The following is a 72,089-nucleotide window of genomic DNA, read 5'->3' on the forward strand; positions in this document are numbered from 1 at the left end:
GCATAATAGTAATATAATTATTAGAGTAAATTAATATTTTGTAATATAACATAATATTAAATTATTTAACATAACATATTAATATATTATGATATAATGTAATATATATTATATTTATAGTATAATACAATAATAAAAGTATAAAATATTATAATTGTTAGTATAAATTAACTTCTCATAATATAACATAATATTAAATTATTTAAAATAACTTATTAATGTATTATAATGTAATGTAATATAATACAATATTTATAGTATAATGCAATAATAAAGGTATAAAATATTATAATTATTATTATAAATTAATTTTCCATAATATAACATAATATTAAATTATTTAAAATAACATATTAATGTATTATAATGTAATGTAATATAATATAATATTTATAGTATAATACAATAATAAAGTTATAAAATATTATAATTATTAGTATAAATTAATTTTTCATAATATAACATAATATTAATTATTTAACATAACGTATTAATGTATTATGATATAATATAATATGATATTATATTTATAGTATAATACAAAAATAAAGGTATAAAATATTATAATTATTAGTATAAATTAATTTTTCATAATATAACATAATATTAAATTATTTAACATAGCATATTAATGTATTATGATATAATATAATATGATATTATATTTATAGTATAACACAAAAATAAAGGTATAAAATATTATAATTATTAGTATAAAATAATTTTTCATAATAATTTCCCATAAAATAATTTTCCGCGGTCCATGGGCTCTTCTTCATGGTCCACGCTCGAGGAGGACCTCAGCGTGGGCCGCGAGGTTGATGATAAAAAAAAACAATAGATTGATTTTGGAAGGTATGGAAAAGGATTAAATTTTTTTTCTTCTAAAATGTGGTTCAAGAGATGCATACAAAAATTGAAAAGAAAAATACCTTTTCTTATGGAAGGGAGTTTGACGGCTAGGGTTCTTGGCTCCAGCAGATTTTTAGGTTTATAAAGGGACAAACTATGTAATTATGTTATTTTAATATGGGCATTTTTGTCAAAAATACAGCTTTCCGAAAAAGCTGAAACAGCTTCCTCCCAAAAGCTCCAAATTGGAGCTTCCTCCCAAAAGCTGTTTTCAGCTTCCCGCAAAAGCTGAAACAGTTTTTTGAAAAATTTACCAAACACAGTTTTTCATCTAAAAGTACTTTTGCAGGGCCAGAAAGTGCTTTTTGGCCCTCCAAAAGCTCCCCCAAACAGGGCCTTATTTTGCTACTGAATAGAGGGAATTGTAAAACTGGAGGCCTTTCTAACCAGTTGAATGGGATAAGGAGTCTGATGGAAGTTTCTTTCATTATGGGCCACCCAAATTATCTGCACAATAGAGATATATCTATTAAGGCTGACAAAAACTGAGGAAGAAAGCTATGCCTACCTGTGCATTGCAATTGACCCCAGCAACTAGCTGCAAAAGAACACTGGATAGTCACATATTCCAAGTCTTGTACAACTGAGTCACAAAGGTCACAATAAAGATATCCTTCACTTATGATGCTCTTGCTATGCAAAAGTTTTTTACAAGGCAACCGGTCCAATAACAGTCTCCACCAGAAGGTTTTTGCCCTCGTTGGTATATTCAGTTACCATATCCTTTTGTAATTACATGGAATTTGAGCCAGTACATGAAGCTTAATCAATTCATACATGTCTTTAGTAGTAACTTGGTTAAGTCTTCTAGTTCCCCAACAAAGCTGATCGAAGCTGATCAGTTTCCTTTCGTAAGGGGAATGTAACAAATCTGGGTCATCTCAGCTGAAAACATGGAGCCCAACAAGTTCTGAATCCATGGATGGTCAAGGCCCAAGATATTTTGCACATGAATTTCCGAGTTGCACTCTTCAACATTCAATTGAGCAGGCCAGATCACAAGGGGGTAGCGGATAGTCAGGGTCCTTAAGGATATTTATACTCGAGTCCATCCCTGTGGTCCATGTAAAATGGGACTAAACCAAGGGCCGCACTCACTAATTCTCCTCCAAATAAGGGAGCACCTTCGTTGTTTCTGATAATTGTGCCAAGTGCCTATAAATTGAAACTTAACATACATCAGTTTGGCCCATAAAAATTGGGGTTGAGAATAGCTTAGGTTGCAAGCTTACAGAGGAAAGCTTTGCATCGAGTGGTTAGATTAACCATGCCAAGTACCCCATGAGTTTTTGGTATGCACACATGAACTAGGAGATTAAATGAAGCCCTCTTTGAACAGCAGAGTGTCCCTACAAGAAAGCCCAGAATTTCTTTTCCTATTTAGCAAGAAATGCGAAAAGCATTGAAACTCAAAACATGCAATATAATGAAATCAATGACATCACGAACTGGACAAAGGTTGCACTTCCTGCAAGAGATAGAGACTTTATCTTCCAATTCCCGATCTTGGCCATCACCTTTTCCAAAAGAAAAGGTACTTCCAAAGGCCCCTATATTTGGTTATATGATAGTCTCTTGATTTGAGATTTAAGCGCACTTGGGGTGGTAGGACTAAAGATCAAATGGGATTTATCCACATTAACAGTTTGGCCAGAGAGAGAAAGAGAGAGCAATTAACATCTATGAGTGAAAATAAACATATATTGTCCTTAAAAGTTGCCCTTGTAATCAGTAGGTAGTCATCTGCAAAAAGGAACTTATAAGATAGAAGGCCCTTCCTGCATCGGCTGATAAATCCTAAGCTTTTGGTGTTTAGTAGCAAAATATAAGAAGCTGGAAAAGGCCTCAAAATATATTATGAACAAGTATGGGAATAATAGATAGCCTTGTTTAAGGCCTCGGGTTGGAGAAAACCAAAAAGTAGGCACCCCATTTATAAATAAAACAAACGAGGAAGCATACATGCCTTCACCTACTGAATAAATTTGAGATCAAACCCAAATTGGGTGAACACTTTAAATAAAAATGGCCAATGGACTCATAGGCTTTTCCATATCTAATTTTAACATCATGAAGCTCCGTGAGGATGAGGCCATGCATTAATGAGAGCATCAACTTTTGGTTAAGAAGAATCTGGTCAGTTATGTTTCGGCCTTGAATGAAAGCTTGTTGCTATGAGGAATTGATGTTAGAGAGTATAGGCTTTAATCTATTCACTATTTTTTTATCATAATTTTATATGTGGTATCCAAAGTCTTAAGCTCCTTCAAGGTTACTCTTGTTGGATATTAAGGTGATGTATATTCTTTTCCAGACATCAGACATTTTAATAACTCTGAAAAAGAATTGAATAGACTAGATGACCTTGTTTCTAATAATGTGCTAGAATTCATGAAAGAAAAATTTTAGAAAACCATTCGACCAGATCCCTTATGAGGATGCATGCTCTGAATATCTTCGAGAATTTCTTCTGCTTCTACATCCTTGATCAGGACTTTATTCTAGCCAGTAGTCATCTCCAGCATAACTACATGTAAATCAAGTTTCTGCTACATTGATTCTTCAGACCATCTTTGCTGAAAATGAACTAGCAGTATTTGACTAATCTGAATTTGGTCCTTTACTATTTCCTCTCAACCAGTCCAAAGTCTCATGATTATGTTCTACCTTTTTCTAATAACTGTTAATTTATGAAAGAATTTTGTGTTAGCATCTCTATCCTTTAACCATATAGTCTTGGGCTTTTGTCTTGAGAAAATTTTCTACATTTGAAGTTTTCAATAATAAGCTCATAGTAGGGATATGAGGTGCATGTGTTGCTGTTCAGTATGAGAACCCCCCCCCCCCCCCCCCCCCCCCCACTCCCTCTTTGTTGAACTTCCATTACCTTGTATAACTACCGCCTCATTTTTAAATAAATTACCAACATTTCTTTTCTAATGCTTAATAGCTTGCTTTGTATTCTGAAAAGAGCCTTGTCCACTTGACTGTTGGTGAATGATAACCCTCACGATGCCAAACCCATTTAATAACCCCTAGAATGCTTTCATAAATAGCCAAAACTTTTCAAATCTAAAAGGTATTGGCGCTCTAGGAGTTTCTCCAATTGCAGATAGCAGTATAGGGTAGTGATCAGAGGAATATCTGGTTAGATGACTCAGACAGGTTTAGGAAAGAGATCAATCCAAGTATCAGAAGCAAAGCTCTTATCCAACCATTTCCATACAGAGCAAAACCCAAGCAGTTATTGCACCATGTCCTTAGTAGCCTAAGTCTATAAGGCTTGTTTGCCGGAGAAAGGTACGAAATTCATGAATATCTCTATTACTTTTAAAAGGTTTACCCTCTTTCTTATCTTCGGAAGAAGTTATGCAATTTAAATCACCAATAAGAAGAAAGGTAAGCCTAAAGAGATAACTATACTAGTCTCAGCCTAAAGGCATCGGTGCTTAATCTCATAAGTACTGGCATACACTACCTTCAGAATCCATATTGACCCTACGTGTGCAGTGATGACACCAAAGGCTACCTATCTATTAGAATGAGCAAAGGTGGCATTATCAATATCTTTACGCCAGCCTACAATAACATCCTCTGAAAGGCTAAGTGTTGGAATCATGTACATGTCCCACAATGGACCCATCACCCTTTTGATTCCATTGTTAGCATTTTCAGAAAAACTGGTTTCCAAAATGCACCATATAGAAGGACAACGTTGACAAATCAGAGTTTTGGTATAGTTGACAAAAAGCTTTTGGCTACCCCTGACAATTCCAAACTAGTTGACAAAGGGGTTTTGGCCACCGACTTTAATTTTTGGATGTAATTATCATAAGATAGAGGAGCACTACAAGCCACAACATTGGAAGCAACGACCTCCTTCTCTTCTACATATTTGATCTCCGAGTATGTTGGCGCCTCTATGGGTCTCCAGACTAGTTTCTAAGTATGCACTATGGAGACACATTGTCGAAGGGTAGAAGATATAGCTATTGCATTGTTCTGGCCTCTATCCTCTTGTGTAGATTCCTTCAAGATAAATGCTTTGATTTGCGGGGGAGATTATGATCCTGGAGAGAGTTTTCTTTTGAGATTTAGTTGGAAATTGCTTCCTTTTCTTTTCAATAGAGTTGCCACAACCTCAACAACTATTGTAGATACTATTGTGATTTCCATGTTTTGAGTATCTGACCCCTCTTCTATATTTGCAATTATTAAAGAAGCAAACAGAGACCCCAAGTCCTCCTGAGGTGGAGACTTTGACCCTAGAGACACCTTTTGTGGGGATCTCTTTGACACTTATTTTGGTTGCACCCATCCTCCAAGTGGTTGCCCAATCGAAGGGCTCGGAGTAAGCAACCTTGTACTCCTAGCCGGTTGAGATGTAGTGATAGGAACCCTTGCCACACAGATCCAAGGCTTGTAAACTGGCTTGACATCAGTATCTATGGCTATCGAGCATCCACAATATTCACATGTATACACAATAGCCAGCAAGAGTAATAGATTATCGGCAATTCTTCATAGATGAACTACTGCCACAGAATAGTAACATCTGCCCGTACTTTGGCGACCAAGCAGATGGGATTGGTAGTGTTGATGAGCTCACACACCCTGGCAAAATCCATTGGAATCGAAGACTTCATCTATTCATCTAGGAACAGCAGAGTCGTAGCGACTGAAATGATCTTCAGAATCTTTTTTCTCCCAGATTTTTAGTGGCAAGTCAGAGAGTTGAATCCATACTCTAGCATGTTGGATCGAGTCTCTATCAAGCTTGAAGTTTGACCTCCAACTCTCTAATGCCTTAAGTTGGCCTACTAAGGACAAAGGCCCCTTCGCAACGACATGATTTTTGACCTCTTCCAAAGGCAGATCAAAGAGTAGAGCCCTTCAGAGAGTGGCAAGATATGGAGGTTTCTCTCCACATTCCACCGAGCTTGCAACTTGCATAAAATTAAGAGGAAAATCTCTTCCAATATACTTACCCAAGGAGAAACTTTCCATCGACTAGAGGAGCATTTGATCTACTCCACCGAAAACAATACAATGCCATTGAACCAAGCTTCAAGCACCCCATCTCCTCGTTGGTCCCTTCAAAGTCTCTTATCAAAAGTGCAGGGCATCTTGGACCACTTGGGACCATGATTTCTCTGCTTCCATTTTCTTAAAATTAGTTTGCTGTGAAGAACTCCATGGAGGCAAGATAGTTGCCCCCTTAGTTGATGGATCCGGCCTCTTGGACGCACCTAATGTGAAATCCCTCGTCAGAGATAGCCAATCGAAGTCCATCTTGGCTGATTTTCCTTTCATTGGCGTGTTCGCCGAAACCCTCATGCTGGTTTTACATGAGTTGGACATAGTGGACTACATATATGCTAGTTTAAAATTATAATGGGATTTGTGTCAAGTCATTTTTGACAAGGTGATTTGCATCATTTAATGTTTCATCTCCGATCCATTTTAAACATAAGTAGCACAAAAGTTGGGTGGTCTAGGATATTCTGAAAAGTTCAGGTTTCCTTGAGCCTATCTCTCGATTAATTGGAAGGAAGTCGGTTGCAAGCCCTAATCAAAATGGGCTGGAAATGATCTTGCACTTAGCATCTTCAAATTTTATTTTCCTTAAGGTAACCCGTAGTGGTTAAATGATTGAATACAATGCATAACTCCAAATTATCCTGTTGGCACTAAATAAAGTTGGCATCCTCAAACCACTGTACATTTAACCTTGCTGTGAAGCCCACGCCATGGCTATTATATATTAGACTAATAAACCAAGGTAAAAGGAAGCCATGTTTCCGCCTCTTCCAAGGGGAATGCGAAAAAAAGACCCCAAGTCTCCATCTCAGTCTTGCTGCTGCTGCTACATATCAAGACTCCAAATGCAATGAAATCGATAGCGTATGCCAAGCAGAGGAGTATGTGGAGTTCCAATTGGATTCTAAGATCAAGAGGGGATTTCTTGCGGCCCAAATGAAGCCATCGATTATGGTTTGATCGTCCATGCAATGGACAAAGCCTCCTGCAACCAAGACAATGGCAAACCATATATATGGCAGCAGCAAGTGCTACCTTACAATGTCCAGCAGCTACACTCGGCCTTGTTCAAAAAAGTTCCACTGCAGTCATTAATCCTAGATGCCATGCATGAGAGAGTCTGATGAGTTCTTTGTTAATGGCTTACAGTGGGCATCATTATTGCTTAACTTAACCAGACCTAACATTTATTTATCGTTCTATTCTGCAATAATAATTTATGTTGTGAAAATTGTTATTTGCATGTTCTCTAGAGCTATCCTTTATGTTACATGCCATACATGAATCTATTAACTGTGAAGTTGCAAACTTGGTATTTATAACGACCTAAAACCTTACCTAAAAGCTAGTTTGAAGGTATTATTTTAATTCTTTATTCATATATAAGTATTCAAGATCTACCCAATAAATAGCCGATGTTGGACTAAACATATATCTGTAGGTCCTCACAAACTCTCCTTATTTAAGTCCTGACTTTCTTGCTAAATTAAGGATCTAAATTTATTCAAATTCAATCATAAATATCATGATCAGCTTGTGGTCAGTCTTAATGAACCCATGCTACATTGTCCCTAGTCTACATAGACGAGAGGATGGGTCCGCTATAACTTCATTTGTAACAGTGCAGGACCTCACCCAAAATGCTAATGAGAAGGCATTTTTGAGTTCCTTGGTCCTGTATAGATGTCTAAAATTTATCTTGTGCATAGTTGATGTAGGACTAAACACATGCCTACATGATCCTCGCAGTAATAATGGCCCGGATAACTTTTAACGGTGCACGATGGGCACCCTAAGCATTGTCTATTTGGCATCAAATGAAAATCTGATACTATCAGGGCATATTTTGATTTTGTTAAGCCTTCATCAACCATTCCCAACTCCCACGGCTCCTGAATGATGCTCCTGCCCCGTGATCTATGACACCACCATTGTATGCGTCTAAGGTGCACCTCTTACAATTGGCATCACTCCTACTAGCCACTCGAAGTATACACACCCCTCACAGCCTCACATGCCATACAAGTGGACGTGGCAGTTGATAAGATCGGTTCGTACCCCAGACTATCCAATCTAGTATATAGACTACATTTTCCATGTAAAATCTAGTTGATTGTGGTGACACTACTAAGAAAATTCTTCTCAAAAAAATAAAAAACAACTTCAAAGAATGCATTACTAAGTAATACGGCAATGTACAATTTATAGAAAATTTTATCTTGATAAGACTTCTTGTGATGTTACTTGGTAAAAAAAGGAAAATTCATGTAACACGTGGCCTACGCTATGGAAGGTATGTGTAAAATAAAGAAACTTAACTGGAACGGAAATTTGACAGAAAAAAGGACTTGGAGTTTGTCTCCTTTATTTGTCTTCTATTTGCAAAGCATGGAGTCATTAAAGAGGTATGGTTGTTATCATGTTCAACTTAAGCAAGCAAATTAGGTTATTTTAATCTAAAACTAGCTCAACCCAACGATAGTTTAGATCGAGCTTGGGTTGGAAAAAAAAATTAACCTGATTTGGTTCATTCAGATTAGATGCTCGAGCAATCTGATCCAATCCATAGCTAGCCGAAATTGATATAGGAAGATTACTATCTTGACTTGAAACTCCCAAATTAATCCAACCGGAACCTCTCCCACATTGTGTTATTGGCTTATAATCAAAACTGTACTAAGTTAAAGCTAGATCGAACCTGGTCTTACCCAATTAACCAAGGCCTCGTGGTCTGGTTGGGCCTGAGCCGGCACTTACTTCAAATCAGCACAACCAAGTGCCAAACGTAGTTGGTCGATTTTGCTTTACGTCCAAACGTAGTTGGTGGGCGAAAGAGAGAGTGAGGCAGGCCACAGCTAAGCTGCCCGGAGATTTATGGACTGGGGAAGACTCTATTTGGACTTTATTTTTTTCTTTTCCTCTTTCTTATATTTTGTTTTGGTTATTGTACACACCATAACGATTTCTTCTTCTTCTTCTTCTTCTTTTTTGAAGAAACCCACCATAACAAATTGGTGAGCATTGGCTCGCCGGCCACAGCACAGATCATGAGATTGAAAATCGGATTTGTGGATGGATTTGGATCCGTTTCTTAGCCGATGGAAATATATAATAGAAAAAGTTGGAACTTCTGATTTATAAAAAAAATATTTATTTTATAATATACTCATAAATATATTGTGATAACTTGTTTTAATTATGCTTTAAAGATGTTTAGACTAACATGTTTATTACAACTAAAAATATATTTAACTTCATGTGCAATAATTTTCTTTATTTTTGGTGGCAAATATTGAAAATAATTTTCTTTGTTTGATGTGAGCTTTTATTTGGCAAAATTTCCAGTAAAAATAATAATTAGAAATGGCAAATGATTATTGTCATGGAATATATTAAATTCTGTTGCTATGCTTGAGATATTGGAGGAAAACAAGGAGGAAATGTAAGACATAAATCTTTATCATGTAAAATCTTTATGTGATTTTGAAAACTGAACAACTATATCTTTCCCCGGTTGTTAGGATCTGATGTTAGGCTCCTATTGCCGAAGCAGAAGGCCGCATCGACAGAGTAGGAGGCGGACGACCTCCTTCAGAGCAAGCAAAGCCCTTCCTCCTCATAATTTATTTTTTGTAGATCTAGCTTAGCGATTAAATCAAAACGAAAAGGAAGAAAATGAAGAAGAAAAGGAAGAAGAAGAGGAAAAAAAATGCTTACCGGTGGTTGATCCGCAATCGCCGGCTGCGGGATGCCGAGGCGGCCGCGGACCGCCGGCCACGGGCGCAGGTCGTGAGCCGCCGGCGCAGCCCCGAGCACAGCCACGGGCATGATTGTGGGCACGGCCGGGGGCGCTACAGGCTGGCCGTCGGGCGCCGTTGGTCGCTGCCCGTTCCTTCCGAGCCTCCTGAGCCGCTCTCCCTTCGCGGGAGAAGAATGAGGGAAGGAGGAAAAAAAAAGAAGAGGGGAAGCTTGGGGAAGGAAGAAGAAGGGAGAAGAGAAGAAAAAGAAGAAAAGAAAAAGAAAAGAAAGAAAAAAAAGGAAAAAGAAGAAAAGAGAAGAAGACAAAAATGCAGAAATAAATAATAAATAAATAAATAATGAATCAAGATTATAATTAAATATAACTAAAATAAAATAATAATTAGCTCTGTAACTGGACTTGGGCCGAGTCAAAGAAAAAGGATATTTGGGCTACGGGCCTGATTGTAACCCATTATTTAAGTTACTGGGCCTGAATAGAAATAAGCCCAGTGATTAAATCAAGCCAAAGGCCTGTTTCAGAAATTAATTAAGTTCTGGGCTTGAATGCAAATGGGCCTAGTAACTGAATCAGACCAGAGGTCTGATCCAGAATTGAATAAACTTTGGGCCTAAATGTTAATGAACCTAGACCTAAAGTAGAAAACTGACTAGACCAGAATCAGAAATTGGGTCAGGCCTGAACCAGAGATTGGGTCAGGCCTGAACCAGGAATTGATTAGACCTGAATCAAAAATTTGATTAGACCTGAACCAGAAATTGGGTCAGACCTGAATCAGGAATTGAATAGACCTGAATTAGAAATTTAACTAGACCTGAATCAGAACCAGAGATTAGGTTAGACCTGAATCAGAAATTTATTAGACTTGAATCATTAATTTGACTAGACCTGAACCAGAAATTTGGGTCAAACATGAATCAGAAAATTGGTTAGACCTGAATTAGGAATTTGAATAGACCTGAACCAGAAATTTGAGTCAGATCTGAGCCGGAAAATTGGTTAGACCTGAATCAGAAATTTGACTAGACTTAAACTAGAAATTGAAATTGAACCAGAAATTGAAATTGAACCAGGTTGGGAATCCGGAAATGAAATTGAATCCTATGGATGGGCTATAAATGGGTTAATTAAGAAAAGAGTATAAATAAATAGAAGTTGAACATACAAGTAACATGTAATTTGATGATATCGCTAAGTATTGGAGAATTATCATCTAAACCTACGATTTGGTGAGCAAATTGCTGTGAGTAACTCTGTCACAATCTTATTGATTTCAAATTATTGTTTGTAAGTATAAAATAGAGAAATATATGTGTTATAATGTTATTTCTCAAAAGTAGGATCAAGCATATGATTGCATGTGATTCAGAAATTTGATCAAATTGCATCCTGCATGAATATATGATTGAGTATGAATTATGGTTATGATAAGTTGCATGGAAATAATATTTGTGGCATGATCATGAATTTTATGCATAACGATGTCACTTATCATTTTTCAACCTATTTATGAAGGTATGATTTATGAAAAAGATTAATGATTTATCAACTCTCGGATAGCTATGCCCGCCTCTAGAAATAGAGGCCAGTCGACATCCTGGAGTTAGCATCCAATAAATATGGCCCTCTGCCAACAGGTTAAAGTTGGTAACAAATATGAATGAGTTATAAAACTCGTCGACTACGAATAACAAGCCCTATCACGGGATTATAGTGACCATAGCAGCACATTTGTCTGAGAGCATGTTTTATAAAGTATGGATAGATGACAACATCGTTATATGACTTGCATTATTATGATTATGAACTTTCATGGATGGAACATGCATTGCTTTATGACCTAATTTATGTATATTATCTATAAAATGCGTTATTTTGCTATAACTGTTAGCTTCTTAACCACTGCATTGGCATAATTATGCTTGATCTAATAAGATAGTACTTGGTTACTTACTGAGCCATGTAGCTCATGTCATTTTATTTATCTTTTTCTTACGGATGACTAAGACTACTAGGAGCAGGGAGCTTGCTGTTATTTAGGATTGGGGTAAATGAAATTAATATGTAATATTCAAATTTTAAAAGCTCTGTACTGCTCCATATTAAAGAAATATGGATGACATTTTATAAATAAGATTTGTTCACTATTGATATGAATTCTTAGAGCGGCTTCGTGTTATTGTGAGCAAAAGTTTGCAATAGCATGGCCATGTCATGGTTCGGATTTAGGGCATGACATTCAAAGCCCAAATTCAGGGCGTGACAATCTAGAATAACAACAAATAGTTGCCACAATATTATATAGTTATCATGTCAATTTTTCAAACCATTACTGTAATATAAGGTACCATTGTAATAAAAATATTTACTAACAGTCATGAATAACTTCTACCATGTTGTACACCTTTGGCGACAATTTCTAAAACAATTGTTGTATGGCACCATCTTTTGTAATGGTTGCAAGGCACCATCGTCACGTAAAAAAAATTTAGTAGATTCATAAATAACTGTTACAACATTATAGACTTTTTATGATAATTTTTAAATTGTTAGTATAGAATATAATTTTTTGTAGTGATTATAATTTCACTATATAAATACTTTTAGTAATAGTCCTGAAAAACTACTGCACCATTATATAACTTTTGTGATATTCTTAAAACTATTACTAGAGAGTATTTATAGTAACAAATTTTGGTGATTGTTACTAAAATTCCATGGTTATAGACTTTCTTTGTTATAGTGAAGCTATGTTTGTTATAGGATGAGGGCATAGCAATGCAAGAGGATGACTTGATGAATTGTCGATTGTATCTAGCCAACTTTAGGAAGCCATACACCTTGGATACGTTAGTGGATCGATCCTCCTCAACCACTACCTCTACTTTTTTTTGCTTCCCATGCTTTTCTTGCCCCTCTCAATATCCAAAAGTATCATCAATGAATACCACTGTAAACTGATTTAAGAAGGGTTTGGATATCCTATTCATTAAATCTATATAAGCTACCGGAGCACTCGTCAACCCAAAATATCTAGTGGTAGCCTCAGCGAAGGTCAAATATATCATGAATTTTTGGCAAGGGGCACTTATTCTGTATTTTTACTTCATTAAGTCTCGATAATCAATAAAGAGCCAAAACTTTCATCCTTCTTTCCTAAACAATAAGGGAGCGCCATAAGGAGAAACATTGGATCTGATAATATCTTCGTCCAACAGCTCCTTCTCCTTCAATTAGCTAGAGCCATTTTGTATGGGATCTTAGAAATGAGACAAGTGTTTGCAGCCAAATTAATAGAGAACTCGATCTCCCTATCAGAAGGTAATGCTGGAAAATCCTTTGAAAAAATATCAAAAAATTCCCTGACAATAAGAATGTCCTTCAACTCCAACTCTATATGCTAAGTATTTTCTAATCCCACTAAATTGAATAGAAAATTCCAACCATGTCAAACTCTCCTCTTAGATTTCCAAATTATGTCCGCTGGCCCCCTTCTTGATTTATTTTATGAGATTGACCCCTATTATCACTAGTCTTTGGCACCCAAGTGCAGTATATGTGCAAGTGAAATAAATAGATTGCCATGAGTCTACATCGTTGAAAAATAGAAAAAAATGTGAGCACCTTTAAGTAGGGGAGTGGAAGAGGGGTGGAGTAGAACTCAGATGAAGATAGATCACCAGCTGATCTATCAACACCAAGTACTTCAAAAGCCACCAGTCTATTCATACTAAAGTTTTCTCGTGCCTCGGTGCTGGCAGCTTGCTATTTAACCAACCCTATGGTATGAAGGCCAAAGTCAAGGCTTCAAAGCGGACTCTGAGCTCGTAGGACTATATTTTCTTTTTAAACAGGGGTGGAAGGGATGGTTGATGTGAGAGCCAGCCCACATACAGTGGGCTAATGGGCCAAGCCCAACGTGGCCGGCCCATCTGGAGACCTAGAGGTGCTGATCGCCAGCTGAGGCGGTTACAACCGCCTGACACCACTCTCCTCTCTTCCGACCCAGGGTAAACCCTCATGGATTCCTCAGTGAGGGACTCAATAGACTACCCTCTTACTACCCCTCACTCTCCCCTCCTGCTACAAAGAACTGGATCGGGAGCGGCGACGCCGGAAGACCGTCACCGAATCACCAGAAGAAACATCACAGTGCCGTTCTGGAGCTAGGTTAGTCTTGATCTCTTCTCCCTTGTATCATTCATACTTCATTCAAGTAGGATCCAATCTAGCCATGAGATAAAAAAAAACGGAGGTAGAGGGAAATAAAACAAATGAGAAATGGAAGAAAAGAAGGGAGGGGGAAGACTTAACCTGTGGTGTGCTGAGCCGACGTTGGCATGATCGGCCACAGTCGTGACCACGGCTGATGACAGCCGAAGACCGTCCTCCTCCCGATCATCTCCTTCACATTTTTAGTCGGACCCTAACCTAGCACTCCATGGATTCGGCCTTAATACATCCTTAAACCTTCCTCTCACCCTTCCTCTCAGTAGGCGGACTTAAGCTCCATTTCTCCCACTATGGAAGAAGGGGAAGAGGAGAGGTCAAGAATGGAGAGAAGAGGAAGTCCGGTGATGGTGGTCCTAGATTTGGTAGTCGGAGACTTCGAAGAGGGAGGATCGGGGCGACCTAGGCCTTTGTTCCTCTCGGAGGTGCCCGAGCCGCCATCTTCCCCATCGGAGATGGAGGAGAGGAGTGGCCAACCGGGTCGTGGCTGCCGCCGGCCGGACCACGGCCGCCGCAGGCGTCGCTGGTCGGCCGCAGCGCCGCCGGCTTCGGGTCGGCCTCCTCCCAAGCGTCCCACGAGCCTCCTCGCTTCATGTGAGAAGAGGAGAAGAGGGGAAGGAGATTGGGACAGGAAGAAGAAAGAAGGAGAAGAAGGTTCGGGAAGGGAGGAGAAGAGAAGAAAAAGAAAGAAAAGAAAAAGAAGAAAAGAAAAGAAAAGAAAAGAAAAGAAAAAAAAGGAAGGAAAAGAAAAGAAGAAAGAAAAATAAAATAAAAATTACTGTGGGCTGAATTGAGCTTGATTTCGGGTTGGGCTTCAAATAAATCTAGCTTAAGGAGCCTAAGACCGGACTAGGCCCTAGTCTGAGCCCAATAATCTTAAACCCAGTAATTGGTTCAGACTTGAACCAGTATGCAATTGACCCAGACCTGAACCAGAATTTGGGTCAGATCTGAACCAGTATGCAATTGACCCAGACCTGAACCAGAAATTGGGTCAGATCTGAACCAGTATGCAATTGACCCAGACCTGAATCAGAAATTAGGTCACATCTGAACCAGTATGCAATTGACCCAGACCTGAACCAGAAATGGGGTCAGATCTAAACCAGTATGCAACTGACTTAGACCTGAACCAGAATTGGGTCAGATATGAACCTGTATGTAATTGACCCAGACCTGAACCAGAAATTGGGTCAGATCTAAACCAGTATGCAATTGACTCAGACTTGAACCAGAAATTGGGTTAGATCTGAACCAGTATGCAATTGACCCAGACCTGAACCAGAAATGGAATCAAATCCGAACCAGAAAGTAGATTAGATCAGAACCAGAAATTTAATTAGGCCATGGGCCTGAACCAGAAATTGAATTAGGCTATGACCCGAAAATGAAATTGAGTCCTATAGATGGGCTATAAATGATTTTAAGATTATAAATAAATAGAAATTAAATATGCAAGTGACATGTAATTTAATGATCTTGTTAGGTATTGGAGAATTGGCATTTGGTGAGCAAATTAAGGTAAATAACCTGTCTTAATCTTATTATAGATTATGTATCACGTTTTATATGATGAAAAAGTATTATTTATGGAATTGGAATTGTGTATATGAACTGTGGAAGATGTAAGTAACCCTGATATAATCTTATGTTTTATCAAATACTTGTGACTATTTGATTATGAAATTGTATATGGTTATTTATATTTTCACAAAATTAGGATCAAGCATGTGTTAGCAAATGATTGCATGATTTTAGATAAATAGCATCCATCATGATTATTATATTATTTACACATGATTATAATGATGTAAAAAGATGCATGGAAAGAAAAATAAAGTTTCAGCATGATCATGAATTTTATTCAGCATGATGCCATTATTCACTTTCCAATGTATCTATGAGAAAAGATTTATGAAAAGCATGATATGTTTCAAAGAACTCTCAGATTGCTATGTACGACCCCTGCCAGTGGGTAACAGTAACTAGGCATATGACCCTAGCCAATGGGAAAAAAATAACTTAGCTTTATGACCCCCGCCAGTGGGTAATAGTAACTGAAAGATGACCCTGCAGTGGTAAAGGCCTTGCCGTGGAAATAAGAGTGGCCATAGCTACACTACCATCTGAGAGTATGAATTTCAAAGTATGGAATAATGGCAAAAGTTTTATGATGCAAAAATGGCAAAAGTTTTATGATGCATAAATGGCAAAAGTTTTACGATGCATAAATGGCAAAAGTTTTACGATGCATAAATGGCAAAAGTTTTATGATGCATAAATGGCAAAAGTATTATGATGCATAAATGGCAAAAGTTTTACGATGCATAAATGGCAAAAGTTTTACGATGCATAAATGGCAAAAGTTTTATGATGCATAATCATACTTATGAAGTTGCATGAATGGACTTGCATAGTTTTATGACTGGTTGGATTATATGAAATGTTTACTTTATTACAAGCACAGATTTCAAAGCATGAATAATAACAGTACAGGTTTCAAAGCATGAATAATGATAAGTACGGCTTTCAAAGCAAGAATAATGATGAGTACGGATTTCAAAGTATGAAATAAAGACAAAAGGTTTACGTCTAGTTTGATTATAGAAGATGCTTTCTTTATTACAACCGTTAGTTTCTTAAAATAATGCACTAGTATGAAAAACATTATGCTTGATCTGATAAGATGATGCATGGTTACTTACTGAGCTTTATAGCTCACACCCATTTATTTATGTTCTTACAGATGAATAGGAGATGCTAGGAACAAGGAGTGTGACATGCTTCAGGATTATGGGAAAAGTAGAACATTAAATGCTGATATTTTTAGAAGCTATATATCAATTCTTAATGATGAAACATTTGATTACATTCATTGAATGAAATTGTTCATAATTGATAATTTGAAGTTTTAAAGTGGCTGCGTGTTATTGCGAGCTAAGATTTGCAATAGCACGGTCGTGTCATGATCCGAATTCGGGGCGTGACATTAAGTGGTATCAGAGCAATAATTTTAACCATGATTAAAAACTTTAAGACTAATCATGGAAATGGGTAGTTAAGTTAGCTTTCACATAATTGGAATAACAATAATAATATTAAAAAATAAGAAAAAAAGTAATAATAAAATAATAATTTTGGGTTATATTGTCTTAGGTGACAATGAGCAATAAAAAGAAGAAATGTAGGGCTAATACAAGCCATTCTAGAGACGTGATTGTGACAGAAAAACTATCAAAGCTTAGGTTAAGATCGCATAGGATTGTGACAAAATTAGAATCAAAGAATAAGTTTAAGATCACTAGGGTTTGCAACCAAAATGTATCATAGCTTAAGGTTATGATCACTTGGGACATGACAAAAGTAGTAAAATTACATTCAGTGCTTAAGTGAAAGATCACTAAGCATTTTAAGTACCGGGTTTGGTATTCGATGAGTACGAAAGTACTGGATAAGATGTTTTTGATCATGATGAGAGATGTTTGACCTAAGATAAGTGTAGGAAGGTTAACTATGGCATAGCAGTTATACTATGTTCGGATATTGTATAAATGACTCGAAAGTTTAAAATTGATATAAATTTGGATGTGATTATTAGAGTGTGATTTGTACATGGATTGGTCATAGAATTGGAATGAGTCAAGAAGGATTTTATTTTATATAGTATTATAAAGGATTGTTCTTCAAGGTTAAATCCGTATGTGGATTATAATTGGTATTGGCATACTTGGATATTGCAAATAGTTGTATTCTATTGGTGGATTAAATTCTTAAGTGCATATTGATTGGGGAATTCTAGTTATTTGAATGCCCATGTTTGGATTGGGATATTAGCTCTTTTTCATAATTATTGGACATTATTGGGTGTGTTAGTTAACCTCAAGTCTAGGTTCATGATTTGACAAAGGATCTTTGATATTGAGTGGAGACTTGGATTTTGGAGATACTTGTTAAAATCGGAATGCTCGCTAACTGGGCTCGTAACCAAAGTGTGAATAAGCTATGTTGGGAGTCCTTTCGGTGGATATTTTAGGTTATGATTAATTGGATTTTGACCAAAATTTAGTGAAAGAGAATTGATCATGGAATATTGTCATGTAATATAATTATTTGTTTATTAGTTAATTTGGAAGTTCATTTTGATATGGGGGTATATTGTAATATTACTTCTAGCTTGAAGTTAATCATTTTGTGACAAGTTAGGATCTCTTCATAAGAAATTGTTTAAGATTTAAGCTATGAAAGATTTTTATGATACCTAATTAAATACTCTTCGAGGTTTGAACATGTTTGTGGAGTATGAATGAAACTCTTATGTTGAAGAAAAATATGTTGAGTTATTGCAAATAGGCTTATTTACTTATTGAAGAATTGATTTTATTGTATTCATCTTGGTGGAATTATTAATAATTTTAATTATTGTATTTGAATCCAAATAATAGATTTTATTCATATCTATCGTAGACTATGTGATGTATATAAAATTTCAATTGAAAGTTTGGGTTTATAAGTTGATCTAAGGTCTCTTATCAATAGCGTTGAGGTTGTGGTTGAAACTTAAATTGCATGAAGAATTTGAATTTTTTTTTTTTTAGACTTAGATGGTTATGATGGAAGATCTTTGAGGTTTGACTCATTTGTGTTGAATTAAAGTCTTGTAGTTTGGTCGAGCATTAAGAAAATTTTTCTAGTTAATTTTAGTTATAAGAGTTTGACTTGGAATCGACCAGTTGAATTGATAAGAGAATTAAGATTCAACACATTTTGGAATTATAGTAACTAGCCCATATGATGATTTTGAATGGATCAATTGACTTGAGAGGTAATCTAGACTAGATGTGTTCGTGGTAAATTGGGGGACAAGAATCAACGATTCCATATTTTTTTTGGTTGTACTTGGAAAATTGTAAATATGGATCTCTTAGTTCATAATACAAGTAGTATTTTGATCAAAAGTTATTAGTGAATCCAAGAATTTTAGTGTTTTAAATCAGAGAGTGCAGCGGAAACATGGTAGAATGTTAGATAAACGACTAAGTAACTTCATTTGTTTAAGAATTAAGATATATAAATTTTGAGGACGAAATTTTATTTTAAGGAGGGAAGAATGTGAGAACCAGCCCACATAGTGGGCTAATGGGCCAAGCCCAACATGGCTGGCCCATCTGGAGACCTAGAGACGCTGATCGCCAGCTGAGGCGGTTACAACCACCTGACACCACTCTCCCCTCTTCCGACCCAGAGCTATAAACCCTCATGGATTCCTCAGTGAGGGACTCAATAGACTACCCTCTCATTACCCCTCACTCTCCCCTCATGCTACAAAGAACTGGATCGGGAGCGGCGACGCCGGAAGATGAGGTATCTCCAGCTCAACACCGTCGCTGAATCCCCGGAAGAAACATCACAGTGCCGTTCTGGAGCTAGGTTAGTCTTGATCTCTTCTCCCTTGTATCCTTCATACTTCATTCAAGTAGGATCCAATCTAGCCATGAGATAAAAAAACGGAGGTAGAGGGAAATAAAACAAATGAGAAATGGAAGAAAAGAAGGGAGGGGGAAGACTTAACCTGTGGTGTGCTGAGCCAGCGTTGGCATGATCGGCCACAGTCGTGACCACGGCTGATGACAGCCAAAGACCGTCCTCCTCCCGATCATCTCCTTCACATTTTTAGTCGGACCCTAACCTAGCACTCCATGGATCCGGCCTTAATACATCCTTAAACCTTCCTCTCACCCTTCCTCTCAGTAGGCGGACTTAAGCTCCATTTCTCCCACTAAGGAAGAAGGGGAAGAGGAGAGGTCAAGAATGGAGAGAAGAGGAAGTCCGGTGATGGTGGTCCTAGATTTGGTAGTCGGAGACTTCGAAGAGGGAGGATCGGGGCGACCTGAGGCCTTTGTTCCTCTGGAGGTAACCGAGCCTCCATCTTCCCCACCGGAGATGGAGGAGAGGAGTGGCCAGCCGAGTCGTGGCTGCCGCCGGCCGGACCACGGCCGCCGCAGGCGTCGCTGGTCGGCCGCAGCGCCGCCGGCTTCGGGTCGGCCTCCTCCCGAGCATCCCACGAGCGTCCTCGCTTCATGTGAGAAGAGGAGAAGAGGGGAAGGAGATTGGGACGGGAAGAAGAAGAAGGAGAAGAAGGTTCGGGAAGGGAGGAGAAGAGAAGAAAAAGATAGAAAAAGAGAAAGAAAAGAAAAAGAAGAAAAGAAAAGAAAAGAAAAGAAAAGAAAAAAAAGGAAGGAAAAGAAAAGAAGAAAGAAAAATAAAATAAAAATTACTGTGGGCTGAATTGAGCTTGATTTCGGGTTGGGCTTCAAATAAATCTGGCTTAAGGAGCTCGAGACCGGGCTAGGCCCTGGTCTGAGCCCAATAATCTTAAACCCAGTAATTGGGTCAGACTTGAACCAGTATGCAATTGACCCAGATCTGAACCAGAATTTGGGTCAGATCTGAACCAGTATGCAATTGACCCAGACTTGAACCAGAAATTGGGTCAGATCTGAACCAGTATGCAATTGACCCAGACCTGAATCAGAAATTGGGTCAGATCTGAACCAGTATGCAATTGACCCAGACCTGAACCAGAAATGGGGTTAGATCTGAACCAGTATGCAACTGACCCAGACCTGAACTAGAAATAGGTCAGATCTGAACCTGTATGTAATTGACCCAGACCTGAACCAGAAATTGGGTCAGATCTGAACCAGTATGCAATTGACTCAGACTTGAACCAGAAATTGGGTCAGATCTGAACCAATATGCAATTGACCCAGACCTGAACCAGAAATGGAATCAAATCCGAACCAGGAAGTAGATTAGACCAGAACCAGAAATTTAATTGGGCCCTGGGCCTCAACCAGAAATTGAATTAGGCTATGACCCGAAAATGAAATTAAGTCCTATAGATGGGCTGTAAATGATTTTAAGATTATAAATAAATAGAAATTAAATGTGCAAGTGACATGTAATTTAATCATCTTGTTAGGTATTGGAGAATTGATATTTCGTGAGCAAATTAAGATAAATAACCTGTCTTAATCTTATTATGGATCATGTATCATGTTTTATATGATGAAAAAGTATTATTTATGGAATTGGAATTGTGTATATGAATTGTGGAAGATGTAAGTAACCCTGATATAATCTTATGTTTTATCAAATACTTGTGACTATTTGATTATGAAATTGTATATGATTATTTATATTTTCACAAAATTAGGATCAAGCATGTGTTAGCAAATGATTGCATGATTTTAGATAAATAACATCCATCATGATTATTATATTATTTACACATGATTATAATAATGTAAAAAGATGCATGGAAAGAAAAATAAAGTTTTCAGCATGATCATGAATTTTATTCAGCATGATGCCATTATTCACTTTCCAATGTATCTATGAGAAAAGATTTATGAAAAGCATGATATGTTTTAAAGAACTCTCAGATTGCTATGTACGACCCCCACCAGTGGGTAACAGTAACTAGGCATACGACCCCAGCCAGTAGAAAAAATAACTTGGCTTTACGACCCCCGCCAGTGGGTAATAGTAACTGGAAGATGACCCTGCAGTGGTAAAGGCCTTGCCGTGGGAATAAGAGCGGCCATAGCTACACTACCATCTGAGAGTATAAAGTTAAAAGTATGGAATAATGGCAAAAGTTTTATGATGCATAAATGGCAAAAGTTTTACGATGCATAAATGGCAAAAGTTTTATGATGCATAAATGGCAAAAGTTTCACGATGCATAAATGGCAAAAGTTTTATGATGCATAAATAGCAAAAGTTTTATGATGCATAAATGGCAAAAGTTTTATGATGCATAATCATACTTATGAAGTTGCATGAATGGACTTGCATAGTTTTATGACTGGTTGGATTATATGAAATGTTTACTTTATTACAAGCACAGATTTCAAAGCGTGAATAATAAGAGTACAGATTTCAAAGCATGAATAATGATAAGTATGGCTTTCAAAGCAAGAATAATGACGAGTACGGATTTCAAAGCATGAAATAAAGACAAAAGGTTTACGTCTGGTTTGATTATAGAAGATGCTTTCTTTATTACAACCGTTAGTTTCTTAAAATAATGCACTAGTATGAAAAATATTATGCTTGATCTGATAAGATTATGCATGGTTACTTACTGAGCTTTATAGCTCACACCCATTTATTTATGTTCTTACAGATGAATAGGAGATGCTAGGAACAAGGAGCGTGACATGCTTCAGGATTATGGGAAAAGTAGAACATTAAATGCTGATATTTTTAGAAGCTATGTATCAATTCTTAATGATGAAACATTTGATTACATTTATTGAATGAAATTGTTCATAATTGATTTGAAGTTTTAAAGTGGCTGCGTGTTATTGTGGGCTAAGATTTGCAATAGCACGGCCGTGTCATGATCCGAATTCGGGGCATGACAGTTGAGACCTTGCAATATCGAACATCATTCCTTAAGTAGCAAAAAGTGATAGCATCAATGTTCCATGACCTTTTTTAATTTTGTTAAGGCGGCATATTTATATGACCCTAGAGTAAATACAACTATTTGTATCAGCATACAACACGATGAAATGGGGTTGATTAGACCAAATCTTCGATAATGAAATCCGGATGACTGGCCACATATGAGGTCATGTAGTTTGTAGCTCTGTTTGTCTCTCCGTAAATATTAGTGATATTAGGACTCATTTGATTTGCCAGAAAAATTCTCTTATTGGAATATTTTTTTCTGAAAAGTTGATAATTAGATATATGATACTTGGAAAAGTGGTTTTGTATGTTTGGTTGACCATAGAGTTGTGGCATATTTTAGAATGGCTTATGTTTGATTAAGATTTATGTTCTTAAAAAGTTTTGTAAAATGCATGTTATATCTTTATAAAGAGAAAAATTTTACCTTGTTTTATCTAAAAGCTTAAGTGCATTTTTAGAAAAAAATTACCCTAATTTTGAGCTAATGAAAATTAATTTTTTCTTTCATATAAGTTCTTACATATTATAAAATATAGAATCTTATTATCATAGAAAAATTATTTTTCATTTCTTCCCTTCTTTTTTTTGATAGGTCAAGTAGAATCTTATTATTTTAGTATGAATACGTCCAAAAAATTAAAAAAAAAGAAGCAGAGGGTGTGTGGTAGTCTTAGTAGCTCTCCTAGAGGACACCACTAGAGTGTTGGATAACAAAAAAGGCGATCCAATCAGTGGCCCTATTCATTTTCCGGTATGCATGAGTGGCCCGAAGGGCACCAAAGTTCATCGTCAATCTACTGATCTCCTGCAGTAACGGGTGTCCATCGCAAGCCCTATACTAGCTCTGAATCCACTCAATTACTATAGCCAAATCTACTTCAAGATGAATACAGTCCGCTCCCAAGACGCATCTCGCATAGATTATGCCTTTCCAAGCAGCTGTAGCTCTATTTCAGGAACCGAGATATCATAAGTATGCTGTCCTCTGACTGCAACGAGTCTAGAATCAGTCCCTAATCACGAATCTAGCTCCACCCCTGCTACCGCCATTAGTCCCACTATTATCAAAATTTATTTTGAGAAAGCTCGGGGATGGAGACTCCTGGGAGATATAGATCATTCGGATCCCTGCAAAAGCTTAATGAAAGTTCCAAATATCTCTTGCAATCCCAAATGCAACACAAGGATGAGGTTGGACGATCCGACACATGGAGTAAAGTCCTATTAACTATAGTCCTCAGATGTTGCCTTTTGTTCTCAAAGAAACGAATATTGGAGTCCAACCTTATATAGTAGGCCACATAAATAGGATCTGACCTTCTATAATAATACAATAGCAGAGTTCCTCGTAGACCCCTTTAGAGAGCTAGGAAGAACCGGGGTCACGGACTATCTGAAGCTTTAAACGAATATTTGAGCTAAGGAAGTCATCCTTCCGGGATCGTATGACTCTTCCATGTTCAAGAAAGCTCCCCATCCGTGGGACCCACCGGTTAACTCTCCGGGCTCTATGTCACTTTTGTTTTGTTTTGTTTTTGTTTTTGTTTTGTTTTTTTTTTTGTTTTTTGTGATCATCTCTTCATCCTTGAGACTTTAACCTCGCCACCAAGATGGTAGCCTAGTGGTACTGGACAGAAATTCTAACCTTAAGGTCCCAAGTTCGAATCTGCGGCGACGATTAAATTGTGGACCGGAGCTCACTACTTTGGCCACTGCTTGGACTTGAGGTATAGGAAAACACGGCCATTTCTGCCCGCATCGAATATTCTTCTGGCGGGGCGGAAGCCCAGTGGAGGCTGCTACGCGGGGTGGGCTTGTCCCTTCCTCCCTCCTACCCCTTTTTTATTAGCGAAAAAAGAAGAAGAAGAAGAATAAGAAGAAGGGGAAGGAGGAGGAAGACTTTAACCTCCATTTTTAACCAGAAAGCTGTCTGCGTAAACCGATAAAATGATCAACCATCCGGCCCCCATTTGGTAACCACCACACTCTCCACAGTCTCCCTCCACTCCCCTCCGGCGACCTCACAACCCTAACACTAGCTAACCTCCGATGCCGCCCTTCTCTTCCGCCGCCCTCCTCCGCCTCCGCCCCTTCCCCTCCCTCCACCCGCCGCCAGCCGCCGGGCAGTTCCTCCGCCGACTTCCCCCCTTCCGCGCCCTCTCCGTCTCCCTCTCCGCCCGCGAGGCTCCCCGCAAGCCCGCCCCCGACAAGAACTTCCTGAAGGCCAAGGACGCCGTCAAGGACCTCCCCCCCGGCGCCGCCTCCTCCCTCTCGCCCGGCCTCGACTCAGGCGACCACCGGAAGCTCCTTCCCAATCAGGCCGTCGGCCTCGTCGCTGCCGCCCAGGCCAATTTCATGCGGGTCATCGTGGAGTCCGCCGGCGGGCCGCCGGAAAACCCTAGCTTCGTCGTCTCTGATTCGAGGATCGGGAAGGAGTTGCTCTGCGTCGTTAGGGCTTTGCTGAAGAAGATCAAGAGGAGGGTTTTAGTCGGGGATAAGGTTCTTGTTGGTTCCGTTGATTGGACTGATAGAAGGGGGATGATCGAGGACGTGTTTAAGAGGAATACCGAGATCTTGGACCCTCCTGTCGCTAATGTGGATCATCTGTTGGTGCTGTTCTCGATGGACCAGCCGAAGCTGGAGCCGTTCACTCTGACTAGGTTCTTGGTCGAGGCCGAATCCACTGGAATCCCTCTCACGTTGGTGCTGAACAAGTCCGAGCTCGTCGGCAAAGAGGTTTGATCATTATCTTGCTTTCTTTCTTGCTTTCTTGACGTGCGCAATTATCAGTTTCTTGCATCACCTATCTGCCCTTAAACAGAAGAATTTATCTTGAGTGCAAGATGGACAAATTATTTGACTGGCAATAGGTTAATTGAGTTAGACATTGTATAATAGTTACTTTTCTGCAAGATAGAACCTCAAGAAGTATGAAGTCATATTGAATGCATGAAGTTCACCTAGAGAAGTCCATGAGCACAATAAACTGAAAAATACAAGCTTAACATGATAATGTTATACCAAAAGGGATGAAGCAAAGAGTAGCGGGGTGAAAGAGTAGAGATCTGATTATAAACAGAAATTACAGGAAAATAACACCAGAAAAGTGCAGAAGAAAATTTGTATCTATGTGGATAATGAATAGGGATGTATCGAGATGGCAAAAGGTTTGGAGAATAAATTTGAATGAAAAAAGGGAAGATAATCATACCTTTTTTATGGAGGGTGGTTGCTGTACTTACGCTATGAATGGCGATGAAAGAAGGAGCTGGAAAAGGGGGTATGAAACATTTCTTCCTTGATCACAGATATACAAAAACAGTAGAAAAGGGTTTAAAAAAAAAAGATAAAGAGATGATCGAGTATGACAGATGAGACGAAAGGTCGTTCCTTTAGGTCCATGTGCCATGCCAAATAGAGTTTCCCTAGAAGTAGGGGACTTAATAGAAAAGTGGAGATAGAGGAGGCACATGTCAGTAGTGGAGAGGTTTGATCTGAGCCCTAGAGTTCACTTGATCATCCATTGGAATGCATAATATCTCCTTAGACATTTGTTGGTCTAAAACTTACATATGGCATACCCCCTTTGACATCCTTTTGTCTAAGCACTAAGACATGGGTCTCTACTTGATTTCATCGAAATATAACCTACCTTTAGTGGTTGTTTATTTGACTGACCGAAGTAGCATGTGTTTATAATGCAATAACTTTAGTGGGAATCATACAGCTCACAACAGTCCCAAGGAACCAATCGTCATCTCAACTCAAGACAAAACTTAGTATAAGATTGAATAAAAATCAGTCTGTGGGGCTCATATGATCCATCCATAAGTGATGCATGGATCAGCATGTTTTCATGATACAAGAAGCCAGGTTTGGTTCATTAGTGTGCACTCTATGTCCCAAGCCAATCCTTATAAAGATACGAACACTGGATATTCTCTAGGAACACGTCTTGGATGCCAAGCCAAATGATGTTCAACCTTTGTGTCCTTAATGTACCCTAATTGGTTATAGTCGTCATGGTTTTTATTAAAGTTTCTGTATTAAGTCTAGTTATTCAAGCTTATGGGCTTTTGCTTTGGAATATATTGAGCAATATAATATATCGAGCAATTAGGCTCTTATCATATCGCCTTTTGCAGTTGAGCCGTTATTGGCTAATGCCTTTGTGTTTGCATCTTTTGTAACCAAAGGAGGCTGAACTGCTTACCCACTATTTGCAATTAGATAACTAAGATTTCCTACAGTGCACCTTTCAAACCTTCATGGGTTTCTGTCTCAGAACTTTTTGAGGTTATCAGTGGATCACGTTGCTTGGACTATTGTGGAGCCTCTAAGACCTCCAGGGCTTTATACCAGCTATTTGAAATTAGATGCTTATGTTACTAGAATTTTTTCGTCTCAGGAATTTTAGAGTCACCTGCAATATGTAGCCCTTGTAATAGATCTTTGCCATAACAGAGGTTTGTTTATGGTTCTTTACAAGAGCCAAGTACCTAGCAGATTTGTTGAAGAATCTATATCTCTACATGGTGGTTACTTGTTTGCTTGATGTTGCTGCAAGATTGCCTGGTTATTCCATGATGCTGCCGCAAGATTGCCTGGTTACTCCACAATGCTAACATGCAGCACAAGAAAAGTAATCATTTTTTTTTGCCAATGAAGCATGCAAAGTACAGAGTACACCTCAGATATTGTATACTAACTGTTGATTAGCTCATTACTAAGAGCTTGTTAGTTTGAAAGGCTTGGGTTCATTGCCCATAGCTTGATTTTTGAGGCATGTGAAACTGAAGCACAAATGCGACATGCCTTGGTAGGAACAGTGCATAGAACTAGGATCTCTGGGAAACAAGGGCATCTCCATGAGGTGTAAATGATTAATATGTCAAAAAGCTATCTTAAAACTTGCAAATGTTGGAGCTTATTTTTTTCTTGATTAAGTCTTACAAAGGTGTTAAGATGTAATTCAATTGCACTCTATCACATAATATACAAATCAACATGGTTTTTATCCTATGTAGTTGCACCAGGCCTGCAGCACCAATACAGAAGAAAGATGCAGTATAGAGAAATGATTCTATTTAGATATAAGAAGTAGATTGTTTGTTCTCTGATTGCATATCTTTATTATCTTCTATATGTTAATTTTGCAATTTTTTGATGAATGCAGACCATATCTTCTTGGAATGAAAGGCTTCACGGCTGGGGTTACAAACCACTATTTTGTAGTGTTGATTGCAGATCTGGAATATCTGCTCTTGAAGACATCTTAAAGGGACAAACAACTGTGATTGTTGGTCCAAGTGGCGTTGGGAAGTCCAGTCTTATTAATTCCTTGAGAAGCAGTCAGAGCATTTCTAATGAGGAAGAAATAAATAATCTGCTTGAGCATGTATGTACACTCCAATTTTTTCTTTTCCTCTTTTATTACTGCAAATGGTCTCTTTTCTGAAATTTTATTCTTGGTTAAACATTCTGTAGAATTCTGAAATGATGGTTCTTGTTTGTATGACATACCGCATAGGTTTCATGAAGTGTTAACAGTATTGTGTTGTGCTCTGGAAATGAGAATTCTGTAATGTTTTTTGTTTTACTCGTGAAGTGTTCTAATATTCTCATATCAATTAGGCAATGGGATTTGTTCTTCTATGCTTATTTGATTTTTATATTTCTACACAAAAAATTATCAGTTAAGGGAAGTCTAGTTATTAACTTTGCATACTATAACATTATTTGCTTAAACTTTGATTGTTGTTATGAACATGAAATTCTTGTTTTTATAACTTGTCAGGATGAAAGCAGCAAGTGGTTTGGAGAGCAGCGAGTTGGCACTGTCTCTAAAAGAAGTGGCAGAGGAAAGCACACAACCCGACATGTTTCTTTACTTCCGCTATCTGCTGGAGGTTTTCTTGCTGATACTCCTGGTTTTAACCAGCCTAGCCTGCTGAAAGTAACAAAGAGAACTCTTGCAGAGACATTTCCAGAGGTTTAATTTGTACTATTACATATCATATTCTTCTATGTTTTCTTTAGTTGTTTTTTTTGCTTTTGGTTTTGTATGTAACCTTATGCCTCAATTTTATGTTGCAATCTGTCCAGACTTCAGAATTTACTAGTGATTTCATATTGGCTAACTCTCTTGCGTTCATTAATCCCTTCAGATCAGGCAGATGCTCCAAGCTAGTGAACCTGAAAAATGCTCATTTAATGACTGCTTACACCTTGGTGAACCTGGATGTGTTGTAACGGGAGACTGGGAAAGATATCCATACTATTTGCAATTGCTTGATGAGATCAAAATCAGGGAGGAGTTTCAGTTACGGACATTTGGAACAAAGAGAGAAGGTGATGTGAGGTAAGTTTCGAACAACAATCTGTATGATCCAGCATGATGAGCATTGACTATTAGATGACTTATTAGGTTAGGATTATTTTCACTTCAGTTTAGCATTCTGGCTGTTGCTTATGATGGTAGGATATAAAGTTGAATACCATTACGGATCTTGGTTTAAGAGTTGAACTAGCTTCTATTTTGTATGAGATGTATAGCATCTGCATTCTACATCTGCCAACACATTGAAACCACAAGTATGCAAGCAACAATGCACGCTTGTCTCATCTTGCATTTTTAGGTATATGACACTTTGGGGAAATTGAATTTATTGTCCTTCCTAGTTGTTATCTGCATGCCAATGATTACTGATAGTTCATTACCTCATTGTCCCATATCATTGATCTGGTTTATCTTGTAACTAGTCATTTGCCAGAATATTACTCTAACTTGAAAGTTGTTGATTCTTCTATCCATTCAATGTGCATTGACTTATTGGCAATTGATAACTGCAGGCAATACATAAAGAAGAAACGATGCTTGTGGTCATCGATCATTTGAGTGCTTGGATTATTACCCATTCATCAGTTAAAATAAGATATCTGATTGGATAATGGGTTTAATATCTGCCACATCTTAATTCTCTCGTATATACTTAGTCACCTGTTATTGTTCATCATATCATTTTAATAGTCCAAAGGAGTCAAACCTTTGCCAGTAGTTACTGGTGAAACTAATTGATAGATACTATGCCATGTAATGTTTGTTAGTTGAAGACTTCTTTGTTAGAAGCATTCCTGGTGGATCATCCCCTCTCCAGGAGGTAGCGATCTGCTGTTCAAAAGGAATGGCTGGTGTACAAACTAATATATGTCAATGTATGCTATAAATTGTAGCAGGTCCGCACTGAAATCAAGAAATTATTAAAATATCTGTGCCAACTTTTGCAGGTACAAGGTGGGTGACTTGGGCACTAAACAAGCAGAGCCGCGACTTGAACTTAAAAAACACAGAAGGGTATCACGGAAGCGTCTGAATCAGTCGATCCTGGATGAACTTAATGAACTTGATGATCTTGATGAGGGCTCCTGGACAGATATTGAAGAAGGTGCTAGGTGAAGCTGGCTTAAGGATGATCTCTACCTGACAACCAACATCACACCTACTGCAATGAAGAAATCATAATGACACTGTGAATACTCGAGTTTATGCACCTGCTCTTCTGTAAATTTTCTTTTGTACAGCATACAATTAGACGAATGTCAGTAACTTGTCTTCTCAGCATAAAGGAAAATTTGCATTTTGGCAGAAATTAGCTTATTTTTCTCTCTGCCGTAGTTCTTTCACCTGTATCGGTTACTTAACCGTAAGATGGTGCAGACTGCAGAGAAATCCCTCATTATTGTTGGTTTCCAGCAGACTGCAGAGAAATCCCTCGTTATCGTTGCAAATGCTCGGGGGATATGTCTTGAATTAAGCTTGCCCTGAAAAATGATTGCCTGAATAAATGGCTCAGGTAATCTTACCTTGTCTCAAAGGGTTACTGCTGTTGAGCTCAAATTGCTAGGTGGCTCCTCTGCTCAGTGACTGCTGGGCAGTGACTATGTGATCACTTTTTGGGTAAGCAGAACAAGTTTTTCAGTTGGTGGTTGATGCACCACAGAATTGTTTTAACATGATTCTTAGACTGTTTAATGAAATCTATTAATTGAATTATGATAAGCAGCAACTTATGGACTGGATATCTGAAGTCCAAAACCCTCCAACTAAGCTCGACTCCCCGGTGAAGTTTCTGCTCGTATGGGGCCATGCCATGCAATTAACCTCTTCCAGGTTGGAAGTTAAAAAGTTACATTTGAATTGGTTTGGGCCAAACAATTCAAATGCACCTCAAATGTGCACGACATCTAGATGCAGGCTAGTTGTCGTATCTCATATTTGGCACATTGCATGAAACACCAACTGTAAATAGGAAGCAACTTTTAATGCACAGGACTAGTTCAATTACAACCAACAGCCAGATGCTGCAGCCTTGGTCGTACATAATCCATTCCTAAATTAACTATATGAGAAAGAAGCAGTCAATGCAATGAATAGATGAAGAGAGCTGTTTGGCAAATGGCAAGAAAGTGCATTTCTCCTGCGGAGGAATAATAATCTCAAAATAAATAGGTTAAGTATTTTTATAGTGCTTATATAGTCTGAGCCCATCTATCTAAATGTCCAAATTTTTAGACAGAATCGTAACAAGATATCAAAGCCCGCCCATCCTTGTAAATTCTTAAAAAACAAATATAATTAATAAAAAATTATTGAAGCAAGCAAGCTTTTTATGTGCATGGTACATGGTAAATACCAGTAAGACTAAATTTTAAGGAATCAGGAAAATTTGTCTAGAATTTGTTTAAAAAATTTATAGCAAGTCATCTTATAAATGATAATGTTTGTTGGATATAACTTCTTTTTTTCTTAGGTACAGCTGGATATAACTTCTTCATTCTTTATTCTTTAGCTTTACTTGTCTTCCCTCCCCCTAAACCCATCCCCAAGCTTCCCATCCTCCCATTCCTTTTGGCTGACCTAATGGCTTCCAATCAGCTCCACGGCACGCCCTTTCGCCCTAGCAAGCTAGACTACCAAACGCCTGCTAGCAAGAACAATGCGGAAGATTTTAGGTCAAGCTTGATTGCAAAGGCTATGGTGGTGGAGTGCAATAATCCAAGAGGTGACGGTTGCTGTGGCTGATCCGCTCAACCGAAGAGGCGAAGAAGAAGCAGAGACTAAAGTCGGTTGGCTCTGCCGGCTTTAGCCCAAAACGGCCCATTCTAAGCCGAATCTCACAGGAGTGTAATTGTTGTTCATACCATTTCTTCTCCATTCTTTAGACAAGGCTCCCTGGAAAAAGGTCTGTGTATCCTATCAAGGAGTGGCTAGGGTTCGAACTGCAGATGGCCGTGCTTGCTTCAAGTTCCTAAGAAGTTGAAACTCTATGGAGAAGCTACGAACGTACAGAAAGAAAAAATATACTATAGTGTAGAAAAACCATAGTTTTTTTCATTGATTGTTTGGTGTTGCCGTCAAAATCCAAGCTTCAGACTTGGAGAGGTCGGACAAGCTCCAAGCTAAAAGAAGTTAGCTGGTGAGAGTGCTTGCCTGTGGCTGTACTCGAATAAAGAAGCTTGCCTCTGGTGCTTCGTCAAGAGGCGGTTCGAGCGAGTTGTACTGTCTACCAGATCTGGTTGATCAGGAATATTCGTACATTCGGCGAACGGCGTATGTCGTCGAGACTTGTGGTGGAGAGTGCCCGCATTCAAGCAATAGAGCTGTGTCACACCATCCCTATTGGAGGGACTTTAAATAGCTCGGGACATCTGGGGTTCCCACTCTGCTTCGGCAGCATTTTATACGATGTTTTTCACTTGAGAGCCTCCACTCCCGAGTTTCCTCAATGTCAACTTTGATGGGTCAATCTTGGACGATGGCACGAGGGAAAGTGCAGGTTTTGTTATTTGGGACTCGTCTGCCAAGGTTGTGGCTGCTGGGGACATTCAGTTATTTGACACTTCGGTTTTGTATGCAGAGTTGTGAGCTGCTTGGGTGGGCCTTCGCCATGCCCGGTGCGTGTTACAGGCCAGGTCCATCATTCTGGAGGGTGATTCAGCCACCGTTATCAGTTAGATCCGGGGGTTCCAAGGGGTAACGGTTGTGACCACCCACTGTTCCGGGACATTTGGGCTATGGTGAGGGTTGAAGGGGCTTTCCAGGCCAAGCATGTATACTGAGAAGCCAATGGGGCTGCGGATTGAGTGACTGTCTATATAGGCTGTCACTCCGGTGGTACTCTGTGGGCTGGAGATAGGGAGTTGCCCTTGGCACACCGAGATATCATATTTTTTGACTTTATTGGGTGTATCCGTACTCGTTAGGTATGATCCATCTGTTCTAGCAAAAATAAAAAAAATAAAAGAAGAGAGAGAGAGAGAAGAAGAAGAAGAAAGCTCAGCTGAAAACAAGAAGAAAAAGTCTCCGCTCCTAAGTCAGGCAGGGACTTGTGAAGAATCTGCAGAGATTCGAAAGTTGTAGTGGATGTGAGAGTATGAGAAAAGAGGTCCTGGATCGGCACCCCTTACCGAGTAAGGCAAATGCGCGCTGTAACTGCTGATGAACCGCCCGCTCGTTACGTGCATCGCTTTAGCTACACGCGGTCATGGACCGAGCTATTATCGTTAGATCCAAGACATCATTTGGGATCTTCTATGGATCTCTCAAGCAATGCACATAGTTCTCGCTATATGAGGGGTCCGAAATCAAGTGTTTTTGGAGTCAGCCTTTGATTTCCCCAGGAAATCACTTTTACCAATAATTTATTATACCTTGCATGACTGTCTTTGGGGCATATATCCCTCAATCCACCTCGCAATTACCGGTTTTTATTTTTTTCTCGCTCTCTCCTAGATTTTAGATCTTTTCTTTCTCACTCCCTCCTAGATTTTAGATCTTTTCCTTCCCTCTCTTTATCCAACGTCCCCTCCATGTTCTTGTCCCTTCACTTTTATCTTTTTCTTCTTCATTTATGTTAGCTTCTCTGTATTTCTCATCATGCAACTGCAGACTTGTGTAGGCCTATATATATTACGCTGCAGCTCTAATTATGTGTTCCCGTCCTTCCACCCTCTCATCTATATTGAGTTTTGCTCAAGTATTCACCTAACCAGTTGGCCCTAACGGTTGTTGACGTTAATGTTCACTCAACGAGTATTATGAACTTAAGTGACAACATGGCAACTAGTCATTCAACTAATTATAAAATGTAATGCAATGATAGATACCATTATATTTTAGTCACAATAAAGATGAATTAAGAAAGATGTATGGTTCAGTATTTCTATGAAATAATGACTCAATTTCATTATTCCGATATCATATTTAGCATGCACTGCAGCACTTAAAATTGCTACGTTATGCACCTGCTCCTCTGCATGTATAGCACTTTCATTTAACTGTGACCTTTTTGCTTGCTTATCGTTTGTGTTTAGCAATCCATTAACATTTTCAAATTGCACTGGTCTGATTGATTCTTATGTTATTCATGGGAAGACTTGACACCCCACTAAAATTACAGTCACAAAGCTTGAGGCATGCACCATTTTTCTTTCCTTTCCCTTTTTTTTGTGGGAAAAAGGATTCGATGGAGTCCAATCAAATTCATTAAAGAAGATTGAGGCATGCACTTGGACATGGATATGGTTCATTTTGGCAAATTTATGTGGTATTGAATCTACTGTTATATGTGGTTCTTTTCTGATGTAATACTGTTATTGCATTAGACATGTTATTATCCCTGATGATGTTTTTAGTTTGGATATGAGCAATTTTGTTGCGTTATACAATGAAACTGTGGTTGGTGGTATGCATTATAGTGAGAATGTGATCATGCATTTCTGCAGAACTTCTCTGGGAAGGTCTCAGAAAAGCTCCTTATGACCTTCCATCTACATGGCTTCGGGCACGGTGGGAAGAACATCGGGCGAAAGATGACTGGTTATCTAAGTTTGGATAGAATTACCCCTGCTGAGTCATGATTAACTCCATTGGCCTAACAACCTCTACTTCCCACACAAGAAGCAAGAATTCCTCCTTCCTTTTGGAAATGGCTATTTCAGTTGATACCTGATGTATCTACATTATCTTGATAAGGACTATTCATCAGACGCTGAAGGTGGTAGGTGAAGCCAGCTTGAACAAAATCCCTGGCAGCCAGCATGGCATCTGATGCAATAGAAGAAACTTTTGACCTGTAAATAGCTCGGTTTGCATGATTGTTCTTCCGTAAATTTTCTGTTGTAGATTCTAATGTGCTATGCTATATATGCAAGTGCAGAATTGGGAGGGGGATTAAATGTTAGCATGCATAATTTTCTATTAATGGAGGGGAAAATCAAATGGTGCAGAAGTTGGTTAATGTTACTCTGTGTGCTGCAGTTCTTTCACATGTTTTGGGTAATCATCCATGAGAAAGGAAAACTATAAACTATATAAAATCTCTAATTATCTTAAATTTCCAACAGCTAAGGAGATTATGATCTTAAGGTCATTCGACAAAAGTTATGTTAAAAGTATGGAGAGAAGAGGGAAAGTGAGTTTCTATGAAGATCATAGTGTTGTGCAAGATTTCTCAGCATTATGTCAAATCAAAGTAGGGGGGAAAATTCCAGCTACATGAGTTTCTGAACAAGTGAGTTGGTGAAAATTTTATTTTCTTATAGAAGGTTAGGCATATAACCCTGAAATTTTTATTCCTAAGCAGTCTTCTGCATACTCAGATGCATCCATACTCTCTGATATCAAAATCCAAGGCAGGGCTGTTGCACTAAAATCCAAAAGCATTTCCTAGCAAAAACTTTTCCAAAAACATTACCTGCCATGTCTTTTTACACCTGCTTGTTGGACAAAATTTGATTGGTATAGGCAGGAAGCCAACATGTCTGAACTTCTCCATATTTGGAAGACTTGTTGAATAAGAATGGTGCATTAGAATTGTTAACTTACCAGTAGATCCGAAAAGCTTAAGCACCCGACTCTGTTTGCATCTAGACTGAGTAGAATTTGAACCCTTTACTTTCAGCTCTGATGCTATGTTACCAGTAGACCAAAAAGCTTATGTTGTTAGCCTTAATAATAATTAAGAACATTTTATTATTTATCCATATTGGCCTGAAACTATTTACATTGCGAATGGGCCTTTCTCTCGGTTAAGTATGGAATGGAATAAGGGTATTTTAAGAATGGGAAAGTGTAAATGTGGAGAAACTATGACAATAGCAGTATTTTAAGGATGGGGTTATAAAAACATAAAACCTCACCCAGAAAGGCTGGTCAAAAGATGTTATTTAAATTTATTGACTCTGTATAATTATGCAAGATCTACCTAGTAAATAACCGATATAGAACTATATATACATAATTAGGTTCTCACATACACCTCTTATTTAAGCTTGAGCATCATTGCCAGGCTAAGAATTCAAATATATGTAAATCCATGAGCAAGCATCATAAATCCAATCACAAACACTATAATCGGTCTATAATTAGCTCTAAAAGTTTTGTACCGCAACATCCCCTAGTCCACGTAGGTTTTTGGCCAGATGCTCTCTGATATCATTGTAATAATGCAGAACCTTACCCAAAAAGCAAGCCGGAAGATATTATTTAGATTCATTATTCTTGTTTAAGTATCCAAGATCCACCTAGTATATAGCTGATGTCGGACTAAATACACGCCCTCACGGATCATTACAAGGGTATTATTGGATTGAAAATGTATGAATATAAGCTTTTATTTAGTCTTAGGATTTGGAAAGGTTACCTTTTTACAAGCTATATGCTCTGTTATTCAAAAAAAGCCTCTTTCTTATCTAGAACCGCATTGGCTCATAGTATCAATTTATAGTTTAAAAATTGACGCCAGGTTGATATTGTCTAAAGATTTGCTCGGTTCCATGGTGAAGTCCCTAAGCTTAGAATTGTCCAAGGCTCACATATTTTGATAGGAAATAGCTCAGACATTGAAGTGTTCTCTGTATGAACCATCACTATTTTTTGGGAAGAATGAATCATCCTTTGTTAAAAGATTTAATTTGATAAATTCATAAAAATTAAACAATTTATGTTGATTGTGCAAGTAGTGGATGCAGTAGAAGCTTCTTTGAAAGGTAATCATATAAGAAAATGTCAAAGGCGCAACCCCCTCTTTTTTTTTTTGTTAGTCTCAACTCTGTCTATTTTGTGATAGTGATTTCCTAGTTCTTTTTTCCTGCATTCTAACTGGAAGATATGAAGGTGTCATAGTGTTGCAACTTTCCATCTCTATTTACTGCTTTTCTATGAGTAACTTTAATGATATCGGCGGACGACTTACTCTAATAAATGCCATAATCGGCACAATTCCTCTCTACTGGATGACATCTTTCTACATTTCAGAGGGGTGGTTTGACTGATGTGGAGCAAGGGGAGCTTCAGGTACAGCTCGCACTGCACTATTCTCTTCTTCAGTAGTCAGAAACCTTTTGGAGACAGAAATCAAGGATTCAGTAGATTTTGGAGGGTGACCAAAACACCATATTCTTCCACCGGTTGACTATCATCTGCAGGCAGAGGAACAAAGTCAACAGCATCAGGGAGAGCAGTGGACAAGGGACGGAGGACCCGAAGTTGATCTGCAAGGTGTTGGAGGGTTTCTTCAGATCCAGGTGGATAGACCAGACTGCTGAAGGGAGGTTGCCCACCCAGCCTGCCCCCTTGAGGAGGGTCACCAGGGATGAGAACGCTAAGCTGATCAGGCCTATTTCGGTTGCAGAGATTCAGGAGAGTCTTTGGTCCCTAGCTAAGGACAAGGCTCCAGGCCCAGATGGGTTCCCTCCACTTTTCTTCCGAAGATACTGGCACATAGTCAAGTAGGATGTGGTGGAGGTCATTCTACAGTTTTTCAGCTCAGCTAGCATGTCTACTGATTGAAAACAGACCTTTATTATCTTGATCCCAAAGAGACTGGACACTACGGAGCTGAGTCATTACCATCCTATCAGTCTCTATACCACTCTATACAAGGTCATTTCCAAGATCCTGGTAAGGAGAGTCAGAGGTGTTTTGGCTGAGCTGATCAGTCTTAAGCAGGGGGCATTCATTGGGGGCGAAGCATCACCAACAATGTTCTTATTGCTCAGAAGTTCATGTGTTATCTCAGGCGGGCATCGAGCAAGAAGTGATGGATGGGCATCAAGCTAGATATGGAGAGAGCCTATGATAGAATGGACTAGCACTTTCTGGCACATTCTCTAGAGAGCTTCGGGTTTAATGGGTTCTTGGTTGTATTAGGGCACTCTCCTTTGCCATTTTGGTGAATGGCACACCCACTCAATTCTTTGAGTCCTCTATGGGCCTCCGACAGGGATGCCCGCTATCACCACTCTTGTTTATCCTCTGTTCAGACGCTCTCTCTAGAGCTCTATGAGGTGCCTCGGTGGCTCTCTCTAGAGCTCTACAAGGTGCCTCGGCACCTTCTAGATCTCTCATATGCTGTTTGCTGACGATTATTTCCTAATAGCTCATGCGAGTAGGAGGTCGGCATAGTCGTTTCGGAGGATTACTGGGGATTGTTGCAGGGCATCTGGACAGCGGGTCAATTTGGCCAAATTGATCGTTTGCTTCAACCCTAGGATTGACCCACGGATGAAGGGTGCTATCTCGGAGATATTGGGGATTAGCGAGCAGGTTGACACCATGTGGTACCTGAGGGTCCCCATCACCGGACGACGACTGCACAAGGGGGACTGCTCGGCGGTGGAGCTGAGCATCCGACAACATTTGGAGGGATGGTAGGCAAGCATTCTATCCATAACGGGCAGAGTTGCCTTAGTAAGGTCAATGTTGAGCTCTATCCCCATATTCATGTTGGCTAACACCTTTGTGCCACTGGCACTATTGAGGTCGTTGGAGCAAATGTTTTGAAGCTTTATTTGGAGTGGGCGAGCTAGAGAGGGCTGCACCCATCTGCTTGGTTGGGAGGTGCTCTGTCAACCGACGAGCAGTGGAGGGCTGGGCATCCATTCTCTCAGCCCAAGGCGAGAGGCTTTGGTGACCAGGCATGTGGTACCTTTTGGAGCCAGAGGAGCTATAGTGCAGGCTGATAAGAGCCAAATACGGGGACAGGGTTGCGGGGGATGTTTTCCGACCTGGGCATCAGTGTTCCTACATTTGGCAAGAGATGTGTGCCCGGGCCACGTTGGTGCTCCCCTAGATCTCATGGGTAGTTGGGGATGGACGCAGCATCGCAGTACCGAAGGATATGTGGCTGACGGGGCTGCCACTTGCCCGATGACCTACCATGCTCGACTTAGGTGCATTGGCGGGGAGCAGAGTGTGCGACCTACTTATCTCTAGGGAGAGCAGATGGGATGTGGACCAGGTCCACCTTATATTTGGTGAGGCACTGGCAGAGAGGGTTTTGGCAACACCGTTACCCTGCAAGGGGACTGAGGATAGGAGGATCTAGAGTCCGACTAGGAGGGCGAGGGTCATAGCCAACGATCTTCAGGCCCTTGTGGATGCGAGCCCTACTTGTCGGATGGAGAGGCATTGGATCTGGCGGCTACGGGTCCACCCTCGCATGGCTCTCTTTCTCTGGAAGGTGGCCTAGGGGTGCCTGTCGACTAGAGGAGTTCTAGCAAGGAGGGGGTTCGGATCCCGTCCGACTGCGAGGGAAGCCCAGAGGTGGAGGAGACTATCAGCCATGCTCTAGTCAGATGTCCATGGGCGCGTCAGGTTTGGGGTGCCGCCTCGAACCCCTACAGATTCTCACATCTACAGAGGTATTCTTGAGCAAGTTACAAGACTCACGACGTAGGCCAGCCTCGGCAGAGTGGGTAGTTATATAGGCCTACCTGGCGTACCACATGTAGTTGGACAGAAATATCTGGATATCTGAGGGAAGGAGATTGCACCTAAGGTCAGTAGTGGATAGAGCCATGATATATGCAGTCGAGCTGTCGAGTGTTGTCATCGCGAACTCACCTGGAGAGGGCAGGGACATCTAGGGTTCCCCTTTGGCTCGTGTAGCGCCCAGGTCTATTTTGATATCCTGAGAACCTCCACCCCTTAGTTTTCTCAACGTAAACTTCGATGGTAGTGTCTTTAAGGACAGTAGCAGTTGTTGGGTAGGCTTCATGATCATAGACCAAGAGTCTCGATTTATTGCGGCCAGGGATGACACATCTTTGATGAGACTGTACTCTTTGTGGAGTTGCATGCGGCCTGTGAGGGCCTCATCTATGCCAGGTAGCAGCTGGGGGTTGATCGGGTCTTCCTCGAAGGGGGCTCGGCAACGGTGATTGACTGGATCCAGAGCGGAGTTAGTAGGACGGATCTGCACCCATTGTGTCGAGATTTTTGTCTGCAGACGGCTGGCCTCGTTCGAGGCTTCGCATGTACTTCGGGTGATTTCTTCTGGGAGGATACTGCGTCTTTACCACAGTCGTTATGTCACATACTACTCGCTGACTCTTCTGGGTGCACTCACGTGCGTATGCTATAAGTTGCCCATTGTACCCAAAAAAAGAAAAAAAGAATTGAGAAAAAGCGTAAAGATTTGGAGGGGAGAAAAGAATTGTAATGGATTTCACTACTTAAGGAGTTGGGAAAAGGTCTGGAGACTAAAACAGCTCGATGGTTTAGGTGTTATAAATCTCAGAACCCTCAATCAATGGTGGAGATATTACAACGACCAATCAAAACCTTGGCGAGAACTAGTTCAGACTCTCTACTACACCAAGAAGGTTCCTTGCCAACCGGAACCAAGAAACAACAAATTGGCTTCTGCTGCATGGAAGGGTATCATAAAAGTTACATCCTCTTTATCAATCAAAGCGTAGTCTTTAAGATTGGAAAAGGAAAGCAGGTTTTCTTTTGGTTTGATCATTGGAAATGGAGAGGACCTTTGCAGTCAAAAGCTACTATACCTTCTTAACAAACGGTGAAATAAGGTCCAACTTTGCTCAGATCATCCGGAAAGTCCCTCTACCAGAAAAATCAAAATTGCGGGGCTTGATTTTAACAATAGAATCTTAAAAACACATCTGTTATTTGCCGAAAAGATCTTGGATACTTATACAGAACTAAGGAACTAAAAAATATTTTCTGGCTAGCCTTTTTGTGAGAAAAAATATTTAGTTCCACATTAGTTATTCGCATACTTGCTATCATCCAATAAATTACCAGGTGGATATTCCTCTAACTATCATCAAAAAAAAAAAAAAACTTTAACTAACTATATCTCCTCTAATCTGGTTTCTATATAAAGTCAGTTGTTTCCAAGCTATGTTCATTACACAAGGGTGGTCCTCGATCTCACAAAATCTAAAACCACATTAATCATGTCTTCTTGTTTTTTTTTTCAATTAAGACCATATAGGACATGTATGTGTGATGTGGGTGGAGAGTATCATTTATGCCTATCTATGATAGTTTACTCATCCAGAGAAAAGCAAAAAGGAAAAACAAAAAATAACGAAGGAATCTGGACTTTTGAAAGGAAAATTTTAAAAATGACATTGTTGACAGGTGGCATTGCCATTGTTGTTCTCCCATAGGTTGACATTGTTGATCTTTGTTTGATTTGGTAGATACAATGTCAGATTGGATCGTCTACATCATTAGACCATCCCTATACCTATATATATATATATACCTATATATATATATATATATATATATATATATATATATATATATATATATACCTATATATATATATATATATATATATACCTATATACCTATATATATATATATATATATATATATATATATACCTATATATATATATATATATATATACACCTATTAAACAGGAAGGAGAAAGAAAACTTGATCTCTCTCCAAAATTTAGAAAGATCAGAAAGAAAATCATTGAAAAATCGGCTCTTCTTCATTACCATGAAAAATCATTAAAAAAATAGAAAATTTGGCATATATTTTGAAATAAATTAGATTTTTAGTGGGACTCTTAAAAAAGAAAAAAAAAATCTGCTTCTTACTTCTCTTGGGAACTCCACACATAACAGAAAAGAAAAAAAATAATTTATTCCTATACCTATATATATACCTATATATATATATATATATATATATATATATATATATATATATATATATATATATATATATATATACACCTATTAAACAGGAAGGAGAAAGAAAACTTGATCTCTCTCCAAAATTTAGAAAGATCAGAAAGAAAATCATTGAAAAATCGGCTCTTCTTCATTACCATGAAAAATCATAAAAAAAATAGAAAATTTGGCATATATTTTGAAATAAATTAGATTTTTAGTGGGACTCTTAAAAAAGAAAAAAAAAATCTGCTTCTTACTTCTTTTGGGAACTCCACACATAACAGAAAAGAAAAAAAATAATTTATTCATAATATTTTCTCCAAAATTAAATTAGATTTTTTGTGGGACCCTTTAGAAATGGAAAAATAGTTCAAAAAAGAGAAAATCATAACAATTACAAGAAATCATGTAAAGAAACAGAAAAATATGAAATAAATTAAGAAAAAGTAATCTGTTCATAATAAAATAAGGCTTTCCAAAGTTGTGCAAAAAAAGAAAAGTCAAAAAAATCCCACCTCTTATGTCTTTGGGAAACCTAAAAAAAAATTGTTTCTTTATTTATTTTCCTCCATGCACAAAAAGTTTCGGTCTTAAATTTACTGTCATGACAATCAAAGGTGGTAGGAGATTAAAAAAAAGTCTCACCTCTATTTATTCCACAATTAAAGTGCCAAATCTATGCCACAATCATTGAAACGATTGAAAAGGTTAGTATTGCACCTCTATATTTTATTTTATTTTTAAAAATTTCTTATTATTCTTCTATTGTATAAAATTATATTTCGGTTTTCATTAACACCCAGCGCATCATATGGGTATCATTCTTGTGGTTTCATAAATGAAAACCTTAATGGGATGAAGAGGAACATAAATGGAATTTTCCACCAATTGAAGGACTGAAAGGAGCCTCAACCATTTTAAATGCCAATACAATATATATAAAAACAATGAATATTAATTGACTTCTTCAAGTAAATTGGCCATAGTCTAGAGATTTAGCACCTTTCTCATTATCAAGGTTTTCATCTCAATAGATAAACCAATATCATAAGATATCTTCTTATATAATGTTAATACATAACCCGAGATTTTCGTCCAACATATTATAGATTTAATCAGAGTTTTGTTATATCAGCTAAGGCATAGATATCTCACTTTATCAAGATCTGAATTCACATTGGTTTTGGTCCCGCATTGAGATAACCAATACTTCAATATCTTAAAACCTTGCTCTCAATTTAGGAGTTTGGGGAGCTAGGTCCAATAGAACTCAATGTGGATGTAGAATTTTGATGTGGCTGCAAAATCCAATAGAACTCGAAAAATACCATGAAATATCCTTGAGGATGGGGATGTGTGCTTAGATGTAAATGTTTCTTTTCTTATCATTTGAGCTGATAGGTGCCTTCTTGAGTTCTTGTGAGCCCATATATGATGAATAGATTGAACTCCATAGGCATGGTCTAACCAAAAACATGCACAAATAGACAATCGGGTTGCAAGTATATCCGGTCGCATCCAGTACTAGCTTGAATTAGACCTGACCCAAAAGCAACCTGACCCGAATTGCTTTCTGAGTAAAGTTTAGACAACCTAGTATATAGGTATGAATTTGGTCAAGCAGGTCTACATTTAGATTGAGCATGTTTGAAAGTGAAATCAGATTGAGTTTTATTCATTTATATCAGATCGATACTCTAACAGTTTGGAAAACTGGAACCTAATTAATATTAGACCTCATGCCTGACCCTTGGGTGCTAGCTTCAAGTATGAGGCAAGTCTAAGTTATATTGCATTCGGGTCGGTTTGGGTCTCATCTGACCTTCTTGAACCCCAAATTCTATTTGTTAATTGTTTATTCCAAGTTCAAAATTAATCAAACAGAATTCTGGTCAAGTGTTTAAACTATGTCAAGAAGTTTTAGAGAACATGAATGGGGGAGGTTGTATCTAATTAAGGCTTATCCAGGTAGGTAACAACCAAACAGCTGACCTTGCAGGTCTTGCTCAATCTCTCAACAAGAAAAGGGACACTGCATGAGATGGTGATGTCCTCCAAGATTCTAATTGGGGGCTTAACAACGTGACAATTATATATAAGAGGACATTATCACCTGGAATAATGAAAGCCTTATTTTTTAATGGAGTTGTTGGGAAAACTCTTCAGTGTCATGGATCAGGTTCCATCATGTTGGACTACATTAGAAACTAAAGGACAAAAAAACTTTTCCAAAGAAAATGAGAATACAAAGAACAAGTAAAATTCCATAAATGAAGAGATTTATTAGGGGAACCTCAATTTGTCGATTCTCCCATATGAAGCTAAATGATTGAACATAAAACAAAAAAAGAAAAAGAAAAAGAAAACTCAGGATGAAGCATCATTGATTCAAAGACATTATTGGTGAAGTCCAAGTCTTCTAATTAACATGAGTGATATCAATGTAATTTAGATGCTTGCGCTTCTAATAACGTTTTTTGATGTAGTTTTATCATTTCATTTTCTCATCGAATGATTGATTTCAATCTTTTCTTAGAATAAAGAGAAATATCTTTCTTCCAATTCGCAATTGTCCTACGAGCAAATTCTTAGCAATGGCAAATGAGAATTAGATAGTCCTTAAATTCTAGGAATCTTACTGTGAGAGTTCTAGTTCAACCAAGCAGATCAAATGGAAGTCTGACTAGAGCAACACTACTAAAGAATGGGAATGAATTAAAAGTTAAATGGTTTATTACTTTGAAAGAAGCTTAGAAGTGACAAAGTTGGCCAAATTATTTCATGCTACTTTAAGACTAACTGTCCACCAACATTGCTCTGACTCATCTAGGTGGCTTCAATAACATACCAAACAGTGTATGTTTCGATAAAAAGCCAGAGACAACCAAACAAGAGCTAAACAATTCCACCTACCGATCAAAAAGTCTTGTTTTTATCTTGTTGGAAGGCTGCACTAAATATAAGCTCAATCCTACAAGACGTGGGACATCGAGGAGATGGTCAGAACCATCCAATATTGCTTCCAAATGCACCAAGGTGGCATGGCATATCTTGGCCATCCAAAAATGGGTGTGAACGCCCATGGAATCCGCATCTAAGGAATAACCAACAAAAAAAAAATCTTGGATTCTCCATAGCAATTCACGCCCAACTCTTTCTCCAGCATGGCACCATTGAAGTGATCAAAATAAAAGATTTTTTTTATTTTAGGATATAAAAGACTAATATATATATGTGTGCGCGCGTGTGTGTATGTATGAATATATGTGTGTGTATATATGTGCGTATGTATGAGTGCTATGTGTGTGTGTGTATATATATATGTATGTATGTATGTGTGTGCATATATATATATATATATATATATATATATATATATATATATATATATATATATATATATATATATATATATATATATATATATATATAAGTATGTATGTGTGTGTGTGAATAATACAAGATAAGTTATCATGAAAAGCAAGTTATCATGAGTCAAGTACTTTTTTTTTTTGGTCCTTTTGGCAAAACCGTGGCAGTCCCCATTCCATCAATTACTTTATCTTTATCATTAGGGGGATCGTTTTATATATATATATATATATATATATAATTGCAGAAAACCCATCCATTTGGGGACCACACGTGCCATTTTAGCATGCACACGCGTCTGAAGTGAGCTGTACGTGACTTACAAGAGAAGAAGGGTTAAGGATTATTAAATCCTGTTCAATTATATTTTAATCTGGTACTTATGTTCGCTCATGATTCCGTTCATACTATGTAGGCAAAGGTCACAAGTTCCCACCTTCCTTATATATGTTGTCAAGCACGCCAACTTGATAGTTATCAAGGATTAATAGCCAACTCAATATAATATGGAGGACTACTACCTATTTCACACCCCACAAACACTCCTTATAGACTCCATCCCTCATGATCTCATGCACAACAATGCCTTTGACACAACCATTGCAAATTATGTTCATGTGTCTGGTGAATTCCTGCACTTCGGAAATGAGCATGATGGCGATGGGCTGCACTCGAAGAGCGAAAACATGTTCCATGGCGAAGGAGAAGGCACTTCAAATTCTGGCTTGCGCATCGATGCAGTCGAGGACTCTCTCGATGTTTACTTGTCGGTAGATGGCAATGCATCTGCGAGTAGGGTTGTCGGGGAGAGTCCTGAGGAGAAACAAGGTGATGGCAATTCCTTTAAGGAGATGACAAGGGTGGCGAAGTTGAGGAGAGATCGTTCAAAGACACTAATCTCGGAGAGGAGGCGGCGTGGCCGAATGAAGGAGAAGCTCTATGAGCTGCGGTCCTTGGTTCCTAACATAACTAAGGTGACACTGATCGGTTCTTTCAATTTTGAAAATAAACCACGCAATAGCACGTATCTTGTAGGATAGTGATTACGGGTGTCGGTCCACAGGGATTGAAGAATAAGTTATTTTTCTTTTAAAAATAAATCAACAAGAAGGATTTGCTAAATTGATTTAACTAAATCAAACTATGAGTACGGATTGAAATTTTATCAAAGTAAATAGATCTAGGGTTTGGAATCCACCACATAGCATTGCATCAAGGATTGTGTTCTTAATCTTATCTTTTGGAGAGGCATGCAATTTTGGCTACAAGCCTTATAAAATAAAAGCATAAAGAGTTTTAGGAAGATCCATCTTCGGTATAGCATGAAGTGTCTACCTAAGTATGCTAATCTAGGGTGTAGCACATCTCATCTTCCTAGGCATGGATCATCTTAGACTACTTTAGCAACATGAATAGTAAATGGCATGCTCAAGGTTTAAACATCATAAAATAATTTTTCATTGAGAATGAGAATTTAAACAAACTCCAAAAAGATTAAAAGAGTAAGAACTACAATGCCCTGTTACATTGCTAGGGCTTCATCCAGCCCTAGACTAGGTGTTCAGCCGCGCATGGTGGCCGGATGTCCTTCCATCTTCAAATGAAAGCCTTCACCTCTCATTCTTCCCAATATATCACAAACTATTCTCTCTCCTCCCCTCTCTCTTCTTTTTTTTTTTTTTCTTTCTCTCGGCTGGTGGCTTCTTCTTCTTCACCGAAACAGGGGTTCTCCCCTGTTTTCTTCAAACCGAGCTCTCCTCTCTTGGACTCCACCCCCCAACCGAGCTCTCCTCTCTTGGACTCCACCCCCCAACCGAGCTCTCCTCTCTTGGACTCCACCCCCCAACCGAGCTGCCCTCTCTCTTGCTGATGGCTCCCTTATATAGATTCCCAGCAAGCACGTGGATGGCTGGAATCACGGACTCGCCGGGAGGAGCGTGCGTTGCTGCGTCACGGAAGAGGGACGCTGATCACGGAAGGATGCCATTCACGGACGCAGTGCTGGGAGCTGAAGCGGAAGGTGGGCTGCTGGGATTTCGGGATCACCGGATTGGAAGCGATGCTGGTAGCTGATGCGGAAGGAAGAAGGTGGATGCTGAAATCATCGGAAATCTGGGACGCTGGCAGCGATCGCGTTGATGGCTTGGAGGATTTGGAAGGCATGCGTTGCTGGCACGGGATCTTCAAATGGAGAAGGAAGATGGCGTGATCCGTGGGATGCTAGAGCGGCTGTGAGGCGCGATGCAGGGGCTCTCGAATCCGGAAGATGGGGGGGAATCCGGGACGATTTGCTTCGGTGTGCTGGGAAGGAAAGAAGTCACCGGCTGGCTGATTTGGGAAGAAGGTCTCCCCTGTTTCAGCGCTGGGAAGGAGAAAGGATTTCTTCTTGGAATGAATCTGGGCGAAGATGAGGCTCGGTGAAGCGGAGAGAATCTTGAAACAGGGGTTCTGATTCCTTATTTAACGTGATCCGGGGGCGATCAAGGATATGGCTGGGCTGGGAGTTATTCATGGAAGGAGGGAATACGCTGGGAGGATGCGGAGAAGATCCGTGAAGCTCGGGATGGCTGGAGTTGGGCTTTGAATCGGAGGATCATGCGGCTTGTTCTGAAACAGGAGAAGAGAAGAATAAAATAAAATAAAATAATGTGGAAGATGAATACGGGAATGAGTAGGATATGTGAATTTTTTTATTATTTATATTTCTTCTTCCTCTTTTTTTTTTTTTTAGAAACGTGGTTGGGGTCCACTCGGGTAAGTTGGAAGGGCTTTGTTCTGAATCTAAAATAAAGGAAGTTTGGACACGTGGAGAAAATGGGAGAGGCCTTTGTTTTGCTAAGTTGGGAAGCTTGGTGCACACGGGAAATATGACGTGGACAAAAGAGTGGGTAGCTTCATGCACATGTGGGAGAAAGTAGTCCACACATGGAACAGATTGAGACTAGTTCGTGAAAGGGATGACTCGACCTGCACACACATTAGACTAAATTAATATAGAAAATTAAACCAAACTTGAATTACCTCTAATAATTTATTCAAATGAAATGAGAGGGAAAACACATTTTCTTCTATTAATATTTAAAATATGTGCATAACAATAATAATAAGTGCTATGTAAAATAGATAAATTTGTACATTATTTAGCACTTATCACACCCCCAAACCTACATTTTGCTAGTCCTCGAGCAAAATAAAATTAGAAAAGAAGGAACTCTAACTCACTTTCGCAGGCATCGCGATTGCATTTACCATATGCAACAAGGCTTTAAACCCCTAGGTTACCCTAGTGGACGAGTTATAGTCTCGTGAGGGTTTCCAGTGAAGATACCCACAAACTTCAATATTAAAATAAATCATTTATTGTTATGATTATATTTTTTATTATTATTTTTATTCTTTTTTTTATTATTTTTTTTTTGATCTATTAAGTGAAAATCAAATTCCAAATGCATACTAGTAAAGAATTTCAAAAACTCTTTTTTTTTATTAAAATCTAATTCAAGATACATAAATGATAAGAATTTCAAAACACACACGGTTTTTATTTACTAAGTCGGCCCAAATTCTAGGTCAAGATGCAATTCAAGTTGAAGTCATTAAGTTCCGTTAGGGAGTTGTAAGACTTATTTATACTGGAGTGCTCGGTGAAATCTGGACCGTACACAAGCTAAGGGTTCGGATCAACAAAATATTGCAAAGACTAGTAGTTTCCAAGGATTGGTCGAAAGGACCTGTTCACTGATTCAAAATCATCTTATCTGCAGGATTTCGAGAGTTGTGGATGTTTACTTTAGTACCTCACGGGCTTTATCTGTAATATTCCAGTTTACTCGAATTTTTACAACGATGGCTTTCACACTATTGTCTTTTCGGTCAATACAGCATTTCTTCCTCTTTTTTTTTCTTTTCTTTTCTTTTTTTTTTTTAAGAAAGATATATAAATTGTGCACTTTTACTCTTGTGGTGATTTCTCCGTGTAACGAGCAATCAGTCGACAACTCTCACACCAGTTGGCATAAGGTGTCGGGCATCAAGACTCCCCTACGGACTTATGCTCGGAGTTCTCATCACAAGCCCACTTGACCTTTGACAATAGGTAGCCCTTTTCAATGTTCCTGACTAAATCCATTTTTATTGATGTTTTTTTTTTTTTGGATTAGATAAGTATGATTCATCAGGGTCCAAGGTTGCTACCATATTCTCAACATAATGTCGAGCCTAGACCTTAGAAGAGTCGGCCAGTGTGTAGTGAAATTCCAAAGTATTAATTAGCTTACAACTCCCTAAGAGAGACTTAATAAAAAGAACTTAAATTTGTATTACTTCCGACTAGTCATTGGGCTTTTTAGATTTTATATACCTTGTGTGTTTATCATTCTCGCATAAATGTATATAAATTAGGTTTTTTTTTTTTTTAACAAAACTTTTTTTTTAATAATTTTTTTATTATTATTTTATGAAAATAAACATATTTTAAATTTTTTATTTTTTTTTAAAAAAAATAATTTTTTTATTATTTTTTTTAAAGCTTTTTTTTTTTTTTTGAAAATCAAGATGAATACCCCCAAACCTAAACCTAACATTGTCCTCAATGTTAAGAAATAATCTAAGAGAATTGGGTTGCCTCCCAACAAGCGCTAAGTTTATTGTCTTCAGCCAGACACAGTGGGTCCTTAATTATTTTGATAAACAGGGTTCGTTAAATTAAGGGATTCGATCAATTGCCCGTCGGCAACACATTCTACATAAGGTTTTAACCTTTGACCATTGACTTTTAAAATATGTCCACCATTGAGGTGTTGGATCTCTACTGCACCATAAGGAGAAACCTTTTTCACTACGAATGGTCCATCCCACCTAGAGCGAAGTTTACCCGGGAAGAGTCGCAACTTGGAATTGAACAGCCAAACCTTTTGACCAGGTTCGAAGGACTTACGGTTAATATTTTTATCATGAAAAGCCTTAGTCCTTGCTTTATAAATTTTAGCATTTTCATAAGCCTCATTACGCAATTCTTCAAGTTCACTTAGTTGGAGTTTTCGGTGAGGACCAGCTACTGCCATATCTAAGTTAAATTTTTTTATAGCCCAGAAAGCTCTATGTTCAAGTTCTACCGGTAAGTGACAAGCTTTACCAAAAACTAATCGGTAGGGGGACATGCCAATAGGAGTTTTGTAGGCGGTACGGTAAGCCCAGAGTGCATCATTTATCCTTTGAGACCAATCTTTCCTATCGGGACGTACCGTTTTCTCTAAGATGTGTTTTAACTCTCTATTGGACACCTCGACTTGTCCACTCATTTGGGGATGGTATGGGGTAGCAACTTTGTGGGTGATGTTATATTTGCGAACCAAAGCCTCAAAAGATCGGTTGCAAAAATGAGATCCCCCATCACTGATAATGGCTCGGGGTGTACCAAAACGACAAAAGATGTTTTCATGTAAAAATTTAATCACAACCTTGTGGTCATTAGTTTTAGTGGCGACAGCTTCTACCCATTTTGAAACATAATCAACCCCTACAAGAATATATTCGAAACCAAAAGATGGTGGGAAAGGGCCCATAAAGTCAATACCCCAGACATCAAATATTTCTACAATTAAAATAGGATTGAGAGGCATCATATCTCTACGGGAGATGGTACCCATCCGTTGGCACCGTTCACAAGTTTGGCAAAAGTTATGGGCATCTTTGAAAAGTGTGGACCAATAAAATCCACTTTGTAAAACTTTTGCTGCAGTTTTTCTACCCCCAAAATGTCCCCCACAAGCTTGTGAATGGCAGAATGAAAGAATACTTTGAAATTCACATTCAGGGACACATCGACGGATGACTTGATCGGGACAATACTTGAATAAATCAGGATCATCCCAATAATAGAACTTTACTTGTGAAAAGAATCGGTTCTTATCTTGAGTTGACCAATCATCAGGAATTCGTCCTATGGCAAGGTAATTCACTATGTTTGCAAACCATGGCGTTTTTATTCTTTGTACCTCAAATAATTGTTCATCTGGAAAAGAATCGTGTAAGGGTGAGGTATTTTTACAAGAGGGCTCAAGAAGAATCCTAGATAAGTGGTCCGCTACGACATTTGCAGTTCCTTTCTTGTCACGAATTTCTAGGTCAAATTCTTGTAGTAAAAGAATCCATCGAATCAGACGGGGTTTAGTATCCTTCTTTGCAAGAAGGTGTCGAAGGGCAGCATGATCAGTGAATACGATAACCTTGGATCCTAATAAGTAAGATCGAAACTTGTCTAGTGCAAATACTACCGCTAGCAATTCTTTCTCAGTGGTGGTGTAGTTTAATTGTGCATCTGAGAGTGCTTTACTAGCATAGTAAATGACATGAGGTACTTTATCTAGCCGTTGCCCTAAGACTGCCCCAATAGCATAGTCGGATGCATCACACATTAGTTCAAATGGAAGGGTCCAATTAGGGGGCCGTATGATAGGTGCAGTGGTCAATTTCGAGCGAAGATTTTCAAATGCCTCCTCGCATGCTTTATCAAAGACAAAGGGAGTGTCCTTGGCCAGAAGATTGCACAAGGGTTTGGAAATCTTACTGAAATCCTGAATGAAGCGACGGTAGAAACCAGCATGGCCAAGGAATGATCGGATTTGTTTCACAGTTTTGGGTGGAGGGAGATTGGAAATAAGATCGACTTTGGCTTTATCTACTTCAATGCCCCTCTTGGATACGATATGTCCTAAAACTATGCCTTCTTGAACCATAAAATGGCTCTTTTCCCAACTTAGTACTAGGTTGGTCTCCTTACATCTTTTCAAAACTAAGGTCAAATTGTCTAAACAATCATCAAAAGATAGGCCAAAAACTGAGAAATCATCAATGAACACTTCTAGAAAGTTTTCTACCATATCTGAAAAGATGGCCATCATGCATCGTTGAAAAGTTGCGGGTGCATTACATAGTCCAAAAGGCATCCTCCTATAGGCAAATGTCCCAAATGGGCAAGTAAAGGTGGTCTTCTCTTGATCGTCCGGGTAGACAGGTACTTGGTTATATCCAGAATAACCATCTAAGAAGCAGTAGAAGCCTTGACCAGCCAACCGTTCCAAAATTTGATCTATGAAAGGTAGAGGGAAATGGTCCTTCCTAGTCATTGAATTAAGTTTTCTATAGTCAATGCACACGCGCCAACCCGTGGTTGTGCGTGTTTGTATCAATTCTCCTTCCGTATTTTCAACCACAGTGATACCTGATTTCTTGGGTACCACTTGTGTCGGACTCACCCACTTACTATCAGAAATTGGATAAATGATTCCGGCATCTAATAACTTCACCACTTCTTTCTTGACTACCTCCTTCATGTTAGGATTGAGTCTTCTTTGCATTTCTCGGGTAGGCTTTGCATCATCTTCGAGATGAATTCGATGCATGCAAACAGAGGGGTCAACCCCTTTCAAATCGGCTACAGACCATCCTATGGCATGTTTATTTTCTTCTAGCACCCTCAAAAGTTTACCCTCCTGTTCAGTAGATAAGTTGGCTGCGATAATTACAGGGAGGCTATCTTCTGGTCCTAGAAAGGCATACTTAAGATTTGTTGGAAGTGGCTTTAACTCAAGTTTAGGTGGTGAATCAATGGAAGGACAAAGTGGCGCGCTAGCAATGGGAGGAAGAGGTTCAGGTCGGCTCTTCCAAGGAAGGGAACTCACAGGAGATTGATTGTCAAGTAAGATGTTAACTTCTTCTATGGCCTTGTCTATATCAAAGTTGTCAATGTCAAAATGGGCCAGACATGCCTCTAAGGGGTCATCGGCTAAGATATAGGGAAGGGCTTCCTCTACAAGATCATCCATTTCGTCAATTAGGCAGCACTCGTCTTCCCTCACATGTTGGTCAGCGGCATGAAACACATTCAATTTAATTTTCATGTTCCCAAATGATATATCCATTGCCCCAGTTCTACAGTTGATGCATGCATTGGCTGTCGCTAAAAAAGGACGACCAAGAATCACAGGGATTTGTTTTTTTAGGTTGGGCACATGTTCCATGTCAAGGACGATAAAATCTACTGGAAAATAGAATTTGTCTACCTTGACAAGAACATCTTCAATCATCCCCCGTGGTATCTTCACAGATCGATCAGCCAATTGTAAGGACACCGAGGTAGGTTTTAATTCACCTAACCCAAATTTCTCATAGACTGAATAGGGTAGAAGATTCACACTTGCCCCTAGATCTAAGAGTGCTCGGTCAATGGAGTTATCTCCTATGACACAGGAAATAGTGGGAGCGCCAGGATCTTTGAATTTTGGAGGGGTGTTGTATTGGAGAATGGAACTTACCTGTTCAGTAAGTAAGACCTTTTTAGGCACATGTGTCCTAGATTTTCGCTTTTGGGTGCAAAGGTCTTTGAGAAATTTGGCATAGGAGGGAACTTGTTTGATGGCATTAAGAAGTGGAAGGTTGATTTTAACTTGTTTGAACACCTCCATCATCTCTTCTAGTGAAGTTCCCTTCTTGCCAAAGGGAGTGGGTGCATTAAGTGCTTCAGGAAATGGAGCCTCTGGAGTATGGGTTGTGACAGATGGTGGACTAGCTGAAGAAGGTTTTGGGTTTTCATGTGAAACATTCCTCTCCTCTTCTTCATCTTCCTTATTGTTACCCTCCCCAACCTTATTATCTATTATACGACCACTCCTTAGGGTAGTCAAAGCATTGGCTTGCTCATGATTTAATCGGGCTTCTTGAGCCACATATTGTCCCCTTGGATTACTCATTGGTTGACTTGGAAGCTTACCTTCCTCTCGTTTATTTAATGCATTGGCTAGTTGACCCATTTGGGATTCTAGCTTAGCAATTGATTGTGTGTGAGAGTGCAATAGTTGTGTATTTGCCTCCAAACCTTGAAGGGCAGTCAACACTTTCTCCTCGAAGGCTGTATTTCTTTGGGTTGGAGGGGGAGGGTATTGAAATTGAGTTGAGGGACGGTAGAGATGAAAATTCTGAGGATTTTGAAAATTTTGGGAGAAGGGTTGGGAGGTATTAGAAGCTTGCTGCCTCCAAGAAAAATTTGGATGATTCCGCCATCCCGGATTATATGTATTGGAAAATGGATCATTACCCGGTCTGGGCTGTGTTTGGGCAGCATTGATGTGTTCTTGCACGAGTTCGGGATATTGGGGTGCTGAGGGGCACTCATGAATTGGATGCGATGGGCTAGAACAGATAGCACACACTTGTGCTTGGGAAGAGCTAACGACATGTCCTCCTATCATTAGTTGGTCAATCTTATGGGACAATGCATCTACCTTGCTAGACAGGTCCATAGAATTACTTATTTCACAAATGGTTCCTCTTCTTTGAGAATTCGGGGGTGCTTGACGAGAACATGAAGCATGGTGGAGGGAGTTTTCATTAAGGTTTTCAAATAATTGCCATGCTTCATGCTCATTTCGAAGCATGAAAGTCCCCCCGCATGCAGCATCAATCATATGACGGTTTCGTTCAGTCAATCCATCATAGAAGCATTGCACTAGCTGCCACTTAGGTATTTGATGATGAGGACATTTACGGATTAGGTCCCTAAATCTCTCCCAAGTTTCATGAAATTCTTCTCCCTCAGTTTGGGAGAAGCTTGTAATGGCACGTCTAAACTGGTTCGTTCTTCCTATGGGAAAGTATTTTTTAAGGAATTCTTGTTGCATTTGATCCCAAGAACGAATTGAGTTAGCTTCTAAAGAATTCAGCCATTGTTTGGCTCTATCTTTAAGGGAGAAGGGGAATAATCTAAGTTTTAAAGCATCATCAGTGAAATTTTGAATCTTGACAGTGGTGCAAATCTCAAGGAATTCATCTAGGTGTTTATATGGGTCTTCATTGGTGAGCCCATAAAAAGATGGAAGCATTTGGATCACACTAGACTTTATTTCATATTGTACAGCTGCTACCTCAGGTAATCGAATGCAAGATGGGGAAGTGTAAATGGTGGGAGTAAAGTATTCCCTCAGGAGTTTGGGTTGTTCTTCAGCCATCTTAAGAGGTGGGGATGATCCTAATGTTTTGATCTTAGCTCGAATGTTCCTAAGGGTTCGTTCTATTTCAGGGTCAAAAGGTAATAGGTTTTGTACTCTAGAACGACTACCGTGCATACACTAGTACTCGATCAATCAAGCATGCAATAAAAGAGAAAAGCATATCAATCCTAGTCTTTATCCTAAAATCACTAGACAGCTCCTAACTGGTTTGAAGAGGGCACCTAAGCCTCCAATCCGGTCTAATGAACCGAGTTGACCAGGTAAGCTCCCAGGTAAGTGGAGGGGTCACGATGCGTTCGCAAAGGTCCCACTTAAAACCCACTTGCCTCGAACAGATGAACTGTCTCCCTTATAGGGACAAAGCTTGCCTAGACATCAACTAAGCCACAGAGCGAAATTGGTGCAACCTTCGGTGATCTTCGTCCTATTGAGCTCGAATGTCCCTAGGGGCCAACGTCTAATTGATTTTAATTAATGATGACACTATGTGAGATTGAGTTCACCTAAGTTGGGCAAGAGTCCGGTGATGAAATCCGGCTCTTATCTTGTTGGGGTGATTGCCCTTACTATGTGCAAATTGATTTGTGTATGTGTATCAAGCATGCATTCACAATTTTGCTATAATTAAAATCAAACAATCACCACAAAATTTCAAACCAATAATTAATTTAAATAAGAAAAGTTTAGAGGTTACCAAAGGGAATTTTTCTAGCAATTTAATTTTTTTTTTGCAAACCTCTACAGCATTTCTTTTCCGGCAGTTCTCCTTTTGATCATCCCAGATTTTTTTTCTCGATTCCTGATCAAATAATATATAAAAAAAATAAAAAAAAAATAAAAATTAGTAAGGGAGAAAAAGAAGATAAGAAAAGTAACAATAATAGAAAATTTTTTAAAGAAATTTTTTTTTTAATTTTTAAATAATTTTTTTTTAATAAGAAAAATAACTATGCTAGCAATCCCCGGCAACGGCGCCAAAAATTGATCGGTTCTTTCAATTTTGAAAATAAACCACGCAATAGCACGTATCTTGTAGGATAGTGATTACGGGTGTCGGTCCACAGGGATTGAAGAATAAGTTATTTTTCTTTTAAAAATAAATCAACAAGAAGGATTTGCTAAATTGATTTAACTAAATCAAACTATGAGTACGGATTGAAATTTTATCAAAGTAAATAGATCTAGGGTTTGGAATCCACCACATAGCATTGCATCAAGGATTGTGTTCTTAATCTTATCTTTTGGAGAGGCATGCAATTTTGGCTACAAGCCTTATAAAATAAAAGCATAAAGAGTTTTAGGAAGATCCATCTTCGGTATAGCATGAAGTGTCTACCTAAGTATGCTAATCTAGGGTGTAGCACATCTCATCTTCCTAGGCATGGATCATCTTAGACTACTTTAGCAACATGAATAGTAAATGGCATGCTCAAGGTTTAAACATCATAAAATAATTTTTCATTGAGAATGAGAATTTAAACAAACTCCAAAAAGATTAAAAGAGTAAGAACTACAATGCCCTGTTACATTGCTAGGGCTTCATCCAGCCCTAGACTAGGTGTTCAGCCGCGCATGGTGGCCGGATGTCCTTCCATCTTCAAATGAAAGCCTTCACCTCTCATTCTTCCCAATATATCACAAACTATTCTCTCTCCTCCCCTCTCTCTTCTTTTTTTTTTTTTTTCTTTCTCTCGGCTGGTGGCTTCTTCTTCTTCACCGAAACAGGGGTTCTCCCCTGTTTTCTTCAAACCGAGCTCTCCTCTCTTGGACTCCACCCCCCAACCGAGCTCTCCTCTCTTGGACTCCACCCCCCAACCGAGCTCTCCTCTCTTGGACTCCACCCCCCAACCGAGCTGCCCTCTCTCTTGCTGATGGCTCCCTTATATAGATTCCCAGCAAGCACGTGGATGGCTGGAATCACGGACTCGCCGGGAGGAGCGTGCGTTGCTGCGTCACGGAAGAGGGACGCTGATCACGGAAGGATGCCATTCACGGACGCAGTGCTGGGAGCTGAAGCGGAAGGTGGGCTGCTGGGATTTCGGGATCACCGGATTGGAAGCGATGCTGGTAGCTGATGCGGAAGGAAGAAGGTGGATGCTGAAATCATCGGAAATCTGGGACGCTGGCAGCGATCGCGTTGATGGCTTGGAGGATTTGGAAGGCATGCGTTGCTGGCACGGGATCTTCAAATGGAGAAGGAAGATGGCGTGATCCGTGGGATGCTAGAGCGGCTGTGAGGCGCGATGCAGGGGCTCTCGAATCCGGAAGATGGGGGGGAATCCGGGACGATTTGCTTCGGTGTGCTGGGAAGGAAAGAAGTCACCGGCTGGCTGATTTGGGAAGAAGGTCTCCCCTGTTTCAGCGCTGGGAAGGAGAAAGGATTTCTTCTTGGAATGAATCTGGGCGAAGATGAGGCTCGGTGAAGCGGAGAGAATCTTGAAACAGGGGTTCTGATTCCTTATTTAACGTGATCCGGGGGCGATCAAGGATATGGCTGGGCTGGGAGTTATTCATGGAAGGAGGGAATACGCTGGGAGGATGCGGAGAAGATCCGTGAAGCTCGGGATGGCTGGAGTTGGGCTTTGAATCGGAGGATCATGCGGCTTGTTCTGAAACAGGAGAAGAGAAGAATAAAATAAAATAAAATAATGTGGAAGATGAATACGGGAATGAGTAGGATATGTGAATTTTTTTATTATTTATATTTCTTCTTCCTCTTTTTTTTTTTTTTAGAAACGTGGTTGGGGTCCACTCGGGTAAGTTGGAAGGGCTTTGTTCTGAATCTAAAATAAAGGAAGTTTGGACACGTGGAGAAAATGGGAGAGGCCTTTGTTTTGCTAAGTTGGGAAGCTTGGTGCACACGGGAAATATGACGTGGACAAAAGAGTGGGTAGCTTCATGCACATGTGGGAGAAAGTAGTCCACACATGGAACAGATTGAGACTAGTTCGTGAAAGGGATGACTCGACCTGCACACACATTAGACTAAATTAATATAGAAAATTAAACCAAACTTGAATTACCTCTAATAATTTATTCAAATGAAATGAGAGGGAAAACACATTTTCTTCTATTAATATTTAAAATATGTGCATAACAATAATAATAAGTGCTATGTAAAATAGATAAATTTGTACATTATTTAGCACTTATCAGACACTATAACATGACTTGATACACTAGTTTTTGGCTTACTAAATACAAGAAAAGGATTAAATTATGCTTTCTTAATGTTTGTTGTATCTATTTTGCAGCCCTTCGTTTTTTAAGCTTGTGGAATGCACTTGGCATGTTTCACTTAGATAAATGGATTGCATTTCTAAAAATAAATTCATCTTTCTATCGGTGTGTCCATTTCCTTAATTGGCACTAGGATGACACTTCTATAGCTCATGTTTGACACTAGAGGGACCAATTGCTTAATAGTTCTTCTATTAAAACAAATCAAGACAACAAGATACATCCGAGATAAGCATATTGTAGTAGTTTTTTTGACTGTTTCATTGGTTTTTTCGACTGAATTATGCAGATGGACAAGATGTCGATCATTGCCGATGCGGTTGTGTATGTGCAAACTCTTCAAAGGCAAGCAAGGAAGCTAGCAGAGGAAATCAGGCTGCTTGAATCCTCTTCAAAAGTAGACAGGTTGTCAGGATGTCCCTTTGAGAACACCATGAAGGCTTCACAAGTTGATCAGGGTGTTAACAATAGAGCCAATGCCAGCTACAATGACAGAGTCAATGCCAGCAAAGATAACAGAAATATATCAAATGTTTTTTGAATTATCTGATCCTTCGGATGAGGAACTAACTGGGAGCACAACAACCTCTCGTAAATAACAACCTTTTGTATTTTGAATTGTAGCTAACAGTCCTTAGTCAATGGTAATTATCTTGTCAACAAATTCTGTAACAGAAACTTGTATAAATATATGCATCTGCCTGCCTTGCTGGGTGTGGTGAGATTTCTTAATTCCATCGTTCTATCATTTTTCTACTTGGTATCAGAGCTATCAATATGTCTTCCGCATCTTCTTTGACTGTTAGCAACTTTGTGACACTTCGTCTCAAACCAGACAACTACCCTTTATGGAGAGAACAAGTTCTAGCTTTGGCAGAAAGCCAAGACTTACTTGGTTTCCTTACTGGAGACACTCTACCACCTCCAACTCATCTCCCAGCTACTGCTGATAACAATGCAGCACCACTTCCCAATCCAGAATTTAAGAAATGGAAGACCACCGATCGTCTTCTGCGGGGTTGGATCATCGGCACACTAGGAGAAGAGGCGTTGGGTCATATCATTGGTGTTGACACCTCACAGGGTGTCTGGATTGCCCTCAAGGAAGCATATGCCCAAGCTTCTCAAGAGAGGCAGTTTCAACTCACTCAACAACTGACGTATATGAAAAAAGACTCAGAAATATCTCTCAATGACTACTTACGCAAGTTTAAAGGCATCTGTGATAGCCTAGCTGGGATTGGACATCCTGTCGATGACAAAACTAAAGTCTTCTCTCTTCTTACAGGTCTTGGCAATCGCTATGAACCATTCACAACATCAATGCTTAAGCCTCCCATGCCTTCATATGGTGAGGTTGTTCCCCTCCTACAAAGCTATGAAACTCGGATTAATCTTCATAGCCCTGATACTACTCAATTCTCGGCCTTCTTCAATCAGAAAACCAATTCCAAAACTCAGACCAAGACTTTCAAGCCCTCTGGCTCAACATCCTTTTCTTCCCGAGGTAAAGGCTTTATCCCCACAGACACCTCAACCAACAAATCCCAGACTCCAAACACCTCATCCTCTCCCTTCTCTAGAGACAACAATCGGAACAACTCATGTCAAATTTGTGGTAAGAGAGGCCACTCTGCTCTAAGATGTTGGCATCGTTTCAACCATTCCATCCAGCCGGATAATCTCCCTCAAGCATTTGCAGCCAACAGCCTTGGTTCTGATCCTCCAATCGAAGAATGGACTTCTGATACTGGTGCATCTGCACATATGACAGCACATGCAGGTATTCTTACTAATATACGTCCATATAATGGTGTTGATAATGTCTTGATTGGTAATGGAGAATTCTTAAGCATTACCCACGTTGGTGATGCAAATATTAGCACTGGTTCTTCTCGGCTCACTCTACATAATGTGCTTCTAGTTCCTAACTTAGAAAGGAGTTTATTATCTATTGGCCAACTCACATCTGATTATCCAGTGAATTGTGAATTCTCTAATCATGATTTTGTGATTAAGGATCGGGTGACACAACGGGTGTTGATGAAGGGAATAAAAAGGGGTAATTTATATTCCATCAACACGTCTCCAACAGCCTTTTTCTCTACCAGATTCAGAAGGGCTTCAGCAGAGACGTGGCATAGGCGACTTGGTCATCCTCAGGCTGTTGTGGTAGACAAGCTTCGCCAAATGGGTCTTATTCAGTTTCTTGGCAATAACACAGCTCCATTATGTGAGAGTTGTCAACTAGGAAAAAGTTCTAAGCTTCCATTTTTACCTTCATTGCAAAAGACTCTGTTGCTTTTGAAAAGATTCATATAGATCTATGGGGACCGGCTCCTATTTCCTCTATTCATTCCTTCAAGTATTATGCAGCTATTGTCGATGATTTTACTAAATTTATATGGTTCATTCCGTTGAAATTTAAATCTGATTTCTTTGATCAATATGTACTCTTCGAAAAATATGTCATTCGGCAATTTAATGGCTCTATTAAAACCATTCAAACCGATGGTGGTGGAGAGTTTATGAACACTCGGTTTATAACTCATATGCATAATCAAGGAATTATCCACCAAGTTTCTTGCCCTTACACTCCGGAGCAAAATGGAACTGTGGAAAGGAGGCATAGAGTCATTCGAGAATTGGGCATTACCATGCTAATCTATGCCAATATACCCAAGCAGTACTGGGTGGAAGCTTTCTCAACTGCTGTGTTTCTCATCAACCGAAATCCTACTTCTACGCTTCAGTGGGATTGTCCCTTCACTCGGTTATATGGTAAATCACCTGATTACTCATCTTTGCGTGTGTTTGGTTCTCGATGCTATCCATATTTATGGGATACTAAGCAGAACAAATTTGATAACAAGTCATTGCCTTGTGTTTTTATGGGTTATAGTGATCGGCATAAAGGTTATAGATGTTTTTATCCTCCTACTGGTCGTACTTACATCTCCAGGCATGTTATATTTGATGAAACAGTGCTTCCTTTCAAGGCTTCTGATGAGCATAAACCAGGATCTCCTGAACCACTAGTCACTACCTTCCAAGAGTGGACTACATCCTCACAATCCTTAAGTATTTCTTCTGCTCCTATCGCTATCACAGAATTGGAAGATCCACCTGTACCTGATATTCCCTTACCAACCAACTCTAATGACACTTTAACACATCCCACCTCAACCACGGTCTCTCCTTCCTTTGAACCTGAGATATATTCATTCCCTGCACTGCCTCCTTCTCTTATGTCCTCAACTACACAGCTTTCTTCAACAGATACACTTCTCCATAATTCTGTTGAACCTGCCACTATAACTGCGTTGGAGACTCCTCAAGCTGCAGCCAATTCTCAGTTAGCATCTTCTCATTCCATGATTACTCGTGCCAAAGCTAGAATTCGAAAACCAAATCCAAAATATGCTCTCCTTCATTCCTTTGCTGATATTCCAAAAGAGCCACGTAATCTTGAAAGTGCTCTATCGCATCGAGGGTGGAAATCAGCCATGGTAGAAGAGTTAGACGCCATGTCTTATAACAACACTTGGCAGCTGGTCCCTCGAACTCCTTCCATGAATGTTGTAGGCTCTCGGTGGGTATTTAAGGTCAAACTAAATGCAGATGGCACATTGAGTAGGTTGAAAGCAAGATTGGTCGCAAAGGGGTACTTACAGGTTGATGGGGTTGATTTTTCGGAGACCTACTCTCCAGTTATTAAACCAGGCACGATCAGATTAGTCCTGTCAATTGCTATTGTTAAAGGCTGGAATATTCGTCAACTTGACGTCAAGAATGCCTTCTTACATGGTTTTCTCTTCGAAGAAGTTTTCATGGAGCAACCTCCTGGGTTTGAACACACAGATTTTCCTGATCATGTTTGCTTATTACAGAAAGCCATTTATGGGTTGAAACAAGCCCCTCGGGCTTGGTTTAATCGCTTCAGTACCTTCTTAATTGCACTTGGTTTCATTTGCAGCACGGCAGATCCTAGTTTATTTATTCATCATTCAGCTGAAGGTATTTTAGTCCTGCTATTATACGTGGACGATATCATACTCACAGGGTCCTCTTCTCTACTTGTTCAGACCTTTACAAATACCTTACATCAGGAATTTGCTATGAAGGACCTTGGCCCTCTGCATTATTTTTTGGGTATTCAAGTCTCACCAGTTTCGGATGGCATTCTTCTTCATCAAAGTAAATATGCAGTGGATGTTCTAGAGAGGGATTCTATGCATGAGTGTAAGCCTATTGCTACCCCTATGAGTCAAAAATATCAACCAAACTCAGACTTGTCTCCTTACTCTAATCCTCGGCATTATCGGTCTTTAGTGGGAGCTTTACAATATCTGACTTTAACACGTCCAGATTTATCTTGTAGTGTTAATTATGTTTCCCAGTTTATGCAGGCCCCAACCGATGTTCATTTTTCTTTGGTTAGACGAATTTTAAGATACGTCAAGCATACAGTACATTATGGCATTCACATTCAAGCATCCAGTTCTCTGAATCTTTATGCCTTCTCGGATGCTGACTGGGCTGGATGCCCTATCACTCGTCGTTCTACGACAGGGTACTGCACTTTCTTGGGATCTAACATCATATCTTGGTGTGCAAAGAAACAAAGCACAGTATCTCGGTCAAGTTCAGAAGCCGAGTACCTGCTATGGCTCATGCTACTGCTGAAATTACTTGGTTGACCTTTCTGCTCAAGGATTTGGGCATTCCACTTCCACAAGCTCCTACTCTCTATTGTGACAACTTAAGCTCCTTATTTATGACTGTTAACCTAGTTTTTCATGCAAGGAGCAAGCACATAGAACTTGATTATCATTATGTTCGTGAAAGGGTGGCTTTAGGATTACTTATTACTCAACACATTCCCACTCATATGCAGATTGCAGATATCTTTACCAAGCCTCAATCTCGGGCTGCTTTAGACTTGCTACGCCACAAACTTTGCCTGGTTCCCATGCACAGTTTGAGGGGGGATGTTAACAATAGAGCCAATGCCAGCTACAATGACAGAGTCAATGCCAGCAAAGATAACAGAAATAGTTCAAATGTTTTTTGAATTATCTGATCCTTCGGATGAGGAACTAACTGGGAGCACAACAACCTCTCGTAAATAACAACCTTTTGTATTTTGAATTGTAGCTAATAGTCCTTAGTCAATGGTAATTATCTTGTCAGCAAATTCTGTAACAGAAACTTGTATAAATATATGCATCTGCCTGCCTTGCTGGGTGTGGTGAGATTTCTTAATTCCATCATTCTATCATTTTTCTACTCGGGGGAGAAGTATACCAGGTGGGGGAAAGGTGTTACAATTGATAGCTGTTGAAGTTGGTGAAGGAAGATTCTATGTGAGGTTGGAGTGCAGCAAGAGTGAAGGAGTTCCATCATCCCTCTACACTGCAATCGAGTCTCTGGGTTGCTTCCATTTTGAGAGCTCTGACATCTCCATAGCTTCTGGAATATTCGTGCTAACACTAACTCTGAATGTAATTTTTTCATCTTTTTTCTTCTTTTCCTTGTGTTCTTGGTACATTGGTTTCAAGACATCAACTGATTAATTCTTTTTGGTGTTAATAGGTTAGAGAACTCATGGAGGAGATGAACGCGTCCACCTTGAAGCTATGGGTAATGCGTGCGATTCTTAAGGAGGGATTCGAGTTCGACATGACGGCAATCCTTTAGTTCTTTTCCTCATAATTTTTAGTACTCATATTATAGTGTAGTTTCTAGTTTCCTAAATATACCACTTAAAGATGATGCATCAGTAGTTGTAAATTGAGAAACATTTTCAAGAGATTTTTGTTTACTAACCTTGAAATGAGGAAGAAGCAGCAACAAAGAGAGACTCTCAATAATGTAGTGTTGTCGCTATATCCGGACTGGGGTGGAAATGCGGTACAGGTCTGATGCAAGATGTGGGGCTACCATGATTATGGACTGACAGGGCTATCGGTTGTTGGGGTTGTCAGTTCTTATTGACAGATGTCGATTATTCTCCGCGGCTGGTGACACCTCAGTGGGAGCCAAAGTTGTTCACCTTAGTTTACATCTGAGAAAAAGGAGATCGGTTGGGCTGGAAGTCGGAGTATCCAGTATTTTTTTTATCACTTATCCCCCACTTTCGAGACCGGACAGTACTCTAGTTAGGGCGATGGAAGTTGAGCAGTTACCTCGATTGACAGTGAGACCTTTGTTAGAGGCATGAAACACACCGATTAGTCGTCTCGAAGCGTTGCCAGATCCGGATGACCCCAAGACCCCATTAATGTGGCGATCTGGTGAATTGCCTTAGCCATCTTCTGGGTGACACGTGGCTCGATCTACCTAAGTAGACGAATCAACACATTGATCAGGGTCATTTGCACCCCTATATAAGAGTATATCCATTCTTTAGACTCCACTTCGTGCTGCCATGAAGTTCGATCCCTCCCAGATTCATAAGAGGAGGAAAGCAAAAAAGAAGTCGGCCGAGACTGAAGAGGGGGAAGCTCTCTAGAGAGCAAGCCAAAGGGGGGAGTCTTCTTAGATTGCCGCCGCCGAAGTTGCCACAAAGGTCGAGGCCCCTCAGAAGAAGAGACTAAGGGGCGGAATCCTCTTCGACTGCTGTTGATGCAAAGGTCGGGGCCCCTTAGAAAAAGAGATTGAGAGGGGAATCCTCCTCGGCTGCTATGGTCAAGGTCACCATCGGGTTTCCCCCCGAGGTCCACGGCCTGGCTTGGGCAGGTCCGAGCTCGTTCGATCGCCAAGGGTGCGCTCTTGCTTTGGGTCGCGCTCTCGAGTTTTACTCTCCATAGTGGTATGTCCGAGAGTTAGACTCTGCTTTGGTGAGCCTCGGGGTGGTGATGAAGTTGGTCGAGGCCATGCAACTCTCGGCCGACATGAAGACCATATGCTCTGCTAGCCTTGATGGGTTCTTCAATGATTCCTATACCACAGTCATTTGGGTAGGTTTCTGACCCGCAACCTTTTGTGTGGTCCTTCACTTTGGTTATTGATTCTCATTTTTCTTTTCAGTATACCCATGTGGTCAGCGAGACATAGCGGCTAGCCAAGAAGTTCTTGAAGCGTATTTTGATGCTCGAGGGGCAATGGAAAGTGGCCTTTGAGCAGGCCGAGCTGTACAAGACGAAGACCATGGTGTCCAAAGTGAAGGCCAAGTCAAGAAAAGCAAAGTCCAGGTCAACGAAGCCCGCGCCTCAGCCACACGAACCCAGGCGGAGGCGAAGCAGGCCCAGCTATCCACGACCAGGAAGGCCCTCAAAGCCTCCGATCATAGAGCAGCAGACCTTTCCACGAAGATAGTCCAGGCCTGACAGAGGGCCCGAGAGGCTGAATAGCAGGCCGTTGAAGCCGAGCAACGGGCTGACGAGGCCGAGTGGTGGGTGGCGGGTCAAGGAGGCCGAGCGGCGAGCCAATGAGGCTAACCGATTGGTTTTCGAGGCCAAAGAGCAGGCCCTTTATGTCGAGGCAAAAGTCGTGGAAGCGGACGAAGAGTATCGTGCCTTGGAGGAGTTCTGATAGAAGGCCTTGGAGACTGCAACTGGCGCCTTTGGGAAGGGCTTCGAAGAATGCAGAGCTTAAGCTCGGTGGCTTTTCTCCGAGATGGACTTCTCCATCCTCGATGTCGATGATGGTGACACTGGTGAAGCGGCGACTCTAACGGCGGCAAAGTCGGGGATGCCGACCACAATGAAGGAGCCAATGGGGGCGAGGGCAAAGAATGAAGTCTTCTGCCTTGTTATTTTTGCTTGTTTTTTATTTTTGCTCAAGTAGGCCAAGCTTGATGTGCCTTCTTTTTGTTTAACTTCTGTTGGAATTAGTGTAAAAGGATACAACTTTAATAAAAGCAAGGAGTTTTTCAAGTACCTAACTTCGATCTTGATTTGTGTCGTATTATTATTTGTTCTTTTTCTGAGTCCAAGTCATCATCCCAAGCTTCGACCTTCTGCTGTAGCTCTTTTTGCTCAGTTTTTGCTGAGATTACTGTATAAACTAGAAGATAATGAAAGTACAGGAATTTTTCGAAGTATTTGGCTTTAGTTTTTCTTTTCGTCGAGCCTTCAATATAGCAGCCGGTTCTCCTGCTCAGGTCATTATGGACCTGAAGATGTCGCTTGACTTGCCAAGCCTTTGACACAGTGGCCGGTTCTCCTGCTCAGACTATTATGTACCTGAGGAGGTCGCTTGACTCACCGAGCCTTCGGCGCTGTGGCTGATTCTCCTACTCTATTCATTATGGATTTGAAGAGGTCACTTGGCTTGCCGAGCCTTCGGCGCGGCGGCCAGTTCTCCTGTTCGAGTCACGACCGGATCTCCTTCTTGGGTCATTATGGACCTGAAGAGGTTGCTTGACTCACCGGACCTTCGGTGCAGCGACCGGTTCTCCTACTCGGATCATTATTGACCTAAAGAGGTTGCTTGACTTGCCAAGCCTTTGACGTGGCAGGTGGTTCTCTTGCTCAGGACATTATGGACCTCAAGAAATTGCTCGACTCGTTGAGCCTTCGGCTCGGGATCCGGTTCTACTGTACGAGCCATTATAGACTTGAAGTGATCGCTTGGCTCGCCAAGCCTTTGCTGCTGCGGCCGGTTCTCTTGCTTAGATTATTGTGGACCTGAAGAGGTCGCTTAACTCACCATGGTGGCCGGTTCTCCTACTCATGTAATTATGGATCTGAAGAGGTTGCTTGACTCGTCGAGCCTTTGGCACGGCGGCCAATTTTTCTGCTCATGTCATTATAGAGTTGAAGAGGTCACTTGACTCACTGAGCCTTTGGCATGGTAGCCGACCTTTCTATCTCGAGAGTATGCTCCTCGAGGCATCCATAGGGTTGCCTCCTAGAAAAATCTGAGTGGGCTTGGTCTTCAAAAGGTCAATGCCTCCATTCGTCTCTAAAGTATGCTCTTGGAGGCATTCTGGGTTTGGCTACTAAAGAAAATTTGAGTGGGTTCAGTCTTCAAGAGGTCGGAGCCTCCATTTGTCTCTGGAGTATTCTTTCGAAGGCATCTTTGGGTTTGGCTACCAGAGAAAGTCTAAGTGGATTCGGTCTTCGGGAGGTCAACGCCTTCATTCGTCTCCAGAGTTTGCTCCCAAAAGCATCTTTAGGTTCGACTACCAAAGAACATCAGAGTGGGCTCGGTCTTCTCATCTCGGAAGTATACTCCCCATGGCATCTCTAGGATTGGCTACTAGAGGACATCCGAGTGGGCTCGATCTTCTCATCTCAGGAGTATGCTCTACGAGGCATCTCTGAGGTTGGTGACCAAAGAAAATCCAAGTGGACTTGGTCTTCGAACGGTCGACGCCTTCGTTCGTCTTTGGATTGGGGTCTCGGAGGGATCCTGAGAGAGTTCGATTTAGGGAGTCCCTAGGCATCCCCAGGGTGTCTCTTTTATTGAGGCCAGGCATCCCTGGGGTGTCCCAAATCAAGTATAATTGGCACAGTCATCCAACCTTACTAAGTTCGGACTTTTTTTTTTGAGAGAATTTTTTTTTGAAAATAAGTTCGGACTTTAATGAGCCTTACTAATAGCAGGCATGAAGGTTGTCGTAGGCCTAGGCTCACAGGATTGGGGCCCTGTCGAGGTCTCCTAACCTGTACACCGAAAATCCTCAGTTGCCAGATTTTGAGATTCTTCAAAGCCTTGAGTATGATGATAAACGCCTTGCACATAGCTTTGCTAGTCAGGCAGAGGGTTCGAATCAGGGGGCATACTCTGCTAGGGTCGGCGAGCATGGGACTGGCTTTGCTGCCCTATCCCCCCCTAAGGCTTGATGACCTATCCACGTGCACAATTTATAGTAGCTTTGTGGTCATCTCTTTGAAGGAGTTTGGCTATCCAAGGCACTTGGGGGCCTCGACAAATTGGCCTGTGATGGTGTTGATGATGTTTGTTGTCGGGCGATTATCGATCGGTTCCGAGGGTGGCAGACCAGAGGAGGAAATAGGCACTTCTTGATCGTGCCAACCATGGATGTACCAACCAACCGCCTGCATCAGATTAGTGCCTCAATCTCATCACTGAGCTAGAGACACTCCTCAGCTGTCTTCGCTCCTTGTGTCCCCTCTTGATTCCTTGGGGGAGTCTACCTTTAGCAAATTTGCGATGAGAGGCCATGACTTCCTTGGCGTTGACATATTTGTCGGTTCATGCCAACATATCGGCGACGTCGTTGGAGAAGCACTTTTTTAGGGAGAAGAGAAAGCTCGACAGCTATAGGCCGCTCTTCATCAGAGACATCACGACCGACTGTCTAGGTTGTGGACCTCCAATGTTGCCGCATTGAAGCAGACAATGTATTCTCTGAAGGATTCCCTCTCCCTCTGCTTAATGTCAAGCATCGCCTTGAGCCGTGGCGTTATCTTCGACGGGAGACTAAGTACACCACAAAGGGGTGGGCAAGTTGCCCAAAGGAGTGAATGAATTCGAGCCGAAGCCCAAAGAACCAGAATCGAGCCACTTTGCTAAGGGTCACACAAAACGCATTGCAAAGTACAGCGTCCGTGGCTCCATCCAGCATCATGGGAGTTTAGAAGCTCTCGAGGTGGTCTAAGAGATCCGAGGTGTCATCGTAAGATTCCATCTACGGCATCTTGAACCGAGAGGGGATCGCCTCATGGTGTGCTATCGTAGGCAACCAAAAATAAAACCTATACTCCTAAAAATATATGTAGTAGTGTGTTCGTCCGATTCCTGTCTACCTAAAAATATGCTAGACAGATCGTTGTTAGAACCGACGGACAAAAGTTAAATTTAATTCTACTCTTACCTGTTCTACCCAAAGAATAGTGGTTGTAAGAGGTCGATCCACAGGGAGGCGATTGGAGTTGCATAAAAATTAGAACATTCACTCGGATTTGAAATCAATTTTTGAATGATTAAAGAAAAACATTATTTTGAAGATGTTGATGGATTCCCTGGTCTACCGGAGAATGTTTTCTAATTGAAATTAATTGAAAGACAGGTACTTAAATTCGAGGATCATTTATATATTTAATGAAAAAGAAAATTCTGGCATAAAATGGATGAAAACAGTGCTAGGGATATTGAAGACTAGAACATCGATTGCATGAGGAAAATTAAATATATTGCATCAAAGAAAAATTAAAAGATTGCATAATTTGAAGAACGTAGATTAAAAACAGAAATTACAACTTTAGCATGAATAAAACTAAAAATCCCAAAACACTTGCTCTCAAATAAAAACTCTTAATAAAACAAAAAAAGAAAACTAAAGAAAAAAAAAACAAACAGAATATGCTCTGTTTTCAAAAGAGAAAACAGAGCATTTCTCTTCTTTTTCCTTGGACCAGCCCCAACCGAGCACACCCCCTCCTCTTCCTCCTTCTCCTTTTATAGCCGCGGACGGACTGGAATCGGAAGGTGATGGCAGACGCGGTGAGGACGCGGGGAGGAGTCGATCATGGATGAGATCCGGGCGGAAGCTTCGTGGACGGCTGATGCGGAAGGAAGGCGTGAACCTGCTTCTTTGGGCCACGGATGCGGGATCGCTAGGAGGTGAATCGCCCGGGATTGCATGGAAGCGGAAGGTGGGCTGATGCGGAAGGAAGGAGGCACTGGGATCTTCCTTCACGGACGCGGGATCTGTGGAGGGTGCCGTGGGATGCTTGAAGATGGCGGCCTCATCACAGCACGGGATCACGGAGAAGGGAGTCGTCCGGGCTCTTTGCTGGGAGGAGGCGTGGATCACGGGATCGCTGGGCGGATTGCGGAGGAGGGATTCCGAGAGGACGTGGATCCGTGGGTGCAGAGGCGGGATGAGAAGCGACTTGCTAATTTGGGAGGCTTGGAAGAGGGGCTGGCTGGCTGCTGGATCGACGGGAGGAAGAAGAACTTGACGCATGATCGCTAGGGATCTTCATTTGCTTGAAATCCGGAATGGCAGCTGGTCTGCAATGGAGCTACGGGCTGAAGAAGCTGCTGGGAGGAAGAAGAACAGTGAACACCCTATTAAAAAAAAAAAAAAAAAAAAAAAAGTTCCCGTAACACTGTTCATATAAATAGTGTTTTCACGTAACACTATTCATATGAACAGTGTTTTCACGTAACACTATTCATATGAACAGTGTTTTCACGGAACACTGTTGTTTCATCTCGGAACACTGTTCATATGAACAGTGATTTCAGCATGAACAGTAACTTGAGGAATAAATAGTATTTTCAGCTATCTTCATAGGAGTGGAGGTTAAAAAGGTCTTTTTCTTTGTGATGAAGTGAGAGTGGGAATCTCTATTCCGAAAGAGTGTGTGTGCTAATCCGGAAAGGAGGGAATGCGATGATCACTAGGAGATCGCATGCGGGCTCGGATGTTTGGGTACACATGTACTCGATCAGATCATAGCAAGATTGGGCCCGTGCGGTTTGGGGCCATGATGCATCCCTCTAATCCCTACCAAATGCGCATTTAGACTTTAATTTATACTAACATGTGCCAAACAAAAATATAGTATTAACTTAGTGATTTTATCGTTATATGTTAGCAGTAATACTAATTTAAGCAGCATGTAGATCGCACTTTTGTGCTCTCATCACACCCCCCAACTAGCTTATTGCTAGTCTCTAGCAATTCAGTGCGAAAATGATAAAATGAGAGAGCAAAAGTGTTATTTATTATATAAATATCCTAAGATAAATACTCACTTTCGTAGAGCATTACGATTGCACTTAGCATGTGCAACAAGCCGTTAAACCCCTAGGTTACCCTAGCGGACGAGTGTTGTCTCGTAAGGGTTTGCAGTGAAGTTACCCACAAACTTCATCAGTCAGGAATTTCCAAATTTTAACTCAAAATTTGAACAAGTATTACTGTATGAAACTAGAATTGCAAGGACAATAGAGACTTGTTGTTATCATATTTAAACAGACTCTAACTCAAGTTTCATTACACCCCATCTATCTGCTAACAAGTCAAGAATGTAGTGAGGTGCAAGATAGTATCATATAAATGAGTGGCTTTCACTTACTTCCAACATGATCACTCCAATTTTCAAGACTTTCTAGAGTTAAATGGTAATGAACACCCCGAATTTATTTATTCTTTTTTTTTTTTAGACTGAATGCTAAGAAGAATGACTTGTGCAATATCTAGCCTTATTAAGCTTTCTAGCTAACCCATGTAGCGAGTGTTAGGCCAATGACTCCCGATCCAGATGGCTCAGGGCACTAGGTGTAGAGACACCCTAACAGGCTTAATAACTCAGGTTAACTAGGCTTCAAGGCCAAATTAGTCACTCAGAGTTTAATCTCAATCATCCTCACCTTTTTACGCGAACACTCGCTGCTTGCCAGGCAGGAGGCCCGGTTACTCAGTGAGAAGACTTAAATTAAACTCATTATTTTATTTTATTTTATCTCTTTTTTTTTTCTTTTTTTTTTCTTTTTTTTTTTGGTTAGGCTAGGGTGTTCATCACACATATAACTCTAAATTATCCCAAAAATTAAAAGTATTCATATTAGTCGTAAGTTTACATACCCCACTATTCATGTGCTTACGTGTAGGTGCTAACTCATCTTGTATCACGTTAGCAGAAGATAGGTGGGATGAAAACTTAAGCTAGAACTGCTATCATATTTCTTAACTCAAAGCTATTGTCAGAGCAATTCCTAGTTTGTACACCCAAAAAGATTAGAGTTTGAGTTAAAAATTTGAAATCCCCCTTTTTTTTTTTGAAATTTTAATATTTTTTTTAATTTTTTTTAATTGCATAAAAAAATAAAAAATATTCTTTCCCTTTTTTTTTTGAAGAAAAATCAAAAATATTCTCACCCCCATACCTAAATCTAACATTGTCCTCAATGTTAAAGAAAATTTAAAGCAGTAAGAGGACAGAGGAGAAGGTACCTGATATGGGCGGATAAATTGGGGCAAAATACCCCCAAACCTGCATTTTTTTTTTTTGAGAATATTTACATGTTGGGTTGCCTCCCAAGAGCGCTAAGTTTTATGTCTTCAGCCAGACAAAATGTAAATCCCCATTTTTTTTCAACCATTATCTAAG

General features: G+C 39.8%; 1 protein-coding gene, 1 long non-coding RNA gene and 1 other non-coding gene across 3 annotated transcripts; all 3 read left to right on the top strand.

The window, feature by feature from the left end:
• Positions 1 to 13,689: 13,689 nt before the first annotated feature.
• Positions 13,690 to 22,262, top strand: LOC149751464 (uncharacterized). Its single transcript, XR_016398209.1, has 2 exons — positions 13,690 to 13,882; positions 15,429 to 22,262. It is a non-coding gene; the product is annotated as an uncharacterized LOC149751464 (long non-coding RNA).
• Positions 22,263 to 24,299: 2,037 nt separating this feature from the next.
• Positions 24,300 to 30,075, top strand: EMB1688 (Minichromosome maintenance (MCM2/3/5) family protein). Its single transcript, XM_008777905.5, has 5 exons — positions 24,300 to 25,162; positions 27,603 to 27,824; positions 28,224 to 28,418; positions 28,594 to 28,787; positions 29,714 to 30,075. Exons 1-5 carry the CDS (start codon positions 24,476 to 24,478, stop codon positions 29,880 to 29,882), a joined length of 1,467 nt encoding a protein of 488 aa, XP_008776127.4. The 5' UTR covers positions 24,300 to 24,475; the 3' UTR covers positions 29,883 to 30,075.
• A 24,250-nt stretch (positions 30,076 to 54,325) lies between these two features.
• Positions 54,326 to 54,431, top strand: LOC120108330 (small nucleolar RNA R71). Its single transcript, XR_005509723.3, has one exon. It is a non-coding gene; the product is annotated as a small nucleolar RNA R71 (small nucleolar RNA).
• The last annotated feature ends 17,658 nt before the right edge of the window (positions 54,432 to 72,089 follow it).

The sequence above is a fragment of the Phoenix dactylifera genome, chromosome 13 (assembly GCF_051530095.1).
Source record: "Phoenix dactylifera cultivar Ajwa chromosome 13, Ajwa_hap1_PhDact_Kaust_v1.1, whole genome shotgun sequence".
NCBI classification, from domain to species: domain Eukaryota; kingdom Viridiplantae; phylum Streptophyta; class Magnoliopsida; order Arecales; family Arecaceae; genus Phoenix; species Phoenix dactylifera.

What these genes read in the sequence shown, in the direction of transcription:
- EMB1688 (XM_008777905.5), top strand. Translation starts at nt 24,476, where the DNA reads ATGCCGCCCTTCTCTTCCGCCGCCCTCCTCCGCCTCCGCCCCTTCCCC. An exon ending in TAAATAATCTGCTTGAGCAT is followed by an intron (nt 27,825 to 28,223) that starts GTATGTACACTC and finishes ATAACTTGTCAG; the next exon opens with GATGAAAGCAGCAAGTGGTT. An exon ending in AAGAGAGAAGGTGATGTGAG is followed by an intron (nt 28,788 to 29,713) that starts GTAAGTTTCGAA and finishes CAACTTTTGCAG; the next exon opens with GTACAAGGTGGGTGACTTGG.